Source organism: Eleutherodactylus coqui, chromosome 6 (genome assembly GCF_035609145.1).
Source record: "Eleutherodactylus coqui strain aEleCoq1 chromosome 6, aEleCoq1.hap1, whole genome shotgun sequence".
Taxonomy (NCBI): domain Eukaryota; kingdom Metazoa; phylum Chordata; class Amphibia; order Anura; family Eleutherodactylidae; genus Eleutherodactylus; species Eleutherodactylus coqui.
Genome location: NC_089842.1, coordinates 46,392,445 through 46,464,533, shown reverse-complemented (window position 1 = coordinate 46,464,533; position 72,089 = coordinate 46,392,445). Strand labels below are relative to the sequence as shown.

The 72,089-nt window shown below is 46.3% G+C and overlaps 3 protein-coding genes across 3 annotated transcripts; all 3 read right to left on the bottom strand.

Moving 5' to 3' along the window:
- Nucleotides 1-17,817: 17,817 nt before the first annotated feature.
- Nucleotides 17,818-18,750, bottom strand: LOC136572077 (olfactory receptor 5V1-like). The gene has a single exon (XM_066572692.1). It carries the CDS (start codon nt 18,748-18,750, stop codon nt 17,818-17,820), a length of 933 nt encoding a protein of 310 aa, XP_066428789.1.
- Nucleotides 18,751-45,884: 27,134 nt separating this feature from the next.
- Nucleotides 45,885-46,817, bottom strand: LOC136572076 (olfactory receptor 5A2-like). Its single transcript, XM_066572691.1, has one exon. It carries the CDS (start codon nt 46,815-46,817, stop codon nt 45,885-45,887), a length of 933 nt encoding a protein of 310 aa, XP_066428788.1.
- A 21,545-nt stretch (nt 46,818-68,362) lies between these two features.
- Nucleotides 68,363-69,295, bottom strand: LOC136572075 (olfactory receptor 9G4-like). The gene has a single exon (XM_066572690.1). The coding sequence runs from the start codon at nt 69,293-69,295 to the stop codon at nt 68,363-68,365; it is 933 nt and encodes a 310-aa protein (XP_066428787.1).
- Between the last annotated feature and the right edge of the window lie 2,794 nt (nt 69,296-72,089).

Sequence of the window (72,089 nt, the reverse complement as noted above, 5' to 3'; positions counted from 1 at the left end):
TTATGAACAAGTTTATTTGTCTTAGGAACCCGGAATTCCATAAAATGGTATTTTCTAAACCAGATTAGCTATGAGGTTGAGGTAAAAAGAGACATAGGACATGTGGATAGCTGAAGAGGTCATAAAAAGTGTTGAAAATGCATAAAACTTGAGGTTGAGCAGAGCAACCAAGTAATGTAAGAAAGGGAAAAAAAATAATTGTAGAAACCAGTTAAAAGGGTTTTCCAGGCAGCCGCCGCTGTAAGTATCGGGATGCACCGGGGTCAGAGTGGTAGCCGCTGTTCTGCCGCCTGTGTATTGCCCAGCGCTTGTAATTACTGCGATTGCAATTACAAGCGCTGGCCACTACACAGGGGTCAGAGCAGTAGCTTCTACTCTAACCCCAGTGTATCCCGATACTGACAGCGTGTGCAGCTTGGAAAACCCATTTAAATTGGTTGTCTAGTCTAAATAACCTATTTTCGTATATGCTATTAGGCAATTGTGAGTTAACAGAGGCGGGTTCCCTGTTCAGGATCGTCATCTCTTGGCCATAGAGAAGAGCAACTGGAAAGGGTGTCTCTTGCTCTGGAGGAACTGTTCTGTCCGGCATTACACATAGTAACATAGTAACATAGTATGTAAGGCTGAATGAAGACAATGTCCATCTAGTTCAGCCTGTCTATCCTCCTGTGTTGATCCAGAGGAAGGCAAAAAACCCCAAGGCCAGAAACCAATTAGCCCTTTTGGGGAAAAAATTCCTTCCCGACTCCCTAATGGCAATCAGACTGTTCCCTGGATCAACCCCTAATAGTTCCTACCTGCCTATATACCAGGATTGACACTTAACCTAATATTTATATCCTGTAATATCCTTCTTCTCCAGAAAGACATCAAGTCCCCTTTTAAACTCCTCTATGGATTTTGCCATCACCACTTCCTCCGGTAGAGAGTTCCACAGTCTAACTGCTCTTACTGTAAAGAATCCCCTTCTATGTTGGTGATGAAACCTACTTTCCTCCAATCGTAGCGGGTGTCCTCTTGTTACCGTCGAGGTCCTTGGTGTAAACAGATCGCGGGAGAGATGCTTGTATTGTCCCCTCATGTACTTATACATGGTTATTTGATCGCCTCTTAACCTTCTTTTTTCAAGAGTAAATAGTCCCAATTTGGATAGCCTCTCTGGGTATTCCAGTCCCGTCATTCCATTTATTAGTTTAGTTGCCCTTCTTTGAACCCCTTCAAGCACTGTGACATCTTTCCTGAGCACCGGTGTCCAGAATTGTACGCAGTATTCCATGTGAGGCCTGACAAGTGCCTTATATAGTGGAAGAATAATGTTCTCGTCCTTCACCCCTATACCTCTTTTAATGCATCCCAAAACTTTATTTGCCTTTGCAGCAGTTGACTGGCATTGGTTACTCCAGTTTAGTCTATTATCCACTAATACCCCCAGATCCTTTTCCATATCACTTTTCCCCAGCGGTACCCCATTAAGTGAATATTTGTGACATCCGTTTCTCCTGCCCATGTGCAGTGTCTTACACTTTTCAACATTGAACTTCATTTGCCATTTTCCTGCCCAAGCCCCCAGCTTGTCCAGGTCCGTTTGTAGCCGTACGTTGTCCTTCGTTGTATTAATTATATTGTATAGTTTTGTGTCATCTGCAAATATTGATATTTTGCTGTGCAGCCCCTCTATCAGGTCATTGATAAATATGTTGAACAGAGTGGGGCCTAATACTGAACCCTGTGGCACCCCGCTAGTGACTGTGGTCCAATCAGAGTACGCACCATTTATTACCACCCTCTGCTTTCTATCATTGAGCCAATTGTTTACCCAATTACACACGTTTTCGCCCAGTCCGAGCTGCCTCATTTTGTATATTAGCCTATTATGTGGCACGGTGTCAAAGGCTTTAGAGAAGTCCAGATATACAAGATCAATAGATTCTCCCTGGTCCAGCTTAGAGCTTACTTCATCGTAGAAACTGATCAGATTTGTCTGACATGAGCGACCCTTCATGAATCCATGCTGGTGAGGAGTTATTCCCTTAATACACAGAAAATCCATTAATTTGAATGGGCATTGTACAATGCTTAATTACCTCAGTGAGGGTGATGCAGGAATAAATCTTACTCTGTTTTCCCACAGAGAGCAACTGATTGATGAAATCCCAGCAAGAAAAGCCTTTGTGATCAGTTTATTTTCACTTCTAACCATTCCCATATGACATTCATAGCTGTTTTCAATAGTAACCCTATATCACCCAATCTATTTGCTTTCTTGAATTCTCAGCCCTTTTTCTTATCCGAAAGCCATTGTGGGCCAAATTTTGCTAAGAACTTCAACAAAACTTGGAACCCGTAAACGTACTTGTGAGGGGGGAGGGGGTGTGCACACGTCTTGACCCGAACTATAGGAGTACATACAGTACAACAGAGTGTTGATAAGTCTTTGGCTTTGACCACAAAATTTGACATAGAGCAATTACATTCCACAGTTATTCTACATAGTCCCATTGGATATCAATACCCTTCTGACCATGGTGTTGCAATTTCTTCAACTCATTTAGATATAATTCCTTTGGTTAGGAACTAAACCAGGCATTAGCCACTGCAATTCAATCACAAATGGAGGCAAATTTGGTTCCCTTGAGGTGTTTCTTTAATTTAGAAAATAAATGATAGTCTGAGGGTGCTAGATCAAATGAATAAGGAGGATAATCCAGCACCTCGAAGCTCAAGTCAGCCAGTTTGCTGTGGATGATGGCAGCTGTGTGGAACGAGGCATTGTCGTGCAAGAACATGACATCTTGGGTCAACTTTCCATTCCTTTTAAACTTCAATGCTTCCTTCAATTTATCTAATAGTGTTGTTTAATTCACAGTCGTAATAGTAGACCCCTTTGGAAGGTAGTCAACATGAAGTACTCCATTACCTTGGATGACAACTTCTGCACTCTGAACTTTTTAGGACATGGGAAAGCATACTGTCTCCATTTGACTATTTTAACTGAGGATCCTACATAAAAGTCCACGTCTCATCGATCGTGCCCAGTCAAGACAGAAATGCATCAGTATTCTGCTGAAAGCACTGCTGAATTCCCCAGGAGTGAAGAGCGAACTTTTACAAAATTGATTCAGTCATTTCCTCATATTTCAGATAAAAGTTTGGTTCAGTCTAAATGAGTTTCAAACAATAATAATGCTCCGAGGCAGCCAGGGCCATGCAGGACACAAGGGAGTTCTGGGGATCCGCGGAGAGGAGCCGGGATGACAGCTGTGACATCTGCTGTCAGCAGTGAGAAGGAAGCGCTGACTAGAACAGCCAGTAACAGCAACTGCTGCGGCGGGGAGCAGAGGCTGAGCGACTACAGAGCAGCAGCGGGGAGCTTAGCGGCAGACACCCAAGTGCAGCAGCGGGGATTACAGGGGTGAGCAGAAAAGTTCATCTGCGGGTAGGTGTTTTAGGAGGCGGGAGGGGAGATGCATCAGCGGGGAGCACTATTAACAGGCGGTGAACTGGGAGCAGGCACCACTATTAACAGCAGTGGAGCCGGGTGCGGAGAGCACTATTAAGGCCTGGGGACCCGGGAGGGGAGACCAGCAGCGGTGGGACGCCATGGGAACACTATTAACACCTGGAGAGGCGGGGGGGTGGGGGGTGGAGAGCTGCCGATATCAGTGCAGCCGATGACAAAGTAGGAGCAAACAGCAGTCTTCACAGGGGACGGGATAAGGTAACTTAGCTTCCAGGACCTGATGCCGAGCCTTCTCTGCAGCCAATGAGCTTCTGGGGGCATTACTAGGCACTCAGTTTTGTCTCCACCAGTACTTCCTGGTGGTGTCAAGATACAATAATACCGCTTATATGTTCTCCCTAAGTTTCATAAAAAATCACCTTTACTTAATCCCTTCCCATCACAGGACATAAGTTTACGTTCTGGCAGGGAAGCGGTTCCCGCAAATAGACTTAAACTTCCATAATATGGAGGGCAGGGCTCTGAATCTCACTGATCCCCGCTGTTAATCCCTTATATATCGCAATCTATGTTGATCACAGCATGCAAAGGTTTCAAAAAAGGAGCACACTCCATCTATGACATCATCAGCCCTCCCCCATCTAATCGTCGAGGGCCGATAGATTGCCAAGGCAACTGGATCACCGGATCTGCCATGGCCTATGATCACTATGAATAGTTATAATACATTAAAGTATAGAAGTACTACAATGTATTATAGAGATCATAGCGTATCAGGATCAAGTCCTCTACAGAGATAGAATAAATGTAAACAAAAAAGATAGTAAAAGGAAAAATACCTTTTTTGCACACTTTCCCCTCCTTGTTTAATAATAAGTAAATAAATACAAAAACATATTTTGTATATTTGCATCCATAATAACCCATACAATAAATTGAACACACAGTTTATCCTGCACGATAAATGCTACTGGAAAAAAATGTAAAAACACAGCCAAAATGCTTTGTAAAAAAAAGTTATACAATAAAATACCTATACCCCAAAAATGATACCAATAGAAATGCAGCTCACTATGCAAAAGCAAGCCCTAATCTGACCAATTTAAGGGTAAAATCAAAACATTCTGGTCTTTGAAAAGTGGAGATGAAAATCCCCAAGAAATCATCACATCCTTAGGGCGCCCACCCACTTGCGTTTGCGATTTTCGTGCGTGAAAAACGCAGCGTTTTCGCGGCTTTTCCATTAATTTCCATTGACTTTCATGGGTGCATTAGGAGAAAAATAAGGACACATATGCAACTGACAGTTCCTATGTTAAAAAACGCAACGCAACGCAAAAAAAAAACGCCAGTGGACAGGAGTACATTCAATTCTAATTGCTCTTGAGAAAAAACGCAAAACGCAAAGAAAAAAAAATCGCCAGTGGGTGGGCGCCCTTAAGACCAAAATAGGCCATGTCACTAAGGATTTAACTCCATGCTGATGTTGCCCTTGGTCAGATTTGAACCTAGGTCCCCAGTGTTTTAGAGCAATAGTGCTAACCACTGAGCCTTTCATGCTTCTTCTTCCTCCTTTTCCTCCATAGATGTATGTGCTATATAAATAAGGTGATTATTATAAAGAAGAAACCTACACAAATGCAGGGAGAACATACAAACTCCATGCAGATGTTGTCCTTGGTCAGATTTAAACCTAGAACCTTAGCGCTGCAACTCAACAGTGCTCACCTCCTCCCCCTTCCTCCTCCTAGCTATATAAAATGCCACATAACAAAAACAAAAACTTGATTCATCAGAATAGGCCAATTTATACCATTCTCCATATTCCAGTTCTGATGCTCTTGGGCCCATCGTAGCTACTTTGGGTAGTCGACAAGGATCAGAATGAGCCACTCTGATTAGTCTGATACCCTACATGCAGCACTCTGTGATGCAATGTCTATTCTGATAAAAAATTTTTAGCACAGCCAACTTATACTTTATCAGCAATTTGTGTTAAGTAGTTTTTTTGGACAAGGCAGAGTGGCCTTTGCTCCCATACACCTCAATGAACCCTGCAAGCCCACAACTTTGTCACTGTATCACCGGTTTGATGGGTACTAACCACAGCATACCAAGAACATAAAACCTGCTGTTTTAGAGACGCCCCAACCAGTTGTCTAGCCATCACAATTTGTCCCTTATCAGAATCACTTAGATTCTTACACATGGAAAAAGCATGGTGCCTCAATGGTTAATACTGTTTCTTTGCAACACTGGGGTTCTAGATTCAAATCTGACCAAGGATATCATCTGTATGAAGTTTGCATGTTCTCTCTGTGTTTGTGTGAGTTTCTTCTTTATAATAATCATCTTAATTTATCAAGTGTATACATTTATTGAGGAGAATGAGAAATAAGAAGCATGGTGGCTCAGTGCCAAGAGGAACATCTCAATGAAGTTAAATTCAAATAATTGATGCAGATGTTGTGAGATTTGAACTTAGGACCCAAGGACTGCAAATCAACAATGCTGAGCCACAGGAGATGAGGAACTGCCTGAAGTTTGAAATTAATTGAGTTTATAGCAAAGTTTGAACCAAAGCAGATTTCGACTGGTTAGGTTCACTCAACACTACCTGCAAGGCTTACAATTGGGCAAATTTTTGATCTGCTGACAAAAAGCTTGCAACTAGAGATGAGCGAACACCAAAATGTTCGGGTGTTCGTTATTCGTAACGAACTTCCCGTGATGCTCGAGGGTTCGTTTCGAACAACGAACCCCATTGAAGTCAATGGGCGACCAGAACATTTTTGTATTTCGCCGATGCTCGCTAAGGTTTTCATGTGTGAAAATCTGGGCAATTCAGGAAAGTGATGGGAATGACACAGTGACGGATAGGGCAGGCGAGGGGCTACATGTTGGGCTGCATCCTAAGTTCACAGGTCCCACTATTAAGCCACAATAGCGGCAAGAGTGGGGCCCCCCCCCTCCCAACAACTTTTACTTCTGAAAAGCGCTCATTAGCATGGCATACCTTTGCTAAGCACCACACTACCTCCAACAAAGCACAATCACTGCCTGCATGACACTCCACTGCCACTTCTCCTGAGTTACATGCTGCCCAACCGCACCCCCTCCCCCCCACAGCGCACACCAAAGTGTCCCTGCGCAGCCTTCAGCTGCCCTCATGCCACACCACGCTCATGTCTATTTAGAATTGCGTCTGCCATGACGAGGGACCGCAGGCATACACTGCAGAGGTTGGCACGGCTAGGCAGCGACCCTCTTTAAAAGTGGCGGAGCGATAGCCCACAATGCTGTACAGAAGCAATGAGAAATAGAATCCTGTGCCACCGCCATCAGGAGCTGCACACGTGGGCATAGCAATGGGGAACCTATGTGCCACACACTATTCATTCTGTCAAGGTGTCTGCATGCCCCAGTCAGACCGGGCTTTTTAATTCATAGACACAGGCAGGTACAACTCCCTATTGTGAAGTCCCTGTCGACCCACAGCATGGGTGGCTCCCTGGAACCCACCGGCGGTACACAGAAATAACCCATTGCATTGCCCAACACAGCTGAGGTAGTAATGTCGTGCTTAATGCAGGTGGGCTTCGGCCCACACTGCATGCCCCAGTCAGACTGGGGTTCTTTACAAGTGGACACATGTAGGTTTAACTCCCTGTGGACCCACTGCCTGGGTGGGTGCCAGGAAGCCACCGGCGGTACATAGAAATATCCCATTGCATTGCCCAACACAGCTGAGGTAGTAATGTCGTGCGTAATACAGGTGGGCTTCGGCCCACACTGCATGCCCCAGTCAGACGGGTTCTTTAGAAGTGTACAGATGTATTAAAAACTCAGTGTGCACCTACAGCATGGGTGGCTCCCTGGAACCCACCGGCGGTACACAAAAATATCCCATTGCATTGCCCAACACAGCTGAGGTAGTAATGTCGTGCGTAATACAGGTGGGCTTCGGCCCACACTGCATGCCCCAGTCAGACTGGGATTCTTTACAAGTGGACACATGTAGGTTTAACTCCCTGTGGACCCACTGCCTGGGTGGGTGCCAGGAAGCCACCGGCGGTACATAGAAATATCCCATTGCATTGCCCAACACAGCTGAGGTAGTAATGTCGTGCGTAATACAGGTGGGCTTCGGCCCACACTGCATGCCCCAGTCAGACTGGGATTCTTTACAAGTGGACACATGTAGGTTTAACTCCCTGTGGACCCACTGCCTGGGTGGGTGCCAGGAAGCCACCGGCGGTACATAGAAATATCCCATTGCATTGCCCAACACAGCTGAGGTAGTAATGTCGTGCGTAATACAGGTGGGCTTCGGCCCACACTGCATGCCCCAGTCAGACTGGGATTCTTTACAAGTGGACACATGTAGGTTTAACTCCCTGTGGACCCACTGCCTGGGTGGGTGCCAGGAAGCCACCGGCGGTACATAGAAATATCCCATTGCATTGCCCAACACAGCTGAGGTAGTAATGTCGTGCGTAATACAGGTGGGCTTCGGCCCACACTGCATGCCCCAGTCAGACTGGGATTCTTTACAAGTGGACACATGTAGGTTTAACTCCCTGTGGACCCACTGCCTGGGTGGGTGCCAGGAAGCCACCGGCGGTACATAGAAATATCCCATTGCATTGCCCAACACAGCTGAGGTAGTAATGTCGTGCGTAATACAGGTGGGCTTCGGCCCACACTGCATGCCCCAATCAGACTGGGATTCTTTACAAGTGGACACATGTAGGTTTAACTCCCTGTGGACCCACTGCCTGGGTGGGTGCCAGGAAGCCACCGGCGGTACATAGAAATATCCCATTGCATTGCCCAACACAGCTGAGGTAGTAATGTCGTGCGTAATACAGGTGGGCTTCGGCCCACACTGCATGCCCCAGTCAGACGGGTTCTTTAGAAGTGTACAGATGTATTAAAAACTCAGTGTGCACCTACAGCATGGGTGGCTCCCTGGAACCCACCGGCGGTACACAAAAATATCCCATTGCATTGCCCAACACAGCTGAGGTAACGTCAGCTGTAATGCAGGTGGGCTAAAAATTAATTTGATTACACTGTAGGCGAGGGCCCACAAAAATTGCTGTATCAACAGTACTAATGTACATCCCAAAAATTGGCCATGGCCAGCCAAGAGGGCAGGTGAAACCCATTAATCGCTTTGGTTAATGTGGCTTAAGTTGTAACTAGGCCTGGAGGCAGCCCAGTGTAACGAAAAATTGGTTCAAGTTAAAGTTCCAATGCTTTTAAGCGCATTGAAACTTATAAAAATTGTTCTGAAAAATTATTTGAGTGAGCCTTGTGGCCCTAAGAAAAATTGCCCGTTCAGCGTGATTACGTGAGGTTTCAGGAGGTGGAGCAGGAGGAGGAGGAGGAGGAATATTAGACACAGATTGATGAAGCAGAAATGTCCCCGTTTTGGATGGTGAGAGAGAACGTAGCTTCCATCCGCGGGTGCAGCCTACGTATTGCTTACGTATCGCTGCTGTCCGCTGGTGGAGAACAGAAGTCTGGGGAAATCCAGCCTTTGTTCATCTTGATGAGTGTTAGCCTGTCGGCACTGTCGGTTGACAAGCGGCTACGCTTATCTGTGATGATTCCCCCAGCCGCACTAAACACCCTCTCCGACAACACGCTAGCCGCAGGACAAGCAAGCACCTCAAGGGCATACAGGGCTAGTTCAGGCCACGTGTCCAGCTTCGACACCCAGTAGTTGTAGGGGGCAGAGGCGTCACCAAGGATGGTCGTGCGATCCGCTACGTACTCCCTCACCATCCTTTTGCAGTGCTCCCGCCGACTCAGCCGTGACTGGGGAGCGGTGACACAGTCTTGGTGGGGAGCCATAAAGCTGGCCACGCCCTTAAAGACTGTTGCACTGCCTGGGATGTACATGCTGCTCGATCTACGCACATCCCCTGCAACATGGCCCTCGGAACTGCGCCTTCTGCCACTAGCGCTGTCGGCTGGGAATTTTACCATCAGCTTGTCCGCAAGGGTCCTGTGGTATAGCAACACTCTCGAACCCCTTTCCTCTTCGGGAATCAGAGTGGGCAGGTTCTCCTTATACCGTGGATCGAGCAGTGTGTACACCCAGTAATCCGTCGTGGCCAGAATGCGTGCAACGCGAGGGTCACGAGAAAGGCATCCTAACATGAAGTCAGCCATGTGTGCCAGGGTACCTGTACGCAACACATGGCTGTCTTCACTAGGAAGATCACTATCAGGATCCTCCTCCTCCTCCTCCTCCTCCTCCTCAGGCCATACACGCTGAAAGGATGACAGGCAATCAGCCGGTGTACCGTCAGCAGCGGGCCAAGCTGTCTCTTCCCCCTCCTCCTCATCCTCCTCATGCTCCTCCTCCTCCTCCTGTACGCGCTGAGAAATAGACAGGAGGGTGCCCTGACTATCCAGCGGCATACTGTCTTCCCCCGCCCCCGTTTCCGAGCGCAAAGCAGCTGCCTTTATGGTTTGCAGGGAATTTCTCAAGATGCATAGCAGAGGAATGGTGACGCTAATGATTGTAGCATCGCCGCTCACCACCTGGGTAGACTCCTCAAAATTACCAAGGACATGGCAGATGTCTGCCAACCAGGCCCACTCTTCTGAAAGGAATTGAGGAGGCTGACTCCCACTGCGCCGCCCATGTTGGAGTTGGTATTCGACTATAGCTCTACGCTGTTCATAGAGCCTGGCCAACATGTGGAGCGTAGAGTTCCACCGTGTGGGCACGTCGCACAGCAGTCGGTGCACTGGCAGCTTAAAGTGATGTTGCAGGGTGCGCAGGGTGGCAGCGTCCGTGTGGGACTTGCGGAAATGTGCGCAGAGCCGGCGCGCCTTTACGAGCAGGTCTGACAAGCGTGGGTAGCTTTTCAGAAACCGCTGAACCACCAAATTAAAGACGTGGGCCAGGCATGGCACGTGCGTGAGGCTGCCGAGCTGCAGAGCCGCCACCAGGTTACGGCCGTTGTCACACACGACCATGCCCGGTTGGAGGCTCAGCGGCGCAAGCCAGCGGTCGGTCTGCTGTGTCAGACCCTGCAGCAGTTCGTGGGCCGTGTGCCTCTTATCGCCTAAGCTGAGTAGTTTCAGCACGGCCTGCTGACGCTTGCCCACCGCTGTGCTGCCACACCGCGCGACACCGACTGCTGGCGACATGCTGCTGCTAACACATCTTGATTGTGAGACAGAGGAGGAGGAGGAGGAGGAGGGTGCTTTAGTGGAGGAAGCATACACCTCCGCAGATACCAGCACCGAGCTGGGGCCCGCAATTCTGGGGGTGGGTAGGACGTGAGCGGTCCCAGGCTCTGACTCTGTCCCAGCCTCCACTAAATTCACCCAATGTGCCGTCAGGGAGATGTAGTGGCCCTGCCCGCCTGTGCTTGTCCACGTGTCCGTAGTTAAGTGGACCGTGGCAGTAACCGCGTTGGTGAGGGCGCGCACAATGTTGCGGGAGACGTGGTCGTGCAGGGCTGGGACGGCACATCGGGAAAAGTAGTGGCGACTGGGAACTGAGTAGCGCGGGGCCGCCGCCTCCATGATACTTTTGAAGGACTCCGTTTCCACAACCCTATACGGCAGCATCTCAAGGCTGATGAATTTTGCGATGCGGACGGTTAACGTTTGAGCGTGCGGGTGCGTGGCGGCGTACTTGCGCTTGCGCTCGAACACTTGCGCAAGCGACGGCTGAACGGTGCGCTGAACTACACTGCTGGATGGGGCCGAGGACAGCGGAGATGAGGGTGTGGGTGCAGGCCATGAGGCGGTAGTGCCTGTGTCCTGAGAGGGGGGTTGCATCTCAGTTGCAGGTTGGGGCACAGGGTGAGAGGCAGGGGTGCAAACCGGAGGCGGTGAACGGCCTTTGTCCCACCTTGCGGGGTGCTTGGCCATCATATGTCTGCGCATGGTGGTGGTGGTGAGGCTGTTGGTGTTGGCTCCCCGGCTGAGCTTTGCGCGACAAAGGTTGCACACCACTGTTCGTCGGTCGTCAGGCGTCTCTGTGAAAAACTGCCAGACCTTAGAGCACCTCGGCCTCCGCAGGGTGGCATGGCGCGAGGGGGCGCTTTGGGAAACACTTGGTGGATTATTCGGTCTGGCCCTGCCTCTACCCCTGGCCACTGCACTGCCTCTTGCAACCTGCCCTGCTGATGCCCTTGACTCCCCCTCTGAAGACCTGTCCTCCTGAGTAAGCGTTGCACACCAGGTGGGGTCAGTCACCTCATCGTCCTGCTGCTCTTCCTCCGAATCCTCTGTGCGCTGCTCCCTGGGACTTACTGCCCTTACTACTACCTCACTGCAAGACAACTGTGTCTGATCGTCATCGTCCTCCTCACCCACAGAAAGTTGTTGAGACAGTTGGCGGAAGTCCCCAGCCTCTTCCCCCGGACCCCGGGAACTTTCGAATGGTTGGGCATCAGTGACGATAAACTCCTCTGGTGGGAGAGGAACCGCTGCTGCCCAATCTAAGCAGGGGCCCGAGAACAGTTCCTGGGAGTGTTCCCGCTCCTGAGCAGGTGTCATTGTAGTGGAGTGAGGAGGCTGGGAGGAAGGAGGAGCAGCAGACAGAGGATTCGGATTGGCAGCAGTGGACGGCGCAGAACTGCGGGTAGACGATAGGTTGCTCGAAGCACTTTCTGCCATCCAGGACAGGACCTGCTCACACTGCTCATTTTCTAATAACCGTCTCCCGCGTGGACCCATTAATTGGGCGATGAATGTGGGGAAGCCAGAAACGTGCCTCTCTCCTAATCGCGCAGCAGTCGGCTGCGACACACCTGGATCAGGAGCTTGGCCTGTGCCCACACCCTGACTTGGCCCTCCGCGTCCTCGGCCGCGTCCACGTCCTCTAGGCCTACCCCTACCCCTCAGCATGCTGTATTACCAGTGATTTGATTTCACAGGCAGGAAATAAATTGGCGCAAGACTGCAGGCCAAATATAATTTTTGCCCTTTTTGGAAAACGAAAGGCCCCACTGCCTCTAGTGAATGAATTATCTAAGTTTAATAACTGTGCTGTGTCCCTGCTTATGTGTCACAGAACGTGAGGGTAGCAGAGTTATTAACTGTGGCAGAGCAGGTATTTTTTTTCCCAATTAAGGAAAGCAAATGGCGAACCCAGCAGTAAAGCGTAGCTGGGTGCGTATGATTTAGCAATGTTTTTCACGCAGCTCACACGTCTCCACAGGCGTAAGGACGGACACAGGCTGGACAAATAGATTTGTTTTCAGTTTTTTCCCACCAACAGGCAGCACTGCGTATATTCAATGAACCTGAGAAGTTTAATAACTGTGCTGTGTCCCTGCTTATGTGTCACAGAACGTGAGGGTAGCAGAGTTATTATAACTCTTGGAGAGCAGGTATTTTTTTTCCCAATTAAGGAAAGCAAATGGCGAACCCAGCAGTAAAGCGTAGCTGGGTGCGTATGATTTAGCAATGTTTTTCACGCAGCTCACACGTCTCCACAGGCGTTAGGACGGACAGAGGCTGGACAAATAGATTTGTTTTCAGTTTTTTCCCACCAACAGGCAGCACTGCGTATATTCAATGAACATGAGAAGTTTAATAACTGTGCTGTGTCCCTGCTTATGTGTCACAGAACGTGAGGGTAGCAGAGTTATTATAACTCTTGGAGAGCAGGTATTTTTTTTCCCAATTAAGGAAAGCAAATGGCGAACCCAGCAGTAAAGCGTAGCTGGCTGCGTATGATTTAGCAATGTTTTTCACGCAGCTCACACGTCTCCACAGGCGTAAGGACGGACACAGGCTGGACAAATAGATTTGTTTTCAGTTTTTTCCCACCAACAGGCAGCACTGCGTATATTCAATGAACCTGAGAAGTTTAATAACTGTGCTGTGTCCCTGCTTATGTGTCACAGAACGTGAGGGTAGCAGAGTTATTATAACTCTTGGAGAGCAGGTATTTTTTTTCCCAATTAAGGAAAGCAAATGGCGAACCCAGCAGTAAAGCGTAGCTGGCTGCGTATGATTTAGCAATGTTTTTCACGCAGCTCACACGTCTCCACAGGCGTAAGGACGGACACAGGCTGGACAAATAGATTTGTTTTCAGTTTTTTCCCACCAACAGGCAGCACTGCGTATATTCAATGAACCTGAGAAGTTTAATAACTGTGCTGTGTCCCTGCTTATGTGTCACAGAACGTGAGGGTAGCAGAGTTATTATAACTCTTGGAGAGCAGGTATTTTTTTTCCCAATTAAGGAAAGCAAATGGCGAACCCAGCAGTAAAGCGTAGCTGGGTGCGTATGATTTAGCAATGTTTTTCACGCAGCTCACACGTCTCCACAGGCGTTAGGACGGACAGAGGCTGGACAAATAGATTTGTTTTCAGTTTTTTCCCACCAACAGGCAGCACTGCGTATATTCAATGAACATGAGAAGTTTAATAACTGTGCTGTGTCCCTGCTTATGTGTCACAGAACGTGAGGGTAGCAGAGTTATTATAACTCTTGGAGAGCAGGTATTTTTTTTCCCAATTAAGGAAAGCAAATGGCGAACCCAGCAGTAAAGCGTAGCTGGCTGCGTATGATTTAGCAATGTTTTTCACGCAGCTCACACGTCTCCACAGGCGTAAGGACGGACAGAGGCTGGACAAATAGATTTGTTTTCAGTTTTTTCCCACCAACAGGCAGCACTGCGTATATTCAATGAACCTGGGAAGTTTAATAACTGTGCTGTGTCCCTGCTTATGTGTCACAGAACGTGAGGGTAGCAGAGTTATTAACTGTGGCAGAGCAGGTATTTTTTTTCCCAATTAAGGAAAGCAAATGGCGAACCCAGCAGTAAAGCGTAGCTGGCTGCGTATGATTTAGCAATGTTTTTCACGCAGCTCACACGTCTCCACAGGCGTAAGGACGGACACAGGCTGGACAAATAGATTTGTTTTCAGTTTTTTCCCACCAACAGGCAGCACTGCGTATATTCAATGAACCTGAGAAGTTTAATAACTGTGCTGTGTCCCTGCTTATGTGTCACAGAACATGAGGGTAGCAGAGTTATTATAACTCTTGGAGAGCAGGTATTTTTTTTCCCAATTAAGGAAAGCAAATGGCGAACCCAGCAGTAAAGCGTAGCTGGGTGCGTATGATTTAGCAATGTTTTTCACGCAGCTCACACGTCTCCACAGGCGTTAGGACGGACAGAGGCTGGACAAATAGATTTGTTTTCAGTTTTTTCCCACCAACAGGCAGCACTGCGTATATTCAATGAACATGAGAAGTTTAATAACTGTGCTGTGTCCCTGCTTATGTGTCACAGAACGTGAGGGTAGCAGAGTTATTATAACTCTTGGAGAGCAGGTATTTTTTTTCCCAATTAAGGAAAGCAAATGGCGAACCCAGCAGTAAAGCGTAGCTGGCTGCGTATGATTTAGCAATGTTTTTCACGCAGCTCACACGTGTCCACCGCCCGTAAGGACGGACAGAGGCTGGACAAATAGATTTGTTTTCAGTTTTTTCCCACCAACAGGCAGCACTGCGTATATTCTATGAATAATAACGGTGTTGTGGCCCTGCCTATACAATTCTTTCCCTGCAGTATCAATGGAGGGTGCAATGCTCTGCAGAGGCGATTTTGAGAAGCCCAAAAAAAATGCAGCACAGCCAACAGCAGCCTGGACAGTACTGCACACGGATAAATATGGCCCTAGAAAGGACCGTTGAGGTTCTTGAAGGCTACACTCACTCCTAACACTCTCCCTGCCTATGCAGCACTTCTGTCCCTAATGCCAGGTGCAACGGTCTGCAGAGGCGATTTTGAGAAAAAAAAAAATCCCACTGCTAACAGCAGCCAACACACAGCTATCAGTGGCCCTAATAAGGACCTTTGGGGGGTCTTGAAGCCTACACTAACTACCAATTCTTTCCCTACAGCAGCTCCGGTATAAACAGCACTGTCCCTCATCTAACTCACACCGCATCTGAGGCGAGCCGCGGGAGGGGCCGACTTTTATATTAGGCGAACACCTGATCTCGCCAGCCACTCACAGCAGGGGGGTGGTATAGGGCTTAAACGTTGCAGAGGGAAGTTGTAATGCCTTCCCTGTCTTTCAATTGGCCAGAAAAGCGCGCTAACGTCTCAGGGAAGGAAGTGAAAGTAACCAGAACACCGCATGGTGTTCGTCACGAATAACGAACATCCCGAACACCCTAATATTCGCACGAATATCAAGCTCGGACGAACGCGTTCGCTCATCTCTACTTGCAACGCAATTGACAGAAACCTTCCTCTTGGACACAACCCTTTCTCTAGAAATGTTCAGAACCTCGACTATCATCAGTCATCAGAAATTTGTTGGCCTTCCAGAATCATGTCATGTATTGTGTCTTTGGTTTCTGGAGTAGTCACTACTGGAGGCCTTTTGAAATGGTCTTCATTGTCAGTGTTGAAAAGGCTTGTTTTAAATTTGGCAACCCATTTTTTCACTGTAGAGTATGAAGGACACTTGTCAACTAACGTTTGCACCATGTCAACATGAATATCTTTGGCGGCATTCCTTTCAGAAACAGGACCTTCATCACTTTTCTGCTTTCTCTTACTGCAAAATTGGCTGCAGACTCCACTATGTTGTCTGCCAACCTGCATAATATAAAAATTGCACATGAGATCATGCCAAAATTGCTTACAAAGTTTAGCAAAGATTGAGCTTTTAAATTATATAAGTTTTATTGATGTGAAAGGAATAGTGATCACAAAGCCAAGGGCTTATCAGCACCCCCTCATAACCACCACCTTCTAGCAAACCTTATCCTTGAACTTTAACCACCAGTGAAATAAAGGCCCATTTAAACGCAATCATTATCACTCAAAATTCATTAAAATGATGGCATATGAGTGATAATTATTGCGTGTCAACGCTGCCATCATTCCCTTTTCAGCTGAATGATGATTTTGACAGCTCTCGGAAACCCTTTTACATGCAAATGAAGCTGATAAAGTGTTAATGGACATTAGTGTTCATTAATACTTTATGCAAAATGATTGCTAAAACTGTCAATCCAGCCAGCAAGACATGCTATAGCTGTTGATACTGAGATCCTTTTGGATGGTAACTAGCCATCACTTGATCTTTTTGACCGGACCTCTGTTGGCATGGGCTCACTTGGAACTGCTGGGCCTGAGCAGAACCCTTTACCAGATGTGTCCCTAGAGTACTAGGGCAGTTTTTGTCTGATAACTGTAGGCAGAGACTATTATGAGCTCAGCAGAGCCCTGGAGAGTACTACTGTGACCAGAAATTGTGAGCATGCCAACCCAAGATGCCCTGACCAGTTCAGTTAAAGTGAGTTGCTCTTTGAGTTCAACAAAGACTCTAATCAAGTTGTGTGTATTGTCTAACAGAGACTGTAACCAATATGCTGCATGCCCTCTTGCTAATACTAACAGCCTAGCTCTATGTCTTTAAGAAACTCTGTAACTGCCAAGCTCTGCACCAAATTGTGCCTGTAATGAACAAGCCTTGTGCCTCTTATTGTAACCATTAAACCCTGCTCCTCCTTTTAGAGTAAAGATTAGTACTGTGTGTCTACTCTTTCAGTGCAAAATCATTGATTAGGTCTTGTAGTAAGGGTCAAGGCAAACATACAGGATCCTCTTCCATACTACATTTTAATCCTCTCAAGTCATTCCACTACACTGATCTGGAGGTCTACAGAGATCTTCTTGCAGCTTGTTAATGCTCTTCCATTACCATTATTGTTAATCATAAGCACAAGTACACTTGGCTGGCCTTTGGTTGGTTGGTTCTCTGGCAGTAACTTTTACAGAGGCACTGTGCCCAGGTAAATTGCACCATGCGGTGCCTTAATAATATTGCTGTAAGATGCTTAATGAATCCTGCTCAATCAATAGATTACAGAACATTTGGGCGTCCAGGCTATTACAGCTAGCCGTGCCCACTTCAGCAGCGATGGTTGATATACCCTGTACTCCTTGCCCAGTCATTCATTTTTCCCCAAAACCCAAACATCCAGCCACTCTGCAGAAGCAGATGCAAGAAGACCCCACAGATCTCCAGATCAGTAGTGACCAGATAAGTTAACATTGGAGGTGGCATGGACACTTTAAATCACATACTGGGATGCACAGAAACTCCCACATCTAAATTTACATATTGTACCTACCCTTTAATCCCTCCCTCCCATTTCATTTACCATTCTCTCAAAATGACTTTATATTTTTTCTGCTATAAACAAATCTAGAAAAAAATGGATTTACATTTGACATAACCCATTAATAGACATGAAATCCTGAAATTAATTTTACATACAGTCCAAGAAAATTAAAGAAGATGAATCCTTGAGTTTAACTTATTCATAGAACATTTCAGAATTTTAGTAGTTGATACAATATCCTTTTCATTGCCAATTTTACTTCACTGTTCCTTAGACTGTACACAAAAGGGTTTAACATTGGTGCGACCACTGTATACATGACAGAGACCACCCTGTCCTGGTGCATTCCATAACTTGATTTTGGCCTGAAATACATGAAGATACCAGACCCATAAAATATTGTAACTACAATTAAGTGGGAAGTACAAGTTGAAAAAGTTCTCCATCTTCCAGATGTTGAATGAACCTTCAGAACGGTTGAGATGATCTTAACGTAAGACATCATTATCAATATGAAAGAACCAATGATGACGCAACCACCTATGTGAAAGATGACGAGTTCATTTATCCAGGTGCTCGTACACGATAGTTCAAGAACAGGTGGAGCATCACAGAAGAAATGGTTGATCTTATTACTACAGAAGGTCAATGAGAACGTGAGGACAGTGTGTATAAGAGAATTTATTGCCCCGATAATCCATGAACCGATAATGAGCTGCATACAAATGACATTATTCACAATGACTTTATATAAAAGAGGGTGACATATGGCGTTATAGCGGTCATAAGCCATGGCTGCCAGAATGTAGCACTCTGTACCACCAAGCAGCCAAACACAATACATCTGTATAGCGCATCCATATATTGAGATGGTCTTCTGCTCTGATAAGAAGTTTGCTAACATTTTGGGAACTGTGCCTGTGATGTAACATATGTCCAGAAAAGAGAAGTTAGCTAGGAAAAAATACATAGGGGTGTGAAGACTAGAACTGAATGTATATGCAAAAATGATATATACATTACCACCCACTGTGATAATATAGATGGACAAAAATATCACAAAGAGAAAATTTTGGAGTTCTTGTGAATCAGAAAGTCCCACCAAAATAAATTCTGATATAATGCTGTGATTGTCCTCATGCATTTTGCAATTTATATCTGTAGGCAAAAAATTGTAAATATTTGCTTACTGCAAATCATTAAATAATGACCTCTAAAAGGTTTACACCAATTTTACATAATACTATAAACAGTATTTTTCTGACTATACGACGCAGCTTTCAGCTGAAAAGTGTCTGCGCTGTACCGTCCAGAGGCAGGGGGGTCTGTTAAATCCAGAGACCCCTGACCACTACTTTAATGATTCAGCAGTGTGCTGATCATTGGGAAAACTCTTCAGCCATAAATATTGCGACTGCCCAGTCCTCCCTTTCCCTGCCCGATTGGTGTAGATGACACTGGAGATTACTCACGTATCTCCTCTGGGGTGCAGGTCCTTCTCTTTATGCACAGGGACAGACAATAGCAAAGATGAAAGGTAGCAGCAGGACCGTAGATGATGTCATAATCATGTGACCAGGAAGCAGCTACAGCAACAGCGTCCTGTGTTGCCAGTGCCTGAGATCGCTGTATAAGCGATAAAGCATGGCAGGGCAGTAGCCCTGTCATGCCTTATCACAGCGATCATCAGGGCTGTGGTACAATTGCCCCAGAGGGACACAAATGTTGTAAAAAAAAGAAAGATTAAGAAAATGAATAAAAAAAAAATGTTTAAAAAAACCCTTTTTTATGCTTTTTCTCAGATTAGCATAAAAAAAGGTAAAAAAAAATTAAGACCCCACATATTTGGTTGTCGCGTCCGTAACGACGCGTACAATAAGTTGCACATGCCTTTTACTGTGCACGAAAAAAGCGTAAAAAAAAAACACTAAAAAACTGAGGCGAAATGCACATTTTTAGCCTCACTAAAAACGCAATAAAAGTGATCAAAAAGCAGTATGTACTCCAAAATGGTACCAATAAAAACTACAGCTTGTCTCGCAAAAAATAAGCCCTCATAGAGCTCCGTACATCAAAAAATAAAAAAGTTACAGGATTTTGAATGCTGCGATTTAGAAATTTTTTTTTCCAAAAAAAGGGTTTTTATTGCAGAAAAGTGGAAAACCTAAAAAAATGTAAGAATTCTGGTATCGTAACTGTAGTGACCCGCAGAAAAAATGGATTGTCTTATTTATGCTGCATGATTAATGCTGTAAAAAAAAAATCTATGGCAGAATTGATGGGTTTTCTCTCCCTGCTATCATAAAAAAAAAATAAAAAAATGTAACAATATAGTCAATGTACCCAAAAATGACGCCGATAAAAACTACAGTTCGCCACGCAAAAAACAAGCCCTTATACGGCCGCGTCGACGGAAAAATAAAAAAGTTATACTTTTGATAAATGGAGAAGAAAATCCGCCAAAAATCGTTGCATCCTTAAGCTCAAAATAGGCCATGTCATTAAGGGGTTAAATTAGCATGTAATATTTTTCCTGTTTTCTGTTGTCTAAACCGGGGGTGCATCTTATAGTCCGGAAAATATGGTATATGTCAATGAATTAATTTAGTTTAAAGGTTTATTTAATTTGTAAGAAGAGTTTGCGGAGTCCACAATGTGATCACATGACGGGTGTGCTGCTGCTGAGAACAATACGTGTTCCCTCTGAGGGCTCACTCACATGAGGATATTTGGCTGCATATCAAGCTCCTATATTTTATGCACGTAATACACAGTACTAAAGCCACATTGATTTACATTGGGCCATTCAGATCTGTGTTTTTATAGCTGTATGTGCTCCTTGACATGGGCGTATGTGTTTTGCACATGCCTCAGCGGAACGTATTTACACTGGGAAACATTGCGTAGATCACTGCACTTTTTGCACCCGCCTGGCAGACAAACAAGCCCTTAAGTTACTATATAGGCTATGAGTTCCTAATGTGTTCTTTTTCCCACGGAATTGCGCAGCTTATTGAGCATCTCCTTACGTATTGTGCACGCATTTGCACACACCCCATAGACTCTTACTGGCACCTCCTGAGCAAAATGCGCACAAAAGTAAAACATGCTGAGTTTTTAAAAAAATCAATGGTTCTATTCTCTGTGTATGGCACAAATACACCCATTTTAAGCAGCCCTAATATGCACCATCATAGTCTATGAATGTGTAAAATATGCAGTGAATACGCATGTTGCATATGTATTTGTTGTGTACTACGCATGTAAAGATGCGTGCGCGACTCCACTCCCATTGAAATCAATAGGAGAGCTGAGCTGCTACGGCACTTCTTGCTTCTCTGCTGGTCAGGACGTCCCCTCCAGTCCTGAGCAGGACAGTAACAAGAAGTAGCGTAGTAGCACAGCTCTCCCATTGATTTCAATGGGAGTGTAGCAGTCATATTGTGTCATATTATCAGTCAGTATATTACATAGCTCTAATTAATAGGAAATCCACCTTACAAACATTCAGCATTGTAGCAATGTACATCATATCACTAACCTGCGTCTGGTAGAGCATGGCTCACTAGTGTCAGACACTCTGAGCTTTATTGCTTCCAAGTCTTAAGTGGCAAAATCTCAAAGGAGTAAATTATTCCTGGCAGCCAAAGTTTAAAGCAAAGTTGTATCCTGCCAAAATACCTAATTTATGAAAATTGAAACTTTTTGCTTCTAAACATGTTGATTTAGTATAAATTGTTGCAATGAGAAAATTAATCATAATTAGAGATGAGCGAACGTACTCGTCCGAGCTTGATGCTCGGGCGAATATTAGGGTGTTCGGGATACTCGTTACTCTTAACGAGCACCACGCGATATTCGGGTTACTTTCACTTTCAACTCTGAGACGTTAGCGCGCTTTTCTGGCCAATTGAAAGACAGGGAAGGCATTACAACTTACCCCTGTGACGTTCAAGCCCTATACCACCCCCCTGCTGTGAGTGGCTGGGGAGATCAGATGTCACCCGAGTATAAAAATCGGCCCCTCCCGCGGCTCGCCTCAGATGCGTTGTGAGTTAGCTGAGGGAAAGTGCTATTGTGTTGGAGCTGCTGTAGGGAGAGTGTTAGGAGTGAGTGTAGGCTTCAAGAACCCCAACGGTCCTTCTTAGGGCCACATTTAACCGTGTGCAGTACTGTGCAGGCTGCTGTTAGCAGTGTTGCACATTTTTTTTTTTTTCAAAATCGGCTGTGCAGAGCATTGCGCCCTGCAGTAATACTACAGGGACAGAATTGTGTAGGCAGGGCCAGAAGACATATATTATTGATTGAATATAGTCAGTGGGCCTTCCCTTTAAAAAAAAAGGGAAAAATTCTATTTGGCCTGCCTCTGACAGTCCTCAGCGTTCTGGGTACGTGTGTGGTGGGTGGAGAACGTAAAAAAATCATACGCAGCCAGCTAAGTTTAACAGCAGGCTTGCGCCAATTTATTTCCTGCCTGGGAAATCACCGCTCTGCTGCAGTTAATATAACACTGCAGTTCTGTGACACACAGCAGGGCCACAGAACACATTTGTTATTGATTGAATATAGTCAGTGGGCCTTCCCTTTAAAAAAAAAGGGAAAAATTCTATTTGGCCTGCCTCTGACAGTCCTCAGCGTTCTGGGTACGTGTGTGGTGGGTGGAGAACGTAAAAAAATCATACGCAGCCAGCTAAGTTTAACAGCAGGCTTGCGCCAATTTATTTCCTGCCTGGGAAATCACCGCTCTGCTGCAGTTAATAGCACTGCAGTTCTGTGACACACAGCAGGGCCACAGAACACATTTGTTATTGATTGAATATAGTCAGTGGGCCTCTCCTTTTAAAAAAAAGGGAAAAATTCTATTTGGCCTGCAGGCTTGCGCCAATTTATTTCCTGGCTGGGAAATCACTGGTAATACAGCATGCTGAGGAGTAGGGGTAGGCCTAGAGGACGTGGACGCGGCCGAGGACGCGTAGGCCCAAGTGAGGGTGTGGGCACAGGCCGAGCTCCTGATCCAGGTGTATCGCAGCCGACTGCTGCGCGATTAGGAGAGAGGCACGTTTCTGGCGTCCCCACATTCATCGCCCAATTAATGGGTCCACGCGGGAGACCTTTATTAGAAAATGAGCAGTGTGAGCAGGTCCTGTCGTGGATGGCAGAAAGTGCTTCGAGCAAGCTATCATCCACCCACAGTTCGGCGCCGTCCACTGCTGCAAATCTGAATCCTCTGGCTGCTGCTCCTCCTTCCTCCCAGCCTCCTCACTCCACTACAATGACACATGCTCAGGAGCGGGAAGACTCCCAGGAACTGTTCTCGGGCCCCTGCTCAGATTGGGCAGCAGTGGTTCCTCTCCCACCAGAGGAGCTTATCATCACTGATGCCCAACCATTGGAAAGTTCCCGGGGTCCGGGGGATGAGGCTGGGGACTTCCGGCAACTGTCTCAAGACCTTTCAGTGGGTGAGGAGGACGATGACGATGAGACACAGTTGTCTTGCAGTGAGGTAGTAGTAAGGGCAGTAAGTCCGAGGGAGGAGCGCACAGAGGATTCGGAGGAAGAGCAGCAGGACGATGAGGTGACTGACCCCACCTGGTGTGCAACGCCTACTCAGGACAGGTCTTCAGAGGGGGAGGCAAGGGCAGCAGCAGGGCAGGTTGGAAGAGGCAGTGCGATGTCCAGGGGTAGAGGCAGGGCCAGACCGAATAATCCACCAACTGTTTCCCAAAGCGCACCCTCGCGCCATGCCATCCTGCAGAGGCCGAGGTGCTCTAAGGTCTGGCAGTTTTTCACAGAGACGCCTGACGACCGACGAACAGTGGTGTGCAACCTTTGTCGCGCCAAGATCAGCCGGGGAGCCACCACCAACAGCCTCACCACCACCAGCATGCGCAGACATATGATGGCCAAGCACCCCACAAGGTGGGACGAAGGCCGTTCACCGCCTCCGGTTTGCACCGCTGCCTCTCCCCCTGTGCCCCAACCTGCCACTGAGATCCAACCCCCCTCTCAGGACACTGGCACTACCGTCTCCTGGCCTGCACCCACACCCTCACCTCCGCTGTCCTCGGCCCCATCCACCAATGTCTCGCACCGCACCGTCCAGCCGTCGCTAGCGCAAGTGTTTGAGCACAAGCGCAAGTACGGCGCCACGCACCCGCACGCTCAAGCGTTAACCGTCCACATAGCCAAATTTATCAGCCTTGAGATGCTGCCGTATAGGGTTGTGGAAACGGAGTCCTTCAAAAGTATGATGGCGGCGGCGGCCCCGCGCTACTCAGTTCCCAGTCACCACTACTTTTCCCGATGTGCCATCCCAGCCCTGCACGACCACGTCTCCCGCAACATTGTACGCGCCCTCACCAATGCGGTTAGTGGCAAGGTCCACTTAACAACGGACACGTGGACAAGCACAGGCGGGCAGGGCCACTACATCTCCCTGACGGCACATTGGGTGAATTTAGTGGAGGCTGGGACAGAGTCAGAGCCTGGGACCGCTCACGTCCTACCCACCCCCAGAATTGCGGGCCCCAGCTCGGTGGTGGTATGTTCGGTGGTGTATGCTTCCTCCACTAAAGCACCCTCCTCCTCCTCCTCCTCAACCTCTGTCTCGCAATCAAGATGTGTCAGCAGCAGTAGGACGTCACCAGCAGTCGGTGTCGCGCGGCGTGGTAGCACAGCGGTGGGCAAGCGTCAGCAGGCCGTGCTGAAACTACTCAGCTTAGGAGAGAAGAGGCACACGGCCCACGAACTGCTGCGGGGTCTAACAGAGCAGACCGACCGTTGGCTTGCGCCGCTGAGCCTCCAACCGGGCATGGTCGTGTGTGACAACGGCCGTAACCTGGTGGCGGCTCTGCAGCTCGGCAGCCTCACGCACGTGCCATGCCTGGCCCACGTCTTTAATTTGGTGGTTCAGCGCTTTCTGAAAAGCTACCCACGCTTGTCAGACCTACCCGGAAAGGTGCGCCGGCTCTGCGCACATTTCCGCAAGTCCCACACAGACGCTGCCACCCTGCGCACCCTGCAACATCGGTTTAATCTGCCAGTGCACCGACTGCTGTGCGACGTGCCCACACGGTGGAACTCTACGCTGCACATGTTGGCTAGGCTCTATGAGCAGCGTAGAGCTATAGTGGAATACCAACTCCAACATGGGCGGCGCAGTGGGAGTCAGCCTCCTCAATTATTTTCAGAACAGTGGGCCTGGTTGGCAGACATCTGCCAGGTCCTTGGAAAGTTTGAGGAGTCTACCCAGGTGGTGAGCGGCGATGCTGCAATCATTAGCGTCACCATTCCTCTGCTATGCCTCTTGAGAAGTTCCCTGCAAAGCATAAAGGCAAATGCTTTGCGCTCGGAAACGGAGGCGGGGGAAGACAGTATGTCGCTGGATAGTCAGAGCACCCTCCTGTCTATATCTCAGCGCGTTGAGGAGGAGGAGGAGGAGCATGAGGAGGATGAGGAGGAGGGGGAAGAGACAGCTTGGCCCACTGCTGACAGTACCCATGCTGCTTGCCTGTCATCCTTTCAGCGTGTATGGCCTGAGGAGGAGGAGGCGGAGGAAGAGGAGGAGGATCCTGAAAGTGATCTTCCTAGTGAAGACAGCCATGTGTTGCGTACTGGTACCCTGACACACATGGCTGACTTCATGTTAGGATGCCTTTCTCGTGACCCTCGTGTTGCACGCATTCTGGCCACTACGGATTACTGGGTGTACACACTGCTCGACCCACGGTATAAGGAGAACCTTTCCACTCTCATTCCCGAAGAGGAAAGGGGTTCGAGAGTGTTGCTATAACACAGGACCCTGGCGGACAAGCTGATGGTAAAATTCTCATCCGACAGCGCTAGTGGCAGAAGGCGCAGTTCCGAGGGTCACGTAGCAGGGGAGGTGCGGAGATCGAGCAGCATGTTCAGCACAGGCAGTGCAACACTCTTTAAGGCCCTGGACAGCTTTATGGCTCCCCACCAAGACTGTGTCACCGCTCCCCAGTCACGGCTGAGTCGGCGGGAGCACTGTAAAAGGATGGTGAGGGAGTACGTAGCCGATCGCACGACCGTCCTCCGTGACGCCTCTGCCCCCTACAACTACTGGGTGTCGAAGCTGGACACGTGGCCTGAACTCGCGCTGTATGCCCTGGAGGTGCTTGCTTGTCCTGCGGCTAGCGTCTTGTCAGAGAGGGTGTTTAGTGCGGCTGGGGGAATCATCACAGATAAGCGTACACGCCTGTCAACCGACAGTGCCGACAGGCTTAATCTCATCAAGATGAACAAAGCCTGGATTTCCCCAGACTTCTCTTCTCCACCAGCGGACAGCAGCGATACCTAAGCAATACGTAGGCTGCACCCGCGGATGGAAGCATCGTTCTGTATCACCATCCAAAACGGTGACATTTCTTCTTCATCAATCTGTGTCTAATATTCCTCCTCCTCCTCCTGCTCCTCCTCCTGAAACCTCACGTAATCACGCCGAACGGGCAATTTTTCTTAGGGCCACAAGGCTCACTCATATAATTTTTCCAAACAATTTTTATACGTTTCAATGCTCTTACAAGCGATGAAACTTTAACTTGAACCAATTTTTCGTTAAACTGGGCTGCCTCCAGGCTTAGTTACCACTTAAGCCACATTAACCAAAGTGATTAATGGGTTTCACCTGCCATCTTGGTTGGGCATGGCCAATTTTTTCTGAGGTACATTAGTACTGTTGCTACACCAATTTTTTTGGGCCCTCACCTACAGTGTAATCATTGTAATTTCTATGTTCTTCGCCTGTACTCATGGTACAGAAAGGTGTGTGGCGTTGGCCTACACTTTTGCTACATAAATGTAACTGGGGCCTTGTCTATACGCAGCTACTGAAATGTGAAAGAGACTGTTATCTCCCTAAACTGCTGCAATGGGAATTGTTACTGGGGCTTGTCTTGAGTGCTACTATTACTGAAATGAAACTAAGACTGCGCTCCTCCTATACTGCTGCTTCGGAATTGTTCCTGGGGCCTGTCTTGAGTGCTACTATTACTGAAATGGAACTAAGACTGCGCTCCCCCTATACTGCTGCTAGTGATATGTTAGTGGGGCCTGTCCCTAATACTACCGCTGAAATGTTAATAATTCTGGGCTCTGCCTATACCGCAGCTAATGGTATGTCACTGGGGTGTAGAAAAAGAGGCTTCACAAAAACATGATGGCGGCGAGGCCATTTCCCACCAACGCTGTTACTGTTAAGGTGCATATAACCACGGACACGTGGAGAGGACACATAGTGCCTCCAAAACATCCCCCTCCTCCTCCAACAATGAAAACATTCTTGGCAAATACCTTTGCATTGGTCCGTCTGGTGGCAGTCCAAGAATTTCACCTTTAACGACACAACAAGAGAGCACCACCACCATCCCCCCGCCACGGACCACTTGATCATGGCCACATTCCGAAAACCAACTACATAAAACCGCGCTACTAGGTCCGCAGTTACCACCACTTTACCACCAACGAGGTTACTGTTCAGGTACATATTACCAGTCTGACTGGGGCATGCAGTGTGGGCCAAAGCCCACCTGTATTGTATCTGACGTTAGCTCTGCTGAGTAGGGCACTGCAATGGGATATATTTATGTACCACCGGTGGGTTCCAGGGAGCAACCCATGCTGTAGGTGCACACGGAGTTTAACCTACATCTGTCCACTTCTAAAGAACCCCAGTCAGACTGGGGCATGCAGTGTGGGCCGAAGCCCACCTGCATTAAGCACGACATTACCTCAGCTGTGTTGGGCAATGCAATGGGATATATTTATGTACCACCGGTGGGTTCCAGGGAGCCACCCATGCTGTAGGTGCACACGGAGTTTAACCTACATCTGTCCACTTCTAAAGAACCCCAGTCTGACTGGGGCATGCAGTGTGGGCCGAAGCCCACCTGTATTGTATCTGACGTTAGCTCTGCTGAGTAGGGCACTGCAATGGGATATATTTATGTACCACCGGTGGGTTCCAGGGAGCCACCCATGCTGTTGGTGCACACGGAGTTTAACCTACATCTGTCCACTTCTAAAGAACCCCAGTCAGACTGGGGCATGCAGTGTGGGCCGAAGCCCACCTGCATTAAGCACGACATTACCTCAGCTGTGATGGGCAATGCAATGGGATACATTTATGTACAGCGGGTGGATTCCAGGGAGCCACCCATGCTGTGGGTGCACACGGAATTCCCATTGCGAAGTTGTACCTGCCTGTGACTATTTATAAAAAACCGCGGTCTGACTGGGGCGTGCAGACACCTTGACAGAATGAATAGTGTGTGGCACATAGGTTCCCCATTGCTATGCCCACGTGTGCAGCTCCAGATGGAGGTGGCACAGGATTGGATTTCTCATTGCTTCTGTACAGCATTGTGGGCTATCGGCCCGCCCCTTTTATGGGGGGGTCGCTGCCTAGCCATGCCAACCCTCTGCAGTGTGTGCCTGCTTTCCCTCTGGCAGACGCACTTATAAATAGACATGAGGGTGGCGTGGCATGAGGGCAGCTGAAGGCTGGGCAGGGACAGTTTGGTGTGCGCTGTGGACACTGGGTCGTGGGGGGGGGGGGGGTTGGGCAGCATGTAACCCAGGAGAAGTGGCAGCGGAGTGTCACGCAGGCAGTTATTGTGCTTTGTTGGAGGTAGTGTGGTGCTTAGCTAAGGTATGCATTGCTAATGAGGGCTTTTCAGAAGTAAAAATTGTTGGGAGTGGGGGGGGGGGGGCACTCTTGCCGCTATTGTGGCTTAATAGTGGGACCTGGGAACTTGAGATGCAGCCCAACATGTAGCCCCTCGCCTGCCCTATCCGTTGCTGTGTCGTTCCCATCACTTTCTTGAATTGCCCAGATTTTCACACATGAAAACCTTAGCGAGCATCGGCGAAATACAAAAATGCTCGGGTCGCCCATTGACTTCAATGGGGTTCGTTACTCGAAACGAACCCTCGAGCATCGCGATAAATTCATCCCGAGCATTTTGGTGCTCGCTCATCTCTAATCATAATGTAATAAAATCTGTAAATTGTTTTGGTAAAATTGAAGTATTAAATGATTTGTCCAGTTTGTAAAGCCCATCATCATGTAAACTATTAGGGAATTCCAACTGAAAGGGGTTGCACCAGAATAAAAAGATATTCTCTTTTCGGATATTCCCCCCACCTGTACGTGTACCTGTACCTAAACCATATCTATGATGCGTACAGCTGCAAAACACATGCATATACATGATCTGCTGTGGACTATTTGAAAATTTGTTTGTAGCCCCTTAGGCTGTGTTCATGTTTTTTGCTGCATTTTTGAACCACAAATAAAAAACACATTAAAAAGTGAATGGAGATGTATAACTTATACCAGCTATACATATATAATTATATACAGAAGATACCAAGGTTATACCAGCATAGTCCATATCATTATATACAGGAGATTTATAACTTATACCAGCTGTACATATATAATTATATACAAGAGATATAAAGGTTATACCACAATGCTCCATATCACTATATATAGGAGATATCCAGGGCATTTCCTGAATCATGTTCAGGATATGCTCAGGGTATACCAGCATAGTCCAAAACCCTATATATAGAATATATAACCTATACCTGCAGGACATATATAATTATCTACAGGAGATACCCAGGGTATACCAGCATGCTCCATATCACTATACATCCCTCTGTATATGGGGACCTGGAGCATATTGGTATAACCTGGGTATGTTCTGTAGATAATTATATATGTACAGCTGGTATCAATATAAATAGTATATACAGTATAACATATACCGGTTATACATAATTATATACAGCACATAGCTGGTTACACTGCATGTCCCCGCTCCCCTCCTCCGCTATCAGACACCACCGCCAGACCAATGATGCAGCTGGCAGTGCAGTGATACTCTGCAATTGGGATAAATCACATCTGCAATCTCTCAGCAGAAGGGATGATGGTACACTGGGGGAGTCTGCAGCATGGGACTTCTGGCTGCCCCAGGTAATGGTCTGTCTCCTCCCTGAGCGCCAACGAGATCTGACCCTTGAGCCGCAACAGTTAAACACTATATAGTGGGTGTCCCCTAAGCCTCCATAGCTGAGGGTCATAATCACAATTGCAACCACTGCAACCCATAGTGGTATGCCAGTACCCCCTATCCCGCCCTTCTGTCACTGTGGAGGTCGCTTCTCCCTCCACCGTGACATCCTTCTTAATAGAGTGTTGGCCAAGTATGCTCAGTCAGCGCTCCATTCATTTCAATTGGGCTAACGAAAATAGCTGTGTGGCTCCTCCCTTGTGTGGCTATCTCGGCACTCCCAATTAAAGTGAAAGGAGCGTTAGGCCAGACCTCCATTGCAAGGCCAGACCTACATTGAGTCTCCTGCTCAATGGGGCATGTGCAGTTACCTGACAGGGAGAAGGATGGGACACACAGTAACGCCATTCTTAAGATTGGCAGGGTCTCAAAGGTGAGACCCCATAGATCAGCAATATCTCCCTTACATACGCACGCACAAAAACACGCTTCTATTTGCAACAATGCATTCCCTATTGTGTGTTCACATGTCCGTACTTTGCAGGTGCGTGCCTGCAAAGATAGGACATGCGTGCACCATAGGGAATGCACGCATTGTTTTCAATGGAGCCACGGCTGCTGCCCGTGGCTCCATTGAAAACAATGGTCTGCCGGATCCCTGCATTTTTTTTTTCAGGGAAGGGCTTTACATATAAGCTCTTTCCTGAAAAAGAAAAGTTTAGTGTAAAAAAAAAAAAATGCAGGCATTCTCTTTAATGGACTCGCTGCTGCTGCCGGCGGCTCCATTGAAGACAATGGTTTGCTGGCACACCTAAATTGTTTTTCAGGGAAGAGCTTTACATATAAGCTCTTCCCTGAAAAAGAAAAATTTTAGTGTTAAAAAAAAAAAAAAAATTACTTACCTGCTGTGTCCCCTGCAGGGATGAAGAACACATCTGCCGCATGCAGGTGCGGACGGAAGCTTCTTAAGAGCAGTAAAATGCGCCATCTTGGAAAATCTGCCGACGACCACCCAGAAGACCGAGCACCCATGGGACTCTAGGAGGTCGGTAATAAAATCCATCGACAGATGGGTCCATGGCCTCTTTGGAACGGGAAGAGGACCAAGTGGACCTTCAGGTTGTCTCCGTACACTCTTCCCTCGAGCACAAATAGGGCAGGACTTGACAAAATCCCTGATGTCCTGAGACATTTGTGGCCACCAATAAAAACGGCCACATAGCTCCAGGGTGCCTCGGACTCCAGGAAGCCCAGCTAAAACCGACGAATGAACCTCCTCCAATATAAGGAGCCGCAAGACACGGGGGACAAATAGCCTCCCCTCGGGAAGGCCTTGAGGAACTGACTGCTGAGCCGACCGGAGTAAAGCAGAGGTGTCAGACGTAAGAGCGGCGACCACCACGCCCGGGCCCAGAATACTCTCTGGCTGAGGCTCCTCAACTTTGGGGGCCCCGAAGCTGCGGGACAACGCATCAGCCTTGATATTCTTGGACCCAGGCACATATGTGACTACAAAATTGAAATGCGAAAAAAACAATGCCCACCTTGCCTGACTAGTGTTCAGGCGCTTGACGGACTCCAGATAAACCAGATTCTTATGGTCTGTGGGGACCCTAATAGTATGACAAGCCCCCTCTAAGAAATGTCTCCACTCATCTACTGCCCATTTTATGGCCAATAATTCCCTGTTGCCAATATCGTAGTTGCGTTCTGCCTGATTGAACTTTCTGGAAAAAAATGCACAGGGTTGAAAAGCAGGTCGGCCGGGAGATTCCTGCGAGAGTACTGCCCCCACACCATGCTCAGAGGCATCCACTTCGATGATGAATGGGCAATCTAGCTCTGGCTGAGCCAACACCGGTGCTGTGGAGAAAGCCTCCTTGAGAAGTGCGAAGGCCTTCACTGCCTCCTGCGACCAGGAATCAACCCTAGCCCCCTTCTTGGTCAAGTCAGTCAAGGGTTTGGCCACCACCGAGAAGTTCTTAATGAATCTCCGATAGAAGTTTGCGAACCCCAAAAAGCGTTGTAACACCTTTAAGTTGGAGGGTTGCACCCAATCGGTGATGGCCTTGACCTTGTCCAAGTCTATCCGGATGGCTGAAGTAGAAATGACATATCCCAGAAAAGCAATCTCCTGCACACCAAAAAGGCATTTCTCCAACTTAGCATACAATTTATGGGCTCGAAGGCGGATCAGCACTGTCCGTACATGCCGAACATGACTCTCCCAATCAGGAGAGAATATCAGAATGTCATCTAAATAAACAACCATGAACGTGCCCAGGATATCATGGAAAATAGTATTCATAAAACCTTGAACAATAGCTGGCACATTACATAACCCAAATGGCATAACTAGACACTCAAAATGCCCAACGGAGTATTAAACGCCGTTTTCCATTCATTCCCCTCTCTGATACGGATAAGATTATAAGCTCCCCGGAGGTCCAGCTTGGAGAACCAACGGACCCCCACAACCTGGTTGAGGAGGTCAGGAATCAGGCGTAGAGGAATGTTTTTTATGGTTATCCTATTCAAGGCTCTATAATCAACACAGGGCTGGAGGCCACCATCCTTCTTCTCCACGAAAAATAACCCTGCCCCTACAGGTGATTCGGAAGGACATATATGTCCCTTGGCGAGACTCTCAGTAAAATACTCCTTCATAGCCTCGCGTTCAGGGATAGTTGCATTATATATTCCCCCCTTTGGGATCTTGCTCCCGGAAATAAGATTGATCTTGCAATCCCATTCCCGGAGCGGAGGTAATTTCTCAGAGAGTTGTTTGGACAACACGTCAGAAAAATCCTCTATATACAGAGGTAACCCCTTTACCTTACACTTTGTGGAATGCATCTGGACGGAGACTAAATGCTCACCACAATCTTGCCCCCACTGTACTAGTTCAGAGGTGGACGAGTTAAACTGAGGGTTGTGCTGCCGAAGCCAGGGTAACCCAAGGACTAAATCAACGGAAAGGCTTTCCATCACCAGGAACGAACACACCTCTGAATGTAGCGCTAATACAGAAAAAACTAGTTTAGGAGTCTTCTTCCTGACTAACCCAGCTGCTAATGGGGTGGAATCGATACCTGAGACCCGGATGGGAGGATTCACTGGTACAAGACATGCAGACATACATTTGACAAACTCAAAGTTAACAAAATTTGCGGTGCCCCCCGATCAATGAAGGCCCAACAATTAAGGATCTGAGCATTATACGAAATAAAGCACGGCACTAACAATTTAGAACATTCCAGAAGTACCTGAGCTCCTAGGCGATCCTTTCCCGATGGCTGTTTTCTTGGGGCAGCTGGCAACCCGATGACCTGGACCTCCGCAATAGAGGCATAATCGGTTCTTGAGCCGGAATTCCTTGCGCTCCTTTGGGGACAAGGAGCCCACTTCTATTGCCTTGACACCGTTGGTAGCTGAGGTCAGGGGCAAATTCTCGAACCTAGGAATTTAGTTTGCCATTATTTTGATATCTTAAATTACCCTCTTTTGGTCCCAATACTGGCCAGTAATATACCACCACCTTAGGGATACTATCTAGAGATGAGCGAGCACACTCATCCGAGCTTGATGCTCATTTGAGTATTAGGGTACTTGAGATGCTCGTTACTCGAGATGAGCACCACGCGGTACTCGAGTCAATTCCATTTCCTTCCCCGCATTTTTAGCGTCATTTTCTAGTCAATAACATGCAGGGAAGGCATTACCACTTTCTCCTGTGACGTGCCAGCCCTATCCCACCCCCTGCAGTAAGTGGCTGGTGAGATCAAGTGACCGCCGAGTACTTAAAGTGGTCCCGCTCGCGGCTCGCCTCAGACACACACTGGCAGAGATTAGGGAAAGTGCTGCTGCTGATATAGGGAAAGTGTTAGTGTAGGATCCTGCCCTCAAGAACCCCAACTGTCCTTCTTAGGGCTACATATGACCGTGTGCATTACTGTTGTGGCTGGCTGGGAGCAGTTTTGCACAATTTTTTTTTCCATCTCGGGCTGTGCAGGCCATTACAGCTATAGCGTTCTCAGTCAGCAGTCTATTATATAGAGTATAGGGAAAGTGCTGCTGCTGATATAGGGAAAATGTTAGCACAGGTGCTGTGTTCAAGAACCCCAATGGTACTTCTTAGGGCTACATTTCACCGTGTGCATTTTACTTGGTGGCTGCTGGGAGTTGTAGTGCTACCATTTTTGTATTACGCAGCTAGGCCTGTTTGCAGCCTGTCGTCATATTTTTTTCTGGCTGGAATGTGCAGTGAAATACCGCTCTCACCGTGAAAGTGCACGCAAATAATTCCTAGCCTGCTGTGTACAAACTTATTTATACCATTCTGTGTCTGCAGTGAATTAGACGCAGAGCGTTGGGCCACAGCCATTTCTAGAGGCAAAGCTGTTATATACACTATACAGCCTGTATCGTCTGTGCAAAAAAAAAAACCTCCTTCTTAGGGCTACATCTCACCGTGTGCATTTTACCTGGTGGCTGCTGGGAGTTGTAGTGCTACCATTTAAAGTGGGCTTGCACATGTATGTATTAGGACTTGACAAAGACTCTCAGCAGAGAGTTGAAACGTTGTATCTGTGGGGCAATAAAGATTTCTATTCTATTGAAAATCCCTGGAGTGCTGCTCTCTCAAATCTGTATAGTGCTACCATTTTTGTATTACGCAGCTAGGCCTGTTTGCAGCCTTTCGTCATATTTTTTTCTGGCTGGAGTGTGCAGTAAAATAACACTCTCACCGTTAAATTGCACGCACATAATTCCTAGCCTGCAGCTGCGAACAAACTTATTTATACCGTTCTGTGTCTGTAGTAAATTAGACAGCGGTCTCACTGCAAAACAGTACCGTAATATTACCTGGTCCACTACTAAGTATTTCAGCTCAGCCGCTGTGCAGAGCGTCTCACAATACCCTTTCCTTGGTGGGGTTGAGATAGCCGCAGTTACCAGCACTATCCACTGGTTTCAGAGTCTTCTCCCCCTCCACACAGCCTCTATAATCTACAAGTCTCTGCGAGCAGTAAATTACCCCTAGGTATCAGCGCAAGACAGCGGGTTACTTTTTTCTAGTCACAGCATAGAGCCTCCGCTATCTACAAGTCTCTGTGTGCGGTGAATTAAGGCTCAGTTGTAAGTACTGTACAGTGAGGTAATTTATTTGGCCCTTGCTCTATTCGTAATCTGCCATGATGAGGAGTAGGGGTAAGGGTCGAGGACGTGGATGTGGACGTGGACGCGGAGGTCCAAGTGAGGGTGTGGGCACAAGCCGAGTTCATGGTCCAGGTAAATCACAGCCGGCTGCTACGAGATTAGGAGAGAGGCAAGTTTCTGTGGTCCCCAGCTTCATATCACAATTTATGGGTCCACGGGGTAGACCTTTATTACAAACAGAGCAGTGTAAGCAGGTTCTGTCGTGGATGGCAGAAAATGCATCCAGCAATGTATCGACCACCCAGTCTTCTACGCAGCCCACTACTCCCGGCTTAGGGACTGCAACTCTGAATCCTCAGGCTGCTGCTCCTCCTTTCTCCCAGCCTCCTCACTCCATGAAAATGACATGGCAGATGAGCAGGAAGACTCCCAGGAACTGTTCTTGGGTCCCTACCATGAGCGGGAAAAAAAGGCTCCTCTCTCACCTGAGGAGTTTGTTGTGATCGATGCCCAACCTTTGGAAGGTTCCGAGGGAGGAGCGCACAGAGGATTCGGAGGAAGAGCAGCTGAACGATGAGGTGACTAACCCCACCTGGTTTGCTAAGCCTACTGAGGACAGGGCTTCAGAGGGGAGGCAAGTGCAGCAGCAGGACAGCTTGGAAGAGGCAGTGGAGTGGCCAGGGGTAGAGGCAGGGCCAGAGCCAAGAATCCCCCAACTGTTTCCCGAAGTACCCCCTTGCGCCAAGCCTCCGTGCAGAGGGCTAGGTGTTCAAAGGTGTGGATGTTTTTCAGTGAGAGAGCAGACGACTGACGAACAGCAGTGTGCAACCTGTGTTGCACCAAGATCAGCTGGGGAGCTACCACTACCAGCCTCACCACCACCAGCATGCGCAGGCATATGATGGCCAAGCATCCCACAAGGTGGGATGAAGGCCGTTCACTGCCTCCGGGTCACACCACTGCCTCTTCCCCTGTGCCCCAACCTGTCACTCAGATCCAACCCCCCTCTCAGGACACAGGCACGAGCGCCTCCCGGCTTGCACCCAGACCCTCACCTCCACTGTCCTCCACCCCATCCAGCAATGTCTCTCAGCGCAGCGTTCAACTGTCGCTAGCACAAGCGTTGGAGCGAAAGTGCAAATACGCCGCCACATACCCGCACACACAAGCTTTAAACATGCACATTGCCAAATTAATGCTGCCGTACAGGCTTGTGGAAACAGAGGCTTTCAAAAACATGATGGCGGCGGCGGTCCCGTGCTACTTGGTCCCCAGTCGCCACTATTTTTCCCGGTGTGCCGTCCCAGCCCTACACCAGCACGTCTCCCGCAACATAAATCGTGCCCTCACCAACTCGGTTACTGGGAAGGTCCACTTAACCACGGACACGTGGACAAGTACTGGCGGGCATGGCCACTATATCTGCCTGACGGCACTTTGGGCTACTTTGGTGGAGGCTGGGACCGAGTCAGAGCCTGGGACTGCTCACGTCCTACTTACCCCCAGAATAGCGCATCCTACCTCGGTGCTGGTATCTGCGGCGGTCTATGCCACCTCCTTTAAACCCTCCCCCTCCTCCTCCTCCTCCTATGCAACCTCTACCTCTCAATTAAGAAGTGTGAGCAGCACGTTGCCAGCAGTCGGTGTGTTGCGCGGCAGCACAGTGGTGGGCAAGCGTCAGCAGGCCGTGCTGAAACTACTCAGCTTAGGTGACAAGAGGCACACTGCCCCCGAACTGTTGCAGAGTCTGACAGAGCAGACCGACCTCTGGCTTTCGCCGCTGAGCCTCTAACTGAGCATGGTCATGTGTGACAGCGGCCGTAACGTGGTGGTGGCTCTGCAGCTCGGTAGCCTCACACACGTGCCATGCCTGGCCCTCATCTTCAATCTAGTGGTTCAGCGGTTTCTTAAAAACTACCCTCACTTGTCTGACCTGCTCGGCAAGGTGCACCGCGTCTGCGCACATTTCCGCAAGTCCACCACGGATGCTGCCACCCTGAGGACCCTGCAACATCGGTTTAATCTGTCAGAGCACCGACTGCTGTGCGACGTGCCCACACAGTGGAATTCTACGCTGCACATGTTGACCAGGCTCTATGAGCAGTAGTGGAATACCAACTCCAACATGCGCGGCGTAGTGGTAGTCAGCCTCCCCAATTCTTTACCAAGGAGTGGGCCTGGATGGCAGATATCTGCTAGGTCCTCTGAAACTTTGAGGAGCATTACCATTCCTCTGCTATGCCTGCTGAGAAGTTCGCCACAAAGCGTAAAGGCCGACGCTTTGCGGTTGGAACAGGAGATGGGGGATGACAGTATGCGCTTGATAGCCAGACCACCCTTATGTCTATATCTCAGCGCGTTTTGGAGAAGGAGGAGGGGGAGGAGCAGGAGGAGGGGGAAAAGACAGCTTGGCACTCTGCAGAGGGTACCCATGCTGCTTGCCTCTCATCTGTTCAGCGTGTATGGGCTGTGGGGAAGGAGGAGGAGGATCCTGAAAGTCATCTTCCTAGTGAGGACAGCCATGTCTTGCGTACTGGTACCCTGGCACACATGGCTGACTTCATGTTAGGCTATAATAACACCCCTAGTGACAGTAGCTCTATAGTAGAAGAGTGGAGAGGGGGTTCACAAAGTGGTGGGGGCTCTATGTGGCAAAAGGGTGTAGTTGAGATCAATGACCTGGTTTCCGTATAGAAAAGAGAGGTAGACAAAGTGTCAGGAACTTTTTTTTTGGAGGGGGGGGGGGGGGGGACGACAAAGCATACACAGTAAGCAGGAGCTCTGTGTAGGGCTGCAGAGAGACAGTTTGTGGCGGGTGCTTTGTTAGGCAGCTCTGTTAAGTGAGGGGAAAAAAACTGGCACTATTGGTAGAGGATGGGTGCAAAAAGTTGGCAGAAGCTATTTATCTATGTACAAGATAAGATGACAGGAGCTCTGTAGGGTGAGGGGGGGGGGGGCTCTATCTGGAGATGCAAAGTAGCTTGTAGGTTGTCTCTGGAGGAGAAAAAAGTTGTGTAGTGAGACTGAGAAAATGGAATTAAAAAAAACTAAAGAAAATTCAACTGAAGCTGCTGTCCGTACGGAACATAGACAGGCAGCAGCTTCAGGAGTCCCCTGATATCTTTCCCACCAACTGATTACCACTTACTAGCTGATCTCCATTTGCTACCACTCTTGGATTGTCCTCTTCACCCCTGCCATGGTTGCCGTCAGTCTCTGCTTTCTCTCCAGAGGCATCATTTTGCCAGAAACAGGACGTGAGAGAAGGGGGAGGACACTAAGATGAAATGACTAACAAATAACTAACAGTGAAGGAAAAGTTAATTTATAAATGGAGAGGTATGTAGACTTGGAGCTATCGACTATACAAACTGTCATACTGTAGACCGAGTAATATAGGACAACTTGTCAATGCTATACATCCTTATACACCGGCCATTAGTCTGTATGGCTGTTCTGTTTTAGAGCCAGCTAGAATGTGGTGATAAGTAGTAGTCTGTACAGGACACGAAAGTGTAGACAGTAGGTAGGTAGAAATAAATAAATGCAGTGAGAAGAGTCTCTTAACTATAAATTAATCCTATAGTTGGGTTCCCCTTGATCATGTATAGTGAGGGTAACAAAGCAGCAAGTATTCAAGTGCCACTAAAGGGGAAAGGAAACATTACACTAATTTCATTGAAGTTAGTGGGTTGTTGGTGTAATAAATGGATGCGTCAGGTCCTCCAGATGCTCTTAGTAGCTATTCTTTACTCTAGCTAGTAGATGAGCATTATAAACAAACAAGTTTATTTGCCTTAGGAACCCGGAATTCCATAAAATGGTATTTTCTAAACCAGATTAGCTATGAGGTTAAGGAGAAAAAAGACATAGGACCTGTGGATAGCTGAAGAGGTCATAAAAAGTGTTGAAAATGCATAAAACTTGAGGTTGAGCAGAGCAACCAAGTAATGCAAGAAAGGGAAGAAAAAAAAATGTAGAAACCAGTTAAAAGGGTTTTCCAGGCAGCTGCCGCTGTAAGTATCGGGATGCACCGGGGTCAGAGTGGTAGCCGCTGTTCCGCCGCTTGTGTATTGCCCAGCGCTTGTAATTACTGCGATTGCAATTACAAGCGCTGGCCACTACACAGGGGTCAGAGCAGTAGCTTCTACTCTAACCCCAGTGTATCCTGATACTGACAGCGGGTGCTGCTTGGAAAACCCATTTAAATTGGCTGTCTAGTCTAAAAAACCTATTTTTGTATATGCTATTAGGGAATTATAAGTTAACGGAGACGGGTTCCCTGTTCAGGATCGTCATCTCTTGGCCATAGAGAAGAGCAACTGGAAAGGGTGTCTCTCGCTCTGGAGGAACTGTTCTGTCCGGCATTACACAGAAAAACCATTAATTTGAATGGGCATTGTACAATGCTTAATTACCTCAGTGATGGTGATGCAGGAATAAATTTTACTCTGTTTTCCCACAGAGAGCAACTGATTGATGAAATCCGAGGAAGAAAAACCTTTGTGATCAGTTTATTTTCACTTCTAACCATTCCCATATGACATTCATAGCTGTTTTCAATAGTAACTCTATATAACCCAATTCTTTTGCTTTCTTGAATTCTCAGCCCTTTCCCTAATCCGAAAGTCATTGTGGACCAAATTTTGCTAAGAACTTCAACAACACTTGGAACCCGTACACGTACTTGTGAGGGGGGAGGGGGTGTGGACACGTCTTGACCCGAACTATAGGAGTACGTACAGTACAACAGAGTGTTGATAAGTCTTTGGCTTTTACCACAAAAATTGTCATAGAGCAATTAAATTCCACAGTTATTCTACATAGTCCCCTCAGATATCAATACCCTTCTGACCATGCTGTTGCAATTTTTTCAACTCATTTAGATATAATTCCTCTGGTTAGCAATAGAGATGAGCGAACCTACTCAGCCACGCCCCTTTTTCGCTCGAGCGCCGCGATTTTCGAGTACTTCCGTACTTGGGCGAAAAGATTCAGGGGGTGCAGCGGGGAGGGGGGGAGAGAGAGAGGGCTCCCCCCTGTTCCCTGCTGCTACCCCCCGCTCGGCCCCGCCTCCCCCCGCCCCCCGAATCTTTTCACCCGAGTACGGAAGTACTCGAAAATCGCGGTGCTCGATTGAGTAATTACTCGAAACGAGTATATTCGCTCATCTCTAGTTAGGAACCAAACCAGGCATTAGCCACTGCAATTGAATCACAAATGGAGGCAAATTTGGTTCCCTTGAGGTGTTTCTTTAATTTAGAAAACAAATGATAGTCTGAGGATGCCAGATTAAATGAATAAGGACGATAATCCAGCACCTCGAAGCCCAAGTCAGCCAGTTTGCTGTGGATGATGGCAGCTGTGTGGAACGAGGCATTGTCGTGCAAGAACATGACATCTTGGGTCAACTTTCCATTCCTTTTAAACTTCAATGCTTCCTTCAATTTAACTAATAGTGTTGTTTAATTCACAGTCGTAATAGTAGACCCCTTTGGGGTCAACATGAAGTACTCCATTACCTTGGATGACAACTTCTGCACTCTGAACTTTTTAGGACATGGGAAAGCATACTGTCTCCATTTTTTGACTATTTTGACTGAGGATCCTACATAAAAGTCCACGTCTCATCGATCGTGACCAGTCAAGACAGAAATGCATCAGTATTCTGCTGAAAGCACTGCAGAATTCCCCAGGCGTGAAGAGTGAACTTTTTAAAAAATTGATTCAGTCACTTCCTCATATTTCAGATAAAAGTTTGGTACAGTCTAAATGAGTTTCAAACAATAATAATGCTCCGAGCAGTTCCTGTGGCTCAGCGCTGGGGTCCCAGGTTCAAATTTGACAAGATCTGAATGTAGCTTGTATGAGCCTTATTGTATCTTGACGCCACCAGGAAGCTAGGGGTTTAAGAAGGGGAATGCCCCTCTCACACCCCCAGCTCCCTATAGGCTGACGTCGCAAAGGTCCTAGCAGCACAGTGTGCATTCATTGTAGCCTGCCGTGGACGGTTAGGGTTAGGGAGGATGTTCCTTTTAGGCTTACATTATTAGTTGAAAATAATTGCATGTTACAACATGGAAATATTAGCAAGTAATAATGTAAGCCTAAAAGGAACATCATCCCTAACCCTAACCGTCCATTGCAGGCTACAATAAATAGACTGGATAGAGCTATGCATTTACCAGTGCCGTGGATAGGCAGCCACGGCCGTGCAAGACACAAGGGAGTTCCAGGGATCCGCGGAGAGGAGCCGGGATGGCAGCTGTGACATTTGCTGTCAGTGGGGAGAAGGAAGTGCTGACTAGAACAGCTGGCAACAGCAACTGCTGCAGCTGGGAGCGGAGGCTCAGGGACTACAGAGCAGAAGCGTGGAGCTTAGCGGCAGACACCCAAGTGCAGCAATGGGGATTACAGGGGTGGGCAGCAAAGTTCATCCGCGGGTAGGTGTTTTAGGAGGCGGGAGGGGAGATGTATCAGCGAGGAGCACTATTAACAGGCGGTGAACTGGCAGCAGGCACCACTATTAACAGCAAGGGAGCCAGGTGCGGAGAGCACCATTAAGACCTGGGGACCCGGGAGGGGAGACCAGCAGCGGTGGGACGCCAGGGGAACACTATTAACATCCGGGGGGGGGGGGGGACCTGGAGCGCTGATTTCAGTGCCGCTGATGACAAAGTAGGAGCAACAGCAGTCTTCACAGGGGACGGGATAAGGTAACTTAGCTTCCAGGACCTGATGCCGAGCCTTCTCTGCAGCCAATGAGCTTCTGGGGGCATTACTAGGCACTCAGTTTTGTCTCCACCAGTACTTCCTCTTGGCTTCAAGATACAATAATAACGCTTGTATGTTCTCTCTGTTTTTCATAAAAATCACCTTTACTTAATCCCTTCCCATCACAGGACATAAGTTTACGTTCTGGCAGGGAAGCGGTTCCTGCAAATAGACTTAAACTCACATAATATGGAGGGCAGGGGCTCAGAATCTCACTGATCCCCGCTGTTAATCCCTTATATGTCGCAATCAATGTTGATCACAATGTGGGAGAACACTCCATCTATGTCATCATGTAATCGTCGAGGGCCGATGGGTTGCCAGGGCAATTGGATCACCGGATCTGCCATGGCCTATGACCACTATGAATAGTTATAATACATTAAAGTATATAAGTACTACAATGTATTATAGCGATCATAGCATATCAGGATCAAGTCCTCTACAGAGGATAAATGTAAGCAAAAAGATAGTAAAAGGAAAAATACTTTTTTTCACACTTTCCCCTCCTTGTTCAATAATAACTAAATAAATACAAAAAACATATTTTGTATATTTGCATCCTTAATAACCCATACAATAAATTGAACTCACAGTTTATCCTGCACGATAAATGCTACTGGGAAAAAATGTAAAAACAGAGCCAAAATGCTTTGTAAGAAAAGTTATACAATAAAATACCTATAGCCCAAAAATGATACCAATAAAAATGCAGCTCGCTATGCAAAAACAAGCCCTCATATGACCATTTTAAGGGTAAAATGAAAACATTCTGGTCTTTGTAAAGTGGAGATGAAAATCCCCAAGAAATCATCACATCCTTGGGAACCAAAATAGGCCATGTCACTAAGGGGGTTACTCTATGCTGATGTTGCCTTTGGTCAGATTTGAACCTAGGTCCCCAGTGTTTTAAGGCAATAGTGCTAACCACTGCGCCTTCCATGCTTCTTCTTCCTCCTTGGTCAGATTTAAACCTAGAACCCAGCGCTGCAACTCAACAGTGCTAACCTCCTTCTCCTTCCTCCTCCTGAGCTATATAAAATCAAAAACTTGATTCATCAGAAAAGGCCAATTTATACCATTCTCCATATTCCAGTTCTGATGCTCTTGGGCCCATTGTAGCTACTTTTGGTAGTCGACAAGGATCAGAATGAGCCACTCTGATTAGGCTGATACCCTACATGCAGCACTCTGTGATGCAATGTCTATTCTGATATTTTTTTTATCACAGCCAACTTATACTTTATCAGCAATTTCTGTTACAGTAGTTTTTTATAGTCTTGGATAAGGCAGAGTGGTCTTTGTTCCCATACACTTCAATGAATCCTGCAAGCCCACAACTTTGTCACTGTATCACCTGTTGTCTTTCCTCTAACCACTTTTGATGAGTACTAATCACAGCATACCAAGAACCGCTGTTTTAGAGATGCCCCAACCAGTTGTCTAGCCATCACAATTTGTCCCTTATCAGAAGCACTTAGATTTTTACACATCAACTACTAGAACGAACTGTTCTAGTGGAGGAGGAAGAAGCTTGGTGACTCAATGGTTAATTCGTTGCCTTGCAACACTGGGGTTCTAGATATAAATCTGACCAAGGATTTCATCTGTATGAAGTTTGTATGTTCTCTCTGTGTTTGTGTGAGTTTCTTCTTTATAATAATCATCTTAATTTATCAAGTGTATACATTTATTGAGGAGAATGAGAAATAAGAAGCATGGTGGCTCAGTGCCAAGAGGAACATCTCAATGAAGTTAAATTAAAATAATTGAGGCAGATGTTGTGAGATTTGAACTTAGGACCCAAGGACTGCAAATCAACAATGCTGAGCCACAGGAGATGAGGAACTGCCTGAAGTTTGAAATTAATTGAGTTTATAGCAAAGTTTGAACCAAAGCAGATTTCGACTAGTTAGGTTCACTCAACACTACCTGCAAGGCTTACAATTGGGCAAATTTTTGATCTGCTGACAAAAAGCTTGCAACGCAATTGACAGAAACCTTCCTCTTGGACACAACCCTTTCTCTAGAAATGTTCAGAACCTCGACTATCATCAGTCATCAGAAATTTGTTGGCCTTCCAGAATCATGTCATGTATTGTGTCTTTGGTTTCTGGAGTAGTCACTACTGGAGGCTTTTTGAAACGGTCTTCATTGTCCGTGTTGAAATGGCTTGTTTTAAATTTGGCAACCCATTTTTTCACTGTAGAGTATGAAGGACACTTGTCAACTAACGTTTGTACCATGTCACCATGAATATCTTTGGCGACATTCCTTTCAGAAACAGGACCTTCATCACTTTTCTGCTTTCTCTTACAGCAAAATCTGCTGCAGACTCCACTATGTTGTCTTCCAACCTGCATAATATAAAAATTGCACATGAGATCATGCCAAAATTGCTTACAAAGTTTAGCAAAGATTGAGCTTTTAAATTATATAAGTTTTATTGATGTGAAAGGAATAGTGATCACAAAGCCAAGGGATTATCAGCACCCCCTCATAACCACCACCTTCTAGCAAACCTTATCCTTGAACTTTTACCACCAGTGAAATAAAGGCCCATTTAAACGCAATGCTTATCGCTCAAAATTCATTAAAATGATGGCATATGAGTGATAATCATTGCATGTCAACGCTGCCATAATTTCCTTTTCAGCTGAATGATGATTTTGACAGCTCTCGGAAACCCTTTTACATGCAAATGAAGCTGATAAAGTGTTAATGGACATTAGTGTTCATTAACACTTTATGCAAAATGATTGCTAAAACTGTCAATCCAGCCAGCAAGACATGCTATAGCTGTTGATACTGAGATCTTGTTGGATGGTAACTAGCCATCACTTGATCTTTTTGACCGGACCTCTGTTGGCATGGGCTCACTTGGAACTGCTGGCCTGAGCAGAACCCTTTACCAGATGTGTCCCTAGAGTACTAGGGCAGTTTTTGTCTGATAACTGTAGGTAGAGACTATTATAAGCTCAGTAGAGCCCTGGAGAGTACTACTGTGACCAGAAATTGTGAGCATGCCAACCCAAGATGCCCTGACCAGTTCAGTTAAAGTGAGTTGCTCTTTGAGTTCAACAAAGACTCTAATCAAGTTGTGTGTATTGTCTAACAGAGACTGTAACCAATATGCTGCATGCCCTCTTGCTAATACTAACAGCCTAGCTCTATGTCTTTAAGAAACTCTGTAACTGCCAAGCTCTGCACCAAATTGTGCCTGTAATGAACAAGCCTTGTGCCTCTTATTGTAACCATTAAACCCTGCTCCTCCTTTTAGAGTAAAGATTAGTACTGTGTGTCTACTCTTTCAGTGCAAAATCCTTGATTAGGTCTTGTAGTAAGAGACTCTTACTACAAGACCTAATCAAGGGTTTTGCACTGAAGGAGTAGAACATACAGAACCCTCTTACATACTATATTTTATCCTACTCAAGTCATTCCACTACACTGATCTGGAGGTCTACAGAGATCTTCTTGCAGCTTGTTAATGCTCTTCCATTACCATTATTGTTAATCATAAGCACAAGTACACTTGGCTGGCCTTAGGTTGGTTGGTTCTCTGGCAGTAACTTTTACAGAGGCACTGTGCCCAGGTAAATTGCACCATGCGGTGCCTTAATAATATTGCTGTAAGATGCTTAATGAATCCTGCTCCATCAATAGATTACAGAACATTTGGGTGTCCAGGCTATTACAGCTATTCGTGCCCACTTCAGCAGCGACGGTTGATGTACCCTGTACTCCTTGCCCAGTCATTCATTTTTCCCCAAGACCCAAACATCCTGACCTCTGAAGACATTATGATTTAAGGCTGTACAGCTCCGATGTTGAAAGACGTCCGTCGGGGTTCTCTTACTGTATATTGCCAGTCTCTCTGCTGTCAGAGCCTATCCAACTTGTCCCCTCATGCACTACTGTCTTTAGCCAGCATATAGCGCCGTTGTATAACGGCAGGAAAAGAGTAAGCCCCCTAGGAAAACCAGGATACAAATTGGATTGGAAAGGGTTAACATTGGAGGTGGCATGGACACTTTAAATCACATACTGGGATGCACAGAAACTCCCACATCTAAATTTACATATTGTACCTACCTTTTAATCCCTCCCTCCCATTTCATTTACCATTCTCTCAAAATGACTTTATATTTTTCTGCTATAAAAAAATCTAGAAAAAAATGAATTTATATTTGATATAACCCATTATTAGACGAGAAATCCTGTAAATAATTTTATATACAGTCCAAGAAAATTAAAGAATGATGAATCCTTGAGTTTAACTTATTCATAGAACATTTCAGAATTTTAGTAGTTGATACAATATCCTTTTCATTGCCAATTTTACTTCACTGTTCCTTAGACTGTACACAAAAGGGTTTAACATTGGTGCGACCACTGTATACATGACGGAGACCACTCTGTCCTGGTGCATTCCATAACTTGATTTTGGCCTGAAATACATGAAGATACCAGACCCATAAAATATTGTAACTACAATTAAGTGGGAAGTACAAGTTGAAAAAGTTCTCCATCTTCCAGATGTTGAATGAACCTTCAGAACGGTTGAGATGATCTTAACGTAAGACATCATTATCAATATGAAAGAACCAATGATGACGCAACCACTTATGTGAAAGATGACGAGTTCATTTATCCAGGTGCTTGTACACGATAGTTCAAGAACAGGTGGAGCATCACAGAAGAAATGGTTGATCTTATTACTACAGAAGGTCAATGAGAACGTGAGGACAGTGTGTATAAGAGAATTTATGGCCCCGATAATCCATGAACCGATAATGAGCTGCATACAAATGACATTATTCACAATGACTTTATATAAAAGAGGGTGACATATGGCGTTATAGCGGTCATAAGCCATGGCTGCCAGAATGTAGCACTCTGTACCACCAAGCAGCCAAACACAATACATCTGTATAGCGCATCCATATATTGAGATGGTCTTCTGCTCTGATAAGAAGTTTGCTAACATTTTGGGAACTGTGCCTGTGATGTAACATATGTCCAGAAAAGAGAAGTTAGCTAGGAAAAAATACATAGGAGTGTGAAGACTAGAACTGAATGTATATGCAAAAATGATATATACATTACCACCCACTGTGATAATATAGATGGACAAAAATATCACAAAGAGAAAATTTTGGAGTTCTTGTGAATCAGAAAGTCCCACCAAAATAAATTCTGATATAATGCTGTGATTGTCCTCATGCATTTTACAATTCGTATCTGTAGGCAAAAAATGGTTAATATTCACTTAGTGCAAATCATTAAATAATGACCTCTTATTAGGTTTATACAAATTTTACATAATATTATAAACTGTATTCTTCTGACTATACAACCCAGCTTTCAACTGAAAAGTGTCTGAGGCAGGGGGGTCTGTTAAATTCAGAGACCCCTGACCACTACCTTAACAATTCAGCAGTGTGCTGATTATTGGGAGAACTCTTCAGTCCTACATATTGCAGCTGCAGAGTCCTCCCTCTCCCTGTCAATTGGTATGGATGACACTGGACATCATTCACGTATCTCCTCTGGGGTGCAGGTCCTCCTCTGTACACATAAGGACAGACAATAGCAAAGATCAAAGGTCTTGCAGTAGCAGCAGGACCATAGATGATGTCATAATCACGTGACCAGGAAGCAGCTAGATGGGTCATGAATACTACACTTGTATGTGGGGATTTAGTGTTAATAAAATCAGTGTTTAACATGCCAGCTGCAGATGTTTGTGTGTGCATGTAGCAGAGCTGGGTATTATTGTATCTTGACGCCACCGGAACTGGTGGGTGTGGCAGAGGAGAAGGCTGTTTGACAGCCAGGTGATGCCCCCTGTATATGATTGGCCTTAGTCGTAGCTCCAGTTCTTCGGCCTCACAGGTCCTGGTAGTCAACACTTTTGCCACTCACAGCCTGCTTATTGCACTGTTCTGCCGTGCTGCCCCTGCTGTCACAGTAGGCGGCTGCCGCTGCCACTGGCATTGTCCCCACTTGAGGTATAATGTGCTGCGCCGCCACCGACGCCCCGGGCATAGTCCCCGCTGGAGGTAGCATCTGCTTACCTGTGGCACCCCTGCTCCTGCCCCCCCCCCAGTGCAACGGACGGCGCTGCCAGTGTCCCTGCTCTTGGTTTCATGTGCTGCGGGGTCCCCGATGCCACTAACATTTTCCCCGCAGTGGTGGCTCTGCTCCTTCCCCCACTGTCATTGTATCTGCCGGCGCCCTGGCGGATGCGCTGTGACTCTGGGCGATGCTGGACTCCAATCTTCCCTTACCACCTCCCGGAGCATCTCTCACACACCAAGCATGCCAGGACCTGTGAGTCAGAGTACGGGGAGCGCGGCCTGCAGCCAATGATAAACAGGGGGTGTCACCTGGCTGTCAAACAGCCTTCCCATTGTGCATACCCACCATTTCTGGTGGAATCAAGGTACAATAATACTGCAGAACTGTGTGTGTGCATGTATGTAGCAAAGCTGTATGTGTGTAGGCATTTAGCAGAACTCTATGTGTATACATGAATGCTGTGAAACTGTGTGCATGCAGCAGAGCTCTGTATGTTGCAGAGCTATGTATGTTGTGTACATGTACAACGTGCCTACAGCAGTGCTGTGTATGTGTATAATCTGTACTTATGTGCTTGCGACATTGTTTGAATAGACACACTGTGTTGAATAGGAGCTGACTATTCACTGTTAACACCCTTATCTACACTAGAACACTAAAGTTAACAATGGTAGCCCCTCCACTTTGTTAGACTCCCAGAGACGTTTAAATTAGCATGTAATATTTTTCCTGTTGTCTGTTGTCTAAACCGGGGGTGCATCTTATAGCCTGAAAAATACGGTATATCTCAATGAATTACCGTATATACCGGCGTATAAGACGACTTTTGAACCCCGAAAAATCTGCTCTGCAGTCGGGGGTCGTCTTATGCGCCGGTAATACAAAAAAAAAAAAAGTGTAAAAAAAAAAAATTTTATTACTCACCTCCCACGGCGTCCTGTCGCGCTCCGGCAGGATGTCGCTCGCTCCGGCAGGCTGTCGCTCGCTCCTCGTCCCCGGCGCAGCATAGCTTTCTGAATGCGGGGCTTGAAATCCCCGCTTCCAGAAAGCTAATACACACGCCGGCAGCCATGACAGCATTGAATGGCTGTGATTGGCTAAAGCACACGTGGCTTCAGCCAATCACACTATTCAATGACATCATTGAATGGCTGTGATTGGCTGAAGGCGCACGTGTTAGCAATCACACCCATTCAATGATGTCATTGAATAGTGTGATTGGCTGAAGCCACGTGTGCTTTAGCCAATCACAGCCATTCAATGATGTCATGGCTGCCGGCGTGTGTATTAGCTTTCTGGAAGCGGGGATTTCAAGCCCCACATTCAGAAAGCTATGCTGCGCCGGGGACGAGGAGCGAGCGACAGCCTGCCGGAGCGAGCGACATCCTGCCGGAGCGCGACAGAACGCCGTGGGAGGTGAGTAATAAAATTTTTTTTTTTTTCTCCACTGAATACCGGCGTATAAGGTGACAGTTGGGGGGTCGTCTTATACGCCCCGTCGCCTTATACGCCGGTATATACGGTAATTTAGTTTAAAGGTTTATTTAATTTGTAAGAAGAGTTTGCAGAGTCCACAATGTGATGACATGACGGGTGTGCTGCTGCTGAGAACAATACGTGTTCCCTCTGAGGGCTCACTCACATGAGGATATTTGGCTGCATATTAAGCTCCTATATTTTATGCACGTAATACACAGTACTAAAGCCACATTGATTTACATTGGGCCGTTCAGATTTGTGTTTTTATAACTGCATGTGCTCCTTGACATGGGCATATGCGTTTTTGTACATACCTCAGCGGAACGTATTTACACTGGTAAAAATTGCGTAGTTCACTGCACTTTTTGCACCCGCCTGGCAAACAAGCCCTGATTTAAGTTACTATTTAGCCTCTGAGCTCCGAATGTGTTCTTTTTCCCACAGAATTTGCCAGCTTATTGAGCATCTCCTTACATATTGTGTATGCACACACCCCATAGACTCTTATTGGCACCTCCTGAGCGAGACGCTCACAAAAGTAGAGTATGCTGTGTTTTTAAAAAAATCAATGGGTTCTATTCTCTGTGTATTACACAAAATATACCCATTTTAAGGAGCCCTAATACGCACCATCATAGTCTATGAGTGTGTAAAATATGCAGTGAATATGCATGTTGCATATGTATTTGTTGTGTACTAGGCGTGTAAAGGTGCGTGCGCGACTCCACTCCCATTAAAATCAATGGGAGAGCTGAGCTGCTACGGCACTTCTTGCTTCTCTGCTGGTGAGGACGTCACCTCTGAGCAGAACAGTAATAGGAAGTGGTGTAGTAGCACAGCTCTCCCACTGATTTCAATGGGAGTGCAGCAGTCATAGTGTGACCATTGACCTTATCAGTCAATATGTTACATAGCTTTAATTAATAGGAAATCCAGCTTACAAGCATTCAGCATAGTAGCAATGTACATCATATTACTAACCTGCGTCTGGTAGAGCATGGCTCACTAGTGTCTGACGTTCTGAGCTTTATTGCTTCCAAGTCTTAAGTGGCAAAATCTCAAAGGAGCAAATTATTCCTGGCAGCCAAAGTTTAAAGCAAAGTTGTATCTTGCCAAAGTACCTAATTTATGAAAATTGAAACTTTTTGCTTCTAAACATGTAGATTTAGTATAAATGGTTGCAATGAGAAAATTAATTATAATGTAATAAAATCTGTAAATTGTTTTGGTAAATTTAAACAATTAAATTATTTGTCCAGTTTGGAAAGCCCATGATCATGTAAACTATTAGGGAATTCCAAATTAAAGGGGTGCACCAGAATATAAAGATATTCCATTTTCAGATATTCCCCTAACCTGTACCTGTACCCGTACCTAAACCATATCTATGCTGCATACAGCTGCAAAACACATGCATATACATGATCTGCCCTGGGCTATATGAAAGTTTGTTTGTAGCCCCTTAGGCTGTGTTCATGTTTTTTGTTGCATTTTTGAACCACAATTAAAAAACACATTAAAAAGTGAATGGAGATGTATAATTTATACCAACTATACATATATAATTATATACAGAAGATACCAGGGTATACCAGTATAGTCTATATCATTATATACAGGAGATTTATAACGTATACGAGCTGTCCATTGACAACAAGCACGCAGCTGTGTTCACGCGTGTTTTTGCTCGTACCTAGGTGCGGACGTATGTACGCACCTAAGTAGGCACAAAAACACGCTCGTGTGAACGCACCCTTATCCTGTGGATAGGGGACAACTTCAAATTCTAGTACAACCCATTTAACCCCTTAGTTACCAAGCCTGATTGTGCCTTAATGACCAGGCCAAATTTTGGAAATCTGACATGTGTTACTTTAACATAGAATAACTCTGTAAAGGTTTTGCACTTCCACGTAATTCTAACATTGTTTTTTTGCCACATATTGTACTTAATTTAAGTGGTAAAATAGACTAATAGAATTTGTGTATATTTAATAAAAGCCCCCAAATTGGGAAAATTTTGAAAAAATTTTCATTTTTTTCACACCTTCAACTGCAATATGTCAAATATGTTCAAACATACACATTTTTGATGAAATATATATTTCTATTATTTTTTTTTATTCTGGAAGCACATTTAAAATACTTTAGTTTTTTTTAAAGCAATTTAGTAGATGATAAATTTAACATTAATTATTATAATTTTAGGGAACATTTTGTTTTCCTACACTAAGCCAAGATGCCAAGGCTCAAAGGCTTTTTTAGGAGTTAATGCTATTTAGAGGAAAAAATAAAATGTCATATATTTGCATATATGTCATTTTAAAGACAGGTTTTTCTTTCTATAGTGCATATGAAAATGAGAAGTTGCACCCCAGAATTGATATCCCTGTTTGTCCTGTGTTCAGAAACATACCCATTGTGGCCTTAATCCTATGTCTGTATGCACAACGGGGCCCAAAATGAAAGGAGCAGCCAGTGGCTTTCAGAACAAAATTTAGCTTGAAGGCCTTTTAGGTCACATAGCACACTTGTAGAGCCCTTGAGCTGCCACAATGATAGAAAACCCACACAAATGACCCCATTTTGAAAACTAGACTCCTTAACAAATTAATTTAGACCACTGGAGGGACGTACCTCTTGAGGAGCGATTTGTGGAACACCCTATGGATTCTCCACGTGTCCAGTACTGCCAGCTTGTATGCCACAGAACTAATCACTTTAGTGACAGGGAAATGGACCACAATCAGGGAGCCAACTTCAATGAAGGAACCTTTAGCTTCAGATTCTTAGACGACAGCTACACCAACTGGCACACCGACAAAGGTTCAGAGATAGTTCTCCTCCTCAGCACCGCATCCCTGGACTGCTCCAAGTTGCCCTGCACCTTCTCCCACACCTCCCGTAGGTCCTGAACCTGAGCGTCAGCAGACAGATTGTTAGAGGAGGAGGGGAAGGACACCGAGAACCTGGGATTAAATTCAAAATTACAGAAGAACAGGGACATTCCAGACGCCAAATGTGTATAATTATTGATAGCAAAACCAGCTAATGCTAGATAATTGACCCAGAGACTCTGACAATCACTTACATAAATTCTGAGGTATTGAACGAGTTGCTGGTTCATACGTTCCATCTGCCCATTGGACTTCGGGTGGAAGGCAGAGGAAAAGACAATCCAATACCGATATTCTTACAAAACACCCTTCAAAACCAGGCAACAAATTGGACTCCCCGGTCGGAGACAATATCCTTAGGGACCCCATGCAGGCGCACAATCTCCTTGATAAATAAGGTGGCTAACTCAGGTGCAGACGGAAGCTTCTTAAGAGCAGTAAAATGCGCCATTTTGGAAAATCTGTCAACGACCACCCAGATGACCGAGCACCCCTGGGACTCTAGGAGGTCGGTAATAAAATCCATCGACAGATGGGTCCATGGCCTCTCTGGAACAGGAAGAGGACAAAGCGGACTGTCAGGTCATCTCAGTACACTCCTCCCTCGAGTACAAATAGGGCAGGCCTTGACAAACTCGCTGACGTCCCGAGACATTTGTGGCCCCCAATAAAAACGGCCACATAACTCCAGGGTGCCTCAGACCCCAGGATGCCCAGCTAAAACCGACGAATGAACCTCCTCCAATATGAAGAGCTGCAAGGCATGGGGGACAAATAGCCTCCCCATGGGAAGGCCTTGAGGAACTGACTGCTGAGCTGACCGGAGTAAAGCAGAGGTGTCAGACGTAAGAGCGGCGACCACCACTCCTGGGCCCAGAATACTCTCTGGCTGAGGCTCCTCAACTTCGGGAGGAGCCTTAACTACTAAATTGCAAAAAAAGGCAGCAAAAATAATTTTGATAGCTAAAGGGAAAAAAATAGGGCAGTGAAACCACCACATGAGTAAAATCCCTAAAGGGTGTCTGGTCCTTAGGGTCACTTCACATGAGCGTGTGTGTACATAGGTGTGTACATATGTGTGCACCCCTGTACACGCAAAAACTTGCGTGTATTCAGGTACGCATTGTCTTCAATGGAGCCTCGGCTGCTGCCGGCGACTCCATTGAAGACAATCATTTGCTGGCACCCTGTAATTGTTTTTCAGGGAAGAGCTTTGAATATAAGCTCTTCCCTGAAAAACAACAGTTTTAGTGTTTAAAAAAAAAAAAATATATATATATACTTACCTGTGCGCCGCTGCAGTATCCCCCACGGGGATGAAGAATTCCCTGCTGCACCTGCCACATCTGTGACAGATGCGGCAAAGGAATTCTAAATCCCCACAGGGATGAAGAAGACATCTGCCACATGCAGCAGTTGTTTTCTTCATCCGCACGGAGAATAAAGAATTCCCTGCTGCACCTGTCACAGATGTGAATAGATGCTGCAAAGGAATTCTTCATCCCTGCGGGGAATAAAGAATTCCCTACCACAGCTGTCACAGATGATAGCTGTGGTAGAGGACCAAGCTGCCGACATCCTGTAATTGTTTTTCAGGGAAGTGCTTTAAAAATAAGCCCTTCCTTGAAAAACAAGGCAAAGTAGTGTTAAAAAAAATAAATAAATACTCACCTTTCTTCGGCTCCCGGGGCTCTGAGCTGTCCTCACCTCTGCAATGCAGTTCTTTGAGCAGTCGGGGATTTAAAATCCCTGTCTGCTGAAAGAACTGCTTCTGATTGGCTGAGGCGCTCAGCCAATCACAGGCAGCTCTCGCCTGTCATTTATTCAGCGAGAGCTGCCTGTAATTGGCTGAGGTGCTTGGTCCTCTACCGCAGCTGTCATCTGTGACTGCTGTGGTAGGGAATTCTTTATTCCCCGCAAGGATGAAGAATTCCTTTGCTGCATCTGTCACTAATGTGACAGGTGCAGCAGGGAATTCTTTAATCCCCGTGGGAATGAAGAAAACATCTGCTACATGTGGCAGATGTGTTCTTTATCCCTGCTGGGGACACGGCAGCAGCAGACAGGTAAGTATATTTTTATAATTTTTTTTTACACTAAAATTGTTGTTTTTAGGGAAGAGCTTATATTTAAAACTCTTCCCTAAAAAACAATTACGGGGTGCCGGCAGACCATTGTCTTCAATGGAGCCGCCGGCAGCAGCTGCGGCACTTTTGACGACAATGCATGCACTCCCTTTGGTGCACACATGTTCTATCTTTGCAGGTGCATGCCTGTAAAGCACGGACATGTGAACACACCATAGGGAATACATTGATTGTAATAGACACGTATTTTTGTGCATGCATATGCATGCACGAAAACACGCTCATGTGAAGCCACCCTTAAGGTACAAAACAGCCTGGTCCTTAAGCGGTTAAAGTCGGAATACATGGCGCTGTCAGCACACCCTGGTAGTAAGTGCTTAGACACTAGTCAGGTGATTCCATTTCCGCATCACCTGAGTAATGACTCTGTACTCACTAGAGGCTGCCTGGGGGTGGGGTGGGCCTGTTCCTCGGTGTGATGATGGCGCCATGTATTTCAAGGTCAGCTGTAGGTATGCCTACAGTATGGATTTTGTTGCAGCTTTATTTGCAGAAATGCTGCGGAATTTGCAATGGGATTTTCCACAGTGGACATTCCACAGCCTTTCCGACCCATGTAAACATTGCCTGAGGGAGAGAAATCTCTCATTTATTAGGGAACAAGGGAAGGCTGTCAGGTGCCTAAGCAGAAGATAGCTATGCCAACAATTTTCACTCCTGTTCTTTCACATGAGCTATGATTGCATACAGAATAGTGGTAGGGAGCTCTGGAGATCTCTTCTGGCCTCCCACCCACTTCCATTATGCTTATAGATGCTTGATTTTCAAATTCTAAGTCACTGGAACAGATACAATGAGCTCGCAAGAATTGGCCAGTTGAAATGGCTTTTTTAACATGACGGTGGTGGGTATGACATGACATGCAGCAAAGAATTAGTAGAAGTTGGTCTTTTATACACATCAGTCATTATCAATATTGAGATTATTACAGTTTAGTTGGTTAAAAAACTGTTCCGAGTGCTATGTGGAGCTCTGCCAAATAAATAAGATGTCCTTTAGAAACCTAGACGACGAGGCAAATGAGTCATGTCCAACCATATTCTGAGTATTACACAGGGCAGTTATGCAAATTAGATAACATTATACACCAGTCTTAGAGCTATTAGTGAAGTTCAAACTAATTCAGACCAAACCAAACTTTTTGTCCAAATTTGGCAAATGGGCTGAACCAAACTTTTTTCAAAAATAATTTTTATTGACATTTTTTTTTAGATGTATACAGAAATAAGAAATTTACAAAATACATTTAAAAAAGCATTGCATGAGATAGCTGTAGTTGCCATAATTGTTACAGAAGTACTAACAGGAACATTGATGTATAAGCATTAGAGATGAGCGAACGTGTTCTTCCGAGCTTGATATTCGTGCGAATATTAGGGTGTTCGGGATGTTCGTTATTCGTAACGAACACCATGCGGTGTTCTGGTTACTTTCACTTCCTTCCCTGAGACGTTAGCGCGCTTTTCTGGCCAATTGAAAGACAGGGAAGGCATTACAACTTCCCCCTGTGACGTTCAAGCCCTATACCACCCCCCTGCTGTGAGTGGCTGGGAAGATCAGGTGTCACCCGAACATAAAAGTCGGCCCCTCCCGCGGTTCGGCTCAGATGCCTGGTGAGTTAGCTGAGGGACAGTGCTGTTTGTACCGGAGCTGCTGTAGGGAAAGAATTGGTAGTTAGTGTAGGCTTCAAGACCCCCCAAAGGTCCTTATTAGGGCCACTGATAGCTGTGTGTTGGCTGCTGTTAGCAGTGCCATTTTTTTTCCCCTCAAAATCGGCTCTGCAGAGTGTTGCACCCGGCATTAGGGACAGAAGTGCTGCATAGGCAGGGAGAGTGTTAGGAGTGAGTGTAGCCTTCAAGAACCTCAACGGTCCTTTCTAGGGCCATATTTATCCGTGTGCAGTACTGTCCAGGCTGCTGTTAGCTGTGCTGCATTTTTTTTTGCTTCTCAAAATCGCCTCTGCAGAGCATTCCACCCTCCATTGATACTGCAGGGAAAGAATTGTATAGGCAGGGCCACAACACAGTTATTATTCATAGAATATACGCAGTGCTGCCTTTTGCTTGTAAAACAAGTGAAAATAATTCTATTTGTCCTGCCTCTGTCCGTCCTAACGCCGGTGGACACGTGTCGGCTGCGTGTGCAACCTGTAAAAATCATACGCACCCAGCTACGTTTTACTCCTGGCTTCGCCATTTGCTTTCCTTAATTGGGAAAAAAAATACCTGCTCTGCCACAGTTAATAACTCTGCTACCCTCACGTTCTGTGACACATTAGCAGGAAAACAGCACAGTTATTAAACTTCTCATGTTCATAGAATATACGCAGTGCTGCCTTTTGGTGCAAAAAAACGGAAAGTAATTCTATTTGTCCTGCCTCTGTCCGTCCTAACGCCGGTGGACACGTGTCGGCTGCGTCTGCAACCTGTAAAAATCATACGCACCCAGCTACGTTTTACTCCTGGCTTCGCCATTTGCTTTCCTTAATTGGGAAAAAAAATACCTGCTCTGCCACAGTTAATAACTCTGCTACCCTCACGTTCTGTGACACATTAGCAGGAAAACAGCACAGTTATTAAACTTCTCATGTTCATAGAATATACGCAGTGCTGCCTTTTGGTGCAAAAGAACGGAAAATAATTCTATTTGTCCTGCCTCTGTCCGTCCTAACGCCGGTGGACACGTGTCGGCTGCGTCTGCAACCTGTAAAAATCATACGCACCCAGCTACGTTTTACTCCTGGCTTCGCCATTTGCTTTCCTTAATTGGGAAAAAAAATACCTGCTCTGCCACAGTTAATAACTCTGCTACCCTCACGTTCTGTGACACATTAGCAGGAAAACAGCACAGTTATTAAACTTAGATTATTCATTCACTAGAGGCAGTGGGGCCTTTCGTTTTCAAAAAAGGGAAAAAATTATATTTGGCCTGCAGTCTTGCGCCAATTTATTAGCTGCCTGTGAAATCAAATCACTGGTAATACAGCATGCTGAGAGGTAGGGGTAGGCCTAGAGGACGTGGACGCGGCCGAGGACGCGGAGGGCCAAGTCAGGGTGTGGGCACAGGCCAAGCTCCTGATCCAGGTGTGTCGCAGCCGACTGCTGCGCGATTAGGAGAGAGGCACGTTTCTGGTGTCCCCACATTCATCGCCCAATTAATGGGTCCACGCGGGAGACGGTTATTAGAAAATGAGCAGTGTGAGCAGGTCCTGTCCTGGATGGCAGAAAGTGCTTCGAGCAACCTATCGTCTACCCGCAGTTCTGCGCCGTCCACTGCTGCCAATCCGAATCCTCTGTCTGCTGCTCCTCCTTCCTCCCAGCCTCCTCACTCCACTACAATAACACCTGCTCAGGAGCGGGAACACTCCCAGGAACTGTTCTCGGGCCCCTGCTTAGATTGGGCAGCAGCGGTTCCTCTCCCACCAGAGGAGTTTATCGTCACTGATGCCCAACCATTCGAAAGTTCCCGGGGTCCGGGGGAAGAGGCTGGGGACTTCCGCCAACTGTCTCAACAACTTTCTGTGGGTGAGGAGGACGATGAAGATCAGACACAGTTGTCTTGCAGTGAGGTAGTAGTAAGGGCAGTAAGTCCGAGGGAGCAGCGCACAGAGGATTCGGAGGAAGAGCAGCAGGACGATGAGGTGACTGACCCCACCTGGTGTGCAACGCTTACTCAGGAGGACAGGTCTTCAGAGGGGGAGTCAAGGGCATCAGCAGGGCAGGTTGCAAGAGGCAGTGCGGTGGCCAGGGGTAGAGGCAGGGCCAGACCGAATAATCCACCAAGTGTTTCCCAAAGCGCCCCCTCGCGCCATGCCACCCTGCAGAGGCCGAGGCGCTCTAAGGTATGGCAGTTTTTCACAGAGACGCCTGACGACCGACGAACAGTGGTGTGCAACCTTTGTCGCGCAAAGCTCAGCCGGGGAGCCAACACCAACAGCCTCACCACCACCACCATGCGCAGACATATGATGGCCAAGCACCCCGCAAGGTGGGACGAAGGCCGTTCAGCGCCTCCGGTTTGCACCCCTGCCTCTCCCCCTGTGCCCCAACCTGCCACTGAGATGCAACCCCCCTCTCAGGACACAGGCACTACCGTCTCCTGGCCTGCACCCACACCCTCACCTCCGCTGTCCTCGGCCCCATCCAGCAGTGTAGTTCAGCGCACCGTCCAGCCGTCGCTTGCGCAACTGTTGGAGCGCAAGCGCAAGTACGCCGCCATGCACCCGCACGCTCAAACGTTAACCGTCCGCATAGCAAAATTCATCAGCCTTGAGATGCTGCCGTATAGGGTTGTGGAAACGGAGTCCTTCAAAAGTATCATGGAGACGGCGGCCCCGCGCTACTCAGTTCCCAGTCGCCACTACTTTTCCCGATGTGCCGTCCCAGCCCTGCACGACCACGTCTCCCGCAACATTGTACGCGCCCTCACCAACGCGGTTACTGCCACGGTCCACTTAACTACGGACACGTGGACAAGCACAGGCGGGCAGGGCCACTACATCTCCCTGACGGCACATTGGGTGAATTTAGTGGAGGCTGGGACAGAGTCAGAGCCTGGGACCGCTCACGTCCTACCCACCCCCAGAATTGCGGGCCCCAGCTCGGTGGTGGTATCTGCGGAGGTGTATGCTTCCTCCACTAAAGCACCCTCCTCCTCCTCCTCCTCCTCCTCCTCTGTCTCGCAATCAAGATGTGTTAGCAGCAGCATGTCGCCAGCAGTCGGTGTCGCGCGGTGTGGCAGCACAGCGGTGGGCAAGCGTCAGCAGGCCGTGCTGAAACTACTCAGCTTAGGCGATAAGAGGCACACGGCCCACAAACTGCTGCAGGGTCTGACACAGCAGACCGACCGCTGGCTTGCGCCGCTGAGCCTCCAACCGGGCATGGTCGTGTGTGACAACGGCCGTAACCTGGTGGCGGCTCGGCAGCTCGGCAGCCTCACGCACGTGCCATGCCTGGCCCACGTCTTTAATTTGGTGGTTCAGCGCTTTCTGAAAAGCTACCCACGCTTGTCAGACCTGCTCGTAAAGGCGCGCCGGCTCTGCGCACATTTCCGCAAGTCCCACACGGACGCTGCCACCCTGCGCTCCCTGCAACATCACTTTAAGCTGCCAGTGCACCAACTGCTGTGCGACGTGCCCACACGGTGGAACTCTACGCTCCACATGTTGGCCAGGCTCTATGAACAACGTAGAGCTATAGTCGAATACCAACTCCAACATGGGCGGCGCAGTGGGAGTCAGCCTCCTCAATTCCTTTCAGAAGAGTGGGCCTGGTTGGCAGACATCTGCCATGTCCTTGGTAATTTTGAGGAGTCTACCCAGGTGGTGAGCGGCGATGCTACAATCATTAGCGTCACCATTCCTCTGCTATGCATCTTGAGAAATTCCCTGCAAACCATAAAGGCAGCTGCTTTGCGCTCGGAAACGGGGGCGGGGGAAGACAGTATGCCGCTGGATAGTCAGGGCACCCTCCTGTCTATTTCTCAGCGCGTACAGGAGGAGGAGGAGGAGCATGAGGAGGATGAGGAGGAGGGGGAAGAGACAGCTTGGCCCGCTGCTGACGGTACACCGGCTGATTGCCTGTCATCCTTTCAGCGTGTATGGCCTGAGGAGGAGGAGGAGGAGGATCCTGAAAGTGATCTTCCTAGTGAAGACAGCCATGTGTTGCGTACAGGTACCCTGGCACACATGGCTGACTTCATGTTAGGATGCCTTTCTTGTGACCCTCGCGTTGCACGCATTCTGGCCACGACGGATTACTGGGTGTACACACTGCTCGATCCACGGTATAAGGAGAACCTGCCCACTCTGATTCCCGAAGAGGAAAGGGGTTCGAGAGTGTTGCTATACCACAGGACCCTTGCGGACAAGCTGATGGTAAAATTCCCAGCCGACAGCGCTAGTGGCAGAAGGCGCAGTACCGAGGGCAAGGTAGCAGGGGATGTGCGTAGATCGAGCAGCATGTACATCCCAGGCAGTGCAACAGTCTTTAAGGGCCTGGCCAGCTTTATGGCTCCCTACCAAGACTGTGTCACCGCTCCCCAGTCACGGCTGAGTCGGCGGGAGCACTGTAAAAGGATGGTGAGGGAGTACGTAGCGGATCGCACGACCATCCTTGGTGACGCCTCTGCCCCCTACAACTACTGGGTGTCGAAGCTGGACACGTGGCCTGAACTAGCGCTGTATGCCCTAGAGGTGCTTGCTTGTCCTGCGGCTAGCGTCTTGTCGGAGAGGGTGTTTAGTGCGGCTGGGGGAATCATCACAGATAAGCGTAGCCGCTTGTCAACCGACAGTGCCGACAGGCTAACACTCATCAAGATGAACAAAGGCTGGATTTCCCCAGACTTCTGTTCTCCACCAGCGGACAGCAGCGATACGTAAGCAATACGTAGGCTGCACCCGCGGATGGAAGCTACGTTCTCTCTCACCATCCAAAACGGGGACATTTCTGCTTCATCAATCTGTGTCTAATATTCCTCCTCCTCCTCCTCCTGCTCCTCCTCCTGAAACCTCACGTAATCACGCTGAACGGGCAATTTTTCTTAGGGCCACAAGGCTCACTCAAATAATTTTTCTGAACAATTTTTATAAGTTTCAATGCGCTTAAAAGCATTGGAACTTTAACTTGAACCAATTTTTCGTTACACTGGGCTGCCTCCAGGCCTAGTTACCACTTAAGCCACATTAACCAAAGCGATTAATGGGTTTCACCTGCCCTCTTGGCTGGCCATGGCCAATTTTTGGGATGTACATTAGTACTGTTGATACAGCAATTTTTGTGGGCCCTCGCCTACAGTGTAATCAAATTAATTTTTAGCCCACCTGCATTACAGCTGACGTTACCTCAGCTGTGTTGGGCAATGCAATGGGGTATTTTTGTGTACTGCTGGTGGGTTCCAGGGAGCCACCCATGCTGTAGGTGCACACGGAGTTTTTAACACATCTGTACACTTGTAAAGAACCCCAGTCTGACTGGGGCATGCAGTGTGGGCCGAAGCCCACCTGTATTACACACAACATTACTACCTCAGCTGTGTTGGGCAATGCAATGGGATATTTCTATGTACAGCCGGTGGCTTCCTGGCACCCACCCAGGCAGTGGGTCCACAGGGAGTTTAACCTACATGTGTCCACTTCTAAAGAACCCCAGTCTGACTGGGGCATGCAGTGTGGGCCGAAGCCCACCTGTATTACACACGACATTACTACCTCAGCTGTGTTGGGCAATGCAATGGGATATTTTTGTGTACCGCTGGTGGGTTCCAGGGAGCCACCCATGCTGTAGGTGCACACGGAGTTTTTAATACATCTGTACACTTGTAAAGAACCCCAGTCTGACTGGGGCATGCAGTGTGGGCCAAAGCCCACCTGCATTATGCACGACATTACTACCTCAGCTGTGTTGGGCAATGCAATGGGATATTTCTATGTACCGCCGGTGGCTTCCTGGCACCCACCCATGCTGTCGGTCCACAGGGACTTCACAATAGGGAGTTGTACCTGCCTGTGTCTATGAATTAAAAAGCCCGGTCTAACTGGGGCATGCAGACACCTTGACAGAATGAATAGTGTGTGGCACATAGGTTCCCCATTGCTATGCCTACGTGTGCAGCTCCTGATGGCGGTGGCACAGGATTCTATTTCTCATTGCTTCTGTACAGCATTGTGGGCTATCGACCCGCCCCTTTTAAAGAGGGTCGCTGCCTAGCCGTGCCAACCCTCTGCAGTGTGTGCCTGCGGTTCCTCCTCATGGCAGACGCACTTCTAAATAGACATGAGGCTGGTGTGGCATGAGGGCAGCTGAAGGCTGCGCAGGGACAGTTTGGTGTGTGCTGTGGGGGGGGGAGGGGGGGCGGTTGGTCAGCATGTAACCCAGGAGAAGTGGCAGCGGAGTGTCATGCAGGCAGTGATTGTGCTTTGTTGTAGCTAGTGTGGTGCTTAGCAAAGGTATGCCATGCTAATGAGGGCTTTTCAGAAGTAAAAGTTGTTGGGAGGGGGGGGGCCCACTCTTGCCGGTATTGTGGCTTAATAGTGGGACCTGTGAACTTGAGATGCAGCCCACCATGTAGCCCCTCGCCTACCCTATCCGTTTCTGTGTCATTCCCATCACTTTGTTGAATTGCCCAGATTTTCACACATGAAAACCTTAGCGAGCATCGGCGAAATACAAAAATGCTCTGGTCGCCCATTGACTTCAATGGGGTTCGTTGTTCGAAACGAACCCTCGAGCATCGCGGGAAGTTCGTTCCGAATAACGAGCACCCGAACATTTTGGTGTTCGCTCATCTCTAATAAGCATTAAAAACATAAATCTAAAAGGATGGTAAAAACGATGAAATTAGAGAAATACTTTAGAGAAATATTTTGACGAAGAGTATGAATTCTTTCTTAAGTACTGTATTGAATTATATTGTGAAATTATTTAATTGTATTTTTTGCAGTAGTGTCATGTATATAACATTTATGCTGTATGCATAGCAAGAAATGTGTACAAAAGATGTACTGTAAGGAATTTTACTAACAGGGTCCCAGATGCTGAGCATGCAGCTTTGTCATAATTAACCTTTGTAATGTTTTACTAAGGCCGCTGTTGAGCCTGTCTGGGATGAAGTACCATCTGGTGAGTAATTTGTAATGAACCTTTTATAAGAGAGGAGTTTGGAGGAGATCTACTCGCCCAGTCAAGTGCTGAAAACCATCAATATAAGGAAAAAACATTAACCAGATCTCTCTTCCAGCTTAAAACATGTGCCTTTTGGATTCTCCCATATCTCCAGATAACTTTAACCCCTTCCCGCTCTAGGACGTAAGGGTACGTCCTGGCAGCGGGGTACTTTCCGCAACTGGGCGTACCCTTACGTCATGTGAATAGCGCAAGATCAGAAGAGATCTTGTGCTAGCCGGCAGCGGGAGCTGGCTGTCACTGATAGCCGGCCTCCAGCTGCAACAGCGGGGGTGCATCGGAGATGTGACCTCCGCTGTTAACCGCTTTCCTGCCACGATCTATGTAGATTGCAGCATGGGAAGGGTTCACAGAGGAAATGTGCTCCCTCTGTGACATTATTGGGCTCTCGCTATGTAATTGTAGAGAGCCCGGCTGGTTGCCACGGTAACAGGATGCTACCTACAGGCATCCTGTATTACCAGTGCCTATGATTGCTGTAAGAAGCAATAAGGCATTGCAGTAGAGAGGTCCTGCAATGCCTTATCATAGCTATCATCAGTGCTATGCTGTAAGTCCCCAGAGGGTACCAATAAAAACTACAGCTCGTCACAGATCTCCATCCATGGAAAAATAAAAAAGTTATAGGACTTTGAATGCAGCAATTCAGGAAAAAAAAATCCCAAAAAAGGGTTTTTCTTGCAGAGAAGTGGAAAAACCTTAAAAAAAAAGAATTTTGGTATAGTTGTAATCATACTGACCCGCAGAAAAAAATGTTGTGTCATTCATGCTGCATAATTAACACTTTAAACAAAAAAAATCTATGGCAGAATTGATGTGTTTTCTCTTCCTGCAATCATAAAAAAAATAATAAAACTTTTACAATATAGTCTTATGTACCCAAAAATGGCACTATTAAAAACTACAGTTCGCCACGCAAAAGCAAGCCCTTATATGTCCGTGTTGACGGACAAAATAAAAAAGTTATGGCTTTTGAAAAATGGAGATTAAAATTCGTAAAAAAATCGTTGCGTCCTTAAGTCCAAAATAGGTGGTGTATTTAAGGGGTTAAGAGGGACTGCATACTTTACCCTCAAGTAAAAAATCTGATAAAAGAGAGATTCCTCCTCAACCAACCCCCAGAAGACAGATCAGGAATAAAGTTTTCTGGAACCTCCACTGGAAGTTTAACTGACACTTTTCTAGTAGTAAATAGTCCCTTTTGGAGACAGAAGTTCCAGTAGCCAACATGGGGGAATTTCCAAATTATTGAGGAGATCTAAATTTGTATTCTTCCTGGCTAAGGGATGTGTTAATAGTAATGATTTCTATACATTTATATAGTATTTAACAGAAGGCCAGCTAGAGTTAGGAGAATTCAAGTCCTAAACTTTGAATTTGTTACATTCACAGAAAGATAGTAAGACCAAAGGCTTGGTACACCCAAACCACCTTGTATGCGATGGAGATAGGTGATTGATTCAGCAACTCTAGGTCTCCTATCGTTCCAGATAAATCTGAACGTTGCCTTTGAATTTTAGCTACAATAGAATGAGGAACAGATATAGTTGGTAAATTGACTTTTTGAAGCAAGTTATTAATTAAAATTAGGTTATAGAGTTTAGAGTAAAAGGAACTGGACTCATTAGCAATGTGCTGGGTGGGTGATTTTAGTGCCACATCTGTTCGATTTAATGAGATATGGAATTTTAGCTTTAACTTGTTTTTATCTAACTAAGACAGCCATTAGTTTCGAGGGTTTGTTGAAGGATGAGTAGGATGTTGAGCAAAACAGTTTCAAATCTTTTTCATATTCCTCTCAAAGATTATTTCTTGCCTTAGGAAGATCGATATGAAAATATCTGAAGGGATAGTTTGTAGACTCTGCTCTAGTTTAGAAATTTTTGCAAGAAGGTCATTCATAACTGTTTGTTTCTATTTTTTGTGCTTTTAGCTAATTTTTATCACGATTCCCCATATGAATACCTAATGAGCATTGTAGACAGAAAATACCTCCCTTTCAGGGGTAGGCCAGGGTCAATGAGATAAAAGAATGTTCTTATCTTGTAGAAGTGCAAATTTGTGAAGAACTAATAGAAGAAAATGTCCAATTATCTATAAAAAATAGATATAGACGGGAAAAGCATCTATGGCGAGTGGAGAAGAAAGTAAACTCTCTAGAGGAGGGACTTAGGCATTTAAATGTATCATAGAGGGCTTCTTTATTTAACCACAGGGTTAGAGTTGGATAAAGCCTATGGTGATACCAGAAGTGTCTAGTTTCTTATCTGGTAAAATGTTGAAATCGCCACATAAGATGAGTTTGCCTTTTTGTTAGTTTCAAATCTTTTTAATGGTTTCGTTTAGGATTTTGATCTGTGAGAAATTTGGTAGCTAAAGGAATTATTTATAATCTCTGTAAGAATAACAAATCTACCCTTAGGATGCCTTCACACGGGTGAGAAAACCGTGTGAGATTTGTGCATTGTGAGATGCACAAATCTCGCAATAATACGAACCCCATTCTTTTGAATGGGGTCATACACATGAGCAATGTTTTCCTGCATGGCATTGTGATGCAGGAAACAAATCCTGGCATGTTCTATCTTTCTGTGTGCTCTCGCACCGCCCCTGGTTTTCAATGGGGCCAGTGGCAGCATCGCACCACGTGCTAGTTGTACGCTAGTTGTATGTGAGGTCAATATGAGAAATTCTGTGATCCTTGAAGTGATGCGAGGCTGTATTGACATAAAAATACCTTGCATCCATGGGGAATTCACATGGTTGGCAGCGTGATTCATGGCCCCATATCGTGCTCGCTCGTGTGAAGTTAGCCTTAGGATTAGAGATGAGCGAGCACCAAAATGCTCGGGTGCTCGTTACTCGGGACGAAATTTTCGCAATGCTCGAGGGTTCGTTTCGAGTAACAAACCCCATTGAAGTCAATGGGCGACCCGAGCATTTTTGTATATCGCCGATGCTTGCTAAGGTTTTCGTTTGTGAAGATCTGGGCAATTCAACAAAGTGATGGGAACGACACAGCAACGGATATGGCAGGCGAGGGGCTACATCTTGGGCTGCATCTCAAGTTCCCAGGTCCCACTATTAAGCCACAATAGCGGCAAGAGTGCCCCCCCCCCCACTGTCAGCGTAAAGATCGTTCTCCTCTGCCATAGCTGTAACAGCTGTGGCAGAGAAGAACGATGTTTGCCCATTGAATTCAATGGAGCCAGCAATACAGCAGGTTCCACTGAAAGCAATGGGCTGCCGGCGATCGCGGGATGAATTGTCGGGAAGGGGTTAAATATATAAGCCGTTCCCTGCAATTCATCCAGAAATGTGTTACAATAAAAATATATACCGGCGTATAAGGCGACGGGGCGTATAAGACGACCCCCCAACTGTCACCTTATACGCCAGCAATACAGTGGAGCTAAGAATAAAAATCATTACTTACTTCTTCTGACGTTCTGCGGCGCTCCTGCAGGCTGTTGCTCCCTCCTGGTCCACGGCAGAGTATTGCTTTCTGGACGCAGGGCTTGAAATCCCCGCCTCCAGAAACACAGCCAATCACAGCCATTCAATGACATCATTGTCATTGGCTGAAGGCACGTGTGTTTCTGGAGGCGGGGATTTAAAGCCCTTCGTAGAGAAATCAATGCTCTGCCGGGAACCAGGAGGGAGCAACAGCCTGCAGCAGCGCCGAAGAACGTCAGAAGAAGTAAGTAAGGATTTTTATTCTTTGCTCCACTGTATTGCCGGCGTATAAGATGACAGTTGGGGGGTCGTCTTATACGCCCCGTCGCCTTATACGCCGGTATATATTTTTATTGTAACACATTTCTGGATGAATTGCAGGGAACGGCTTATATATTTAACCCCTTCCCGACAATTCATCCCCGCGCATGCCGGCAGACCATTGCTTTCAGTGGAACCTGCTGTATTGCTGGCTCCATTGAATTCAATGGGCAAACATCGTTCTTCTCTGCCACAGCTGTTACAGCTGTGGCAGAGAAGAAGGATTTGTCTTCTATATGTTCTCAATGGGGTCGGCGCTGCTGCCGCCGGCTCCATTGAGCGCATATAGAGAAGATTTATGGCCTTAAGAAGGACCGTTGGGGTTCTTGAAACCTAAAATACTCCTAACACTCTCCCTATAGCAGCTCCAACACGATACCACTTTCCCTGAACTAATCTCAGAATGCATCTGTGGCGAGCCGCGGGCGGGCAGATTTTAATACTCGGGTGACACCTAATCTCGCCAGCCACTCACAGCAGGGGGGTGGTATAGGGCTTGAACGTTGCAGGGGGAAGTTGTAATGCCTTCCCTGTCTTTCTATTGGCCAGAAAAGCGTGCAAATTTCTCAGGGAAGAAAGTGAAAGTAACTCGAACATCACGTGGTACTCGTTACGAGTAACGAGCATCTCGAACACCCTAATACTCGAACGAGTATCAAGCTCGGACGAGTATGCTCGCTCATCTCTACTTAGGATCAATATGTGAGTCAGTCAGGTTAAAGTCAACATTTTCGTTAAAGACAATTAGGACCCCTGCCTTCTTTTTATCATTACATGCCATAAATATGTTTGGGTATTTCCTATGAGAGAATCTAGAGCAAGCAGGTGAGGAAAAGTGGGTTTCTTGTAAGCACAAAATATCTGCTTTGTTGTTTATAGACTCTTTCCGTGCCATGGATTTCTTCAATGGAGAATTTAGCCCTTTTACAATTAAAGACAATATTTTAAGAGACATGGTAAGGAAGAGATAATATGCAGGTTAAAGAAGGACCTTTGGGGGGAAGCATGATGTAATGTAGAGATTATACCAAACACTATAAACAATATAAGTCATAATATAATCTATGACCCCCCCCCCCCAAAGGGTCATAGGGGCCCAAATGATCACGATTAACAAGTAAATAGAGTATATAACAGAGAAAACAGTAAATAAAAGGTATAGAATGAAACTTAGCCCTCTTATCCATGAAGAAGTCTTTCAGCCAATTTGGCTGCACTTTAGAGGTTCTGTGGTGATTCATGCTGGGGTCTCAAAGTTTCTAGGGCTGGAGTGAGGAAACATTAGGATAAGGTGCTCGCAGGTCCACTGTGATGTTGCTGTTTGTAAAAGGGAATGAGTGGAGCTTACAAAGAAGCCGCCATCATGGTCTACAATCAGGCCAAACACCCTCGGCCGAGTTTTTGAAAAGTTTGCTCATCACTATTCTTTGGTAATATAATTGGTCCCTAAACAATCTTGGCTGAGCTATCAAGAAAAAACAAAAGTTAACATTCGTAGACCTAATGAGGACTACTTCAAACAACAATCCATATCTCTACTGGAGTCCTATATGCACAAATGGTAAGAGAGTAAGAGCAGAGTATTGGCTTTAGCAACTATGGCCTTAATGTAGTCTAAATCCAAATAGTTAAACAATGCAAAATGTTTTTAAAAAGTTGAAATATATAATGAAACTTACAAGAGAACACAAAATGAACAGAAATTATAATTTAGAATTTAAATTGCCGTAAAATTATATTTTTCATATTTGATTTGACTTCTTTGTTTCGTAGACTATATATGAAAGGATTTAAGAGTGGAGCAATAACTGTATACATTAAAGACACCACACTATTTTGGCCAATTCTATGACTAGACCTGGGTCTAAAATACATAAAAATTGCCGAACCATAAAAAACTGTAACAACTATAAAGTGAGAAGAGCAAGTTGCAAAAGTTTTTTTCCTGCTTGATACAGAATGGAGTTTTAGAATTTTTGAAATGATCTCCACATAGGAAATGATTGTTACTACTAATGAACCAATTACAACACAGCCGCCAACAACAAATACCACAAGTTCATTGGCCAAAATGTCCTGGCAGGAGAGCTCAAGTATTGGAGGAACATCACAAAAAAAATGGTCTATCTCATTGGATCCACAGAACGGCAATGAAAATGTGAACGCTGTGTGTATTAGAGCATTAACTGCACCAATGATATATGAGCCCACTACATGCTGGATACAGGCTCTTTCATTCATAAGGACTGTATACAACAGAGGGTGACATATGGCATTATATCTGTCATAAGCCATGGCCGCCAGCATGTAACACTCTGTTCCACCAAACAGCAAGACAAAATACATTTGTATAGCACAGCCAGAAATGGAGATGACTTTACATTCTGATAGTAAACCAGACAACATCTGAGGGACAGTGCATGAAACATAGAGTATCTCCATGATAGAGAAATTTGCAATAAAAAAATACATTGGAGTGTGGAGGGTTGGACTAAGTTTATATGTGATGATTATAGATAGGTTCCCACCTACTGTGATTGTATACATGCATAGAAAGATCGGAAAAAGGGAAACTTGATGTTCAGTAACTGCAGAAAATCCCAAAAGAATAAATCTTGTTACCACTGTGTGATTGATATTCATTTCAAACTATTCCTAGAAAAGAAAGGCACATGTAAATATTTCATATCTACTATGTGGACTAATGCACTACTGTCAATGTCTTCCCTAGAATAAAGCTTGCACACTCTTGCTTTACTGTCTATGTCTGCCCTGGAATAAAGGTTGTGCACCCTCACTCTATTGTTTATGTCTTTCCCATGAAAAAGGTTGTGCACTCTTACTCTACTGCTTATGTATTTTCCGGGATAAAGGTTGTGCACCCCTGCTTCATTGTCTATGTCATCCCCGAGATAAAGGTTGTGCACCCCTGCTCTACTGCTTCTGTCCACCCTGAGATAAAGGTTGTGTCCCTTTACTCCATTGTTTATGCTTTCCCCATGAAAAAGGTTGTGCACCCTTACTCTACTGCCTATGTCTTTTCCGGGATAAAGGTTGTGCACCTCTGCTTTATTGTCTATGTCATCCCCGAGATAAAGGTTGTGCACCCCTACTCTGCTTTTGTCCATCCTGAGATAAAGGTTGTGCATGCTGCTCTACTGTCTATGTCTTCCCCATGAAAAAGGTTGTACCCCTTTACTTCATTGTTTATGCTTTCCCCATGAAAAAGGTTTTGCACCCTTACTCTACTGCCTATGTCTTTTCCGGGATAAAGGTTGTGCACCCCTGCTTTATTGTCTATGTCATCCCCGAGCTAAAGGTTGTGCACCCCTACTCTACTGCTTTTGTCCACCCTGAGATAAAGGTTGTGCATGCTGCTCTACTGTCTATGTCTTCCCCAGGATAAAGGTTGAGGACCTCTCTCTCTACTGGTTATGTCCTCTCCGGGATAAAGGTTGTACACCTTTGCTCCAATGTCTATGACCTCCCTAAGAAAGAAGATTAATGTGTTAGTCCTAGAAAAGGCTTTCTTATCATAGTTTAAAAATATTTCCCAAGTTTTTTTTTAAAGCAGAAAACTGGGAAAATTTAGTAAAAAACATATAATCATCACCCATTTTGGACCCCTGTATCTCCAGTTAACCCAGCGAAGTCTATTTACAAGCTGCAGTCAAACTGCATGTGGAACATCAGAGAACTGCAGCTACTGACAGTACATATCTGAGTCTTGTGATCTGCTGCAGCAGTCTGTGACGTTCCACATACACTATATGGACTGACTGCAGCTTGCGAACAGAGAATGGAAGTTGCGATGCTGGAGCTGCAGTGGTCCGAGATAGGTGAGTATATGTTATTTCTTTTCTTTTTCCCAATCGTCTGCTTTTCTTTTTTTTATATCACTTGCAAAACCCCATCACTAGGAGCCCATAAGACAATACATAAAACACGTATGTGAAGATTTCTATAGCTTGTTCTGTTATACACTATAATTAAAGGGGTTGTCCGAGTTGTAGGTTTCCACTATAAAGCCTTTCTTAAACTGTAAAATAACAAACAGGTATATACTCACCTCTCCTTGCTCCCGCTATGTTCCACGTTGCTGCACCTGGTCATCCCAACTTGTTTATGGGACATCACTGGTGCTGCAGGCAATAACAATTGCTGAGTTGTGCTATTGGCTGCAGCGCCCGTGACGTCCCGTATACCGGGCAGGACTGCAGCTTTTAAACAAGCTTAGGCACAGAGGAACAAGCAACAACACGGGACACAGCGGTAATGAGAAAAGTGATAATATGCCTGTTGGATATTTTACAGCATGGGAAAGGCTTTTTAGTAAAAACCTACAACTTGGACAAACCCTTTAAAGATCTAACACAAAACAATACACCACATTAAATATAAAGAACACTTACTGTATATTAGTCACAGAGAGGTGCTATATTATCTCTCAATCTAGTTTTTCCAATAGGTTCATCAGCCTTTTGTTCATCACTTCTGTGTATGAAATGTTCAAACCTCTCAGATTGTTTCCTGCTTTATAAATGGTGAGTGAGCTATTCCAATTATCTATCTAGTAGGTGATGAATCACTTGAGACCCCTCCCAGGAGTGTTGTGAATTCTTTCTGAAGTTGCAAAAGTAGTTTGTCTTGTAAAGTAAATCTTTCCAAAGTTTTCAGACAATTATTATCACATATTAAAATGTAGAAAACAAAAGGTGACGCATTAACTGTGCAAAAGTTTCAGGCAGGTGTAGAAAAAATGCTGCATGGTAAGAATGCCTTCAAACATAAATGTTCTAATAGTTAATATTTGTCAATTAACAAAATGCAAAGTGAATGAACAAAAGAGAAATCTAAATCACATTAATATTTGGGACCACCCTTTGCCTTCAATACAACATAAATTCTTCTGAGTATGCTTGCACACTTGTAAGAACTCAGCGAGGAGGTTGTTCCAGACATCTTGGAAAACTAAGCACAGGTGGATTTAGTCTTCTTCAAATCCTTCTATCACTTTATGTAATCCCAGACAGACTTGATAATGAGATCAGGGCTCTGTGGGGCCATATCATCACTTCCAGGACTCCTTGTTCCTCTTTACATTGAAGGTAGTTCTTAACGACACTGGTTGTATGTTTGGGTCGTTGTCCTGCAGCAGAATAACTTTGGAGCCAACTGACTCCTCCCTGGTATTACCTGATGGATCAGTATCTGCCTGCATTTCTCAGCCTTGAGGACTCATGACCAAATCCCTAACTCCATTTGCTGAAAAGCTGACCCAAACTTGCAAGGACCCTCAACCATGCTTCACTGCTGCCTGCAGACACTCATTATTGTACCACTCCTTTGCCCTTTGCCGAACAAACTGCCTTCTATTACATACAAATATTTCACATTTTACCTCATCAGTCCAGAATACTTGCTACCATATTTCTGC

Excerpts from the sequence above, each read along its gene's own strand:
- LOC136572077 (XM_066572692.1), bottom strand. The coding sequence starts at position 18,750 with ATGCATGAGGACAATCACAGCATTATATCAGAATTTATTTTGGTGGGA.
- LOC136572076 (XM_066572691.1), bottom strand. The coding sequence starts at position 46,817 with ATGCATGAGGACAATCACAGCATTATATCAGAATTTATTTTGGTGGGA.
- LOC136572075 (XM_066572690.1), bottom strand. The coding sequence starts at position 69,295 with ATGAATATCAATCACACAGTGGTAACAAGATTTATTCTTTTGGGATTT.